Source organism: Glossina fuscipes, unplaced genomic scaffold (genome assembly GCF_014805625.2).
Source record: "Glossina fuscipes isolate IAEA_lab_2018 unplaced genomic scaffold, Yale_Gfus_2 26, whole genome shotgun sequence".
Lineage (NCBI taxonomy): Eukaryota > Metazoa > Arthropoda > Insecta > Diptera > Glossinidae > Glossina > Glossina fuscipes.
The window spans coordinates 8,090,162-8,162,250 of record NW_023998421.1 but is presented as its reverse complement, the minus strand read 5'-3'; the positions used below and the strand labels follow the sequence as shown (position 1 = coordinate 8,162,250).

Sequence of the window (72,089 nt, the reverse complement as noted above, 5' to 3'; positions counted from 1 at the left end):
ACAAATATTTTTATTTTGAAAACAGAAGAAATCAGCCGCGCTCCCTCTTTTCTATAGAGCTTGAAAATATAGTTCTTTTACCTTTTTTGTCTTTATTAGGACAACGGTGATGGGCGTAAAAGATTCGGTCACTACCGAAAATAATTCTCTGAATTGTTTTTTATTAAAAAGGCTTATGATTTTTTCATGGTTTTTTATTTCTGAAGTAGTAGTGACACGTAAAAAGAATTCTGATTATAGTGTTCTGATATATGTGTCTTACCTTTAGCCTTCTTTTCTTATATAATTGTACGCATTATTCAAGCTTAGGCTCACAAAAACGATTTGTGTTAGATATTAAAGAAAGATATTATAAGACATAGACAAAAATATAAATACTTTCTATAACTCATTTACTTTGACAACAATTTTTTGGATTTAAAAATATTTTATGAAATCGCGTTGCTTCCCATACCTCAGTGATAGCCCCGATGACCGTGTAGAGTTGTTGAATTTGGCGTTGGTGTACAATGTGGTGGATGATAGTGAGTATTGTTCGGCAGGCGATCATCAAAGCGTGTACAAGCATGCTCACCTAAGGGAGAGGCTGTCTCGTAGCGTTTAGAAAGCATAGTGAATTCCTGATGAGCGGCACATAAAGCTTGCAAACGATGCAATAAATCAGTTTCAGGTAAATCGCGGAGATGTAAAGTCCGGGCTACGGAAGTGCGGAACGATTGCAATTGAGACAGGCGATGATTGGTATCGGATATTTGCGCTTGCACGTGGGTCAAGTCGTCGCGCAACGACTGAAGGGAAAAATTTTCAATCTTATAAAACAAGCAAACTCTGAAGCAAACTCACATTTATCAAAGCTTCGTCACGGCATCTTCTGTGCTGTGCCGAGTCACTGGATGCCTTCAATCGATCCTTCAAAGTGTTTACTTGGGCTGAGAGACGGGTTTTCTCTTCTTCCAAGTCACATAACTGCGTAGTCAGTTCATCTATTTTACGAGCTCTCTCCAGAGCGGTTATCTTATATTCTACCGCTTCGGCTAATTGTGCTTTGACTTCTGCGACTTGAGACCGAACATCTGCCAGTTGACATGTGAGTTTATCAATGATTTTATTGGCCTTTTTGGTACGACAAACCGCTTCATCACGTTCACCCTACATTGAGCAATATTTACGGCTAAGTAGGTACTAGCGATGTATTTTTACCCACCTGCAAAATACATTTACCTCTGGCTCCGTCTTCAATAATGGCCAACTTGCGTTTTAACAATTCTAAATGTAAATCCCGTCGTTGTATTTGTTCCTTCAAAACACGCACCTTTCTTTGAAGATTATATAAAGTGCTTGGTGTATCCTTAATTGGCAAATCATGGCAAGATTTCTCTCTTCTGAGTTTAGTATGTGGGTGAGTATGACCGTGATGATTGTGATCGCAACATGACTAAAAAATTAAAAAAAAAAAAAAATATATGAAGCTATCCCCGGTAGCAGCGTGCAAAATCTCACTCGATCGGCTAAACGATGTAGATGATGCTGATGACTGTGTAAATGATCATAGTCGTGATGCAAAGACGCTAAACGTTCTGCTCTCTCTAACAAACTCTCAGCCATTATATTGGTATCTATGCCCAATTCAGGGGGTGATGAGCATTCAGTCCAATGCAAAGCTTTAGCCAAACGCAAAAGATATTCCGATAGACCCAAATGATCTTTACGCAAAATGTGAATCTCTTCGTGACACTTTTCGAGACGTTCTTCCAGTTCAGATTTTCGCGCCTCTTCACTACGCAAGCGACATTGTGTACTTTGTTGCGTTTCTTTGAGCTTGTCATGTTGGCAAGAGAGCTGCTCCCGTAATCCATGAAGTTCCTGTGCAGTTAGGGGAAAAATTAAGTTGTGCTAATTATATGCTACAGCATTAATGGTGAAGGCCTATTAAGTTATTCCTCTCCCCAACCGTTGTCTCTCTATGAATTCTTATGTTCGTATAATTTTCAACAAATTTCTTTTTGGCATACTGACAAGTTTTAAATGAAGAACGAACGCAACTGAAAACATGTTGGATCAGACGACCTTTAGGACTAGTCCCCATTTTGAGAACTTCGTTCTATGAAAAAAGCTTCGTTTTTCGTTTTCAATTTTAACATTCATGAATGGATGGACCCTTGTTCGATCTTCCATGTAAATTTTTTTAAAATAATAATAAAAGTTCGAATTTTTGGAATTTTAGAGAGATTATCGGCATAATGTAACGCCTTGGCGTACATACTCGCTGTGGGAAGGATTATTTTTAATGCATCTTCGCAAATGAAGGGCAGCTAATATGACAATGGTAGATGACGCATTGTATTAGGCGGGGTAATGTATGGCGCTTAATAGTCGGCCCTGACCGACTTTACAGCGTGGAGCGGCATTTTATGTAAGTATGTTTTACCATTTGCAAGCTTTTGTTTTCTGACATAATTTCTCTAAGTTTATCCTTGATGAGAGTTTCACAGGGTTCGGGAACGTTAATCTGAAGGGCCAATGTGCGTAAAAACTGTAAGCGATCATTTTGTACACGTTCACAATTGCCCTGCAGGCGATGACAGCGCGATTCAAAACCTTTCAACTCTTCCTTCAATTTCTCGGCTGAAATTTCAACTTCAGTAAGCCGATCTCTTTGAATTTGTAAATCCCGCTCGTATTGACGGCAACGTGACTCTAATTCATGCTCATGATTGTTAGCACCTTCCAATTGAACCATTAGGCGTTGTTTCTCCATATTCGAAAAACTTTTCAAATTCAAAAGCTCGTTCTCGCAACTATTCAGCGTTTCACAAGTGGCAGTAATTTTAGCTTTAGTGCGTTGCAGTTCTGCTACTAATTCTTCCAACCGCGTTAACACACATTCCGTACTAAAGTGAACGCTTTCACAAACTTCCATATCCATGCAGAGGCCAAGACGTTTTAGGAAATCATTAAATCGATTCTGCATCAATTCTTTCTGTGACTCTTCGTTAGCCAAACTAGTTTCAAGATGTTGAACTTTTATTTGCAAGTCTTTAGTTTTCTCATCGGCTAAGCGTTTTTCCCGCTGTATTGTTTGCACGGTGGTATCGCAACGCAGCTGAACTGATTCCTCACGATTTTCGGCACTTTGTAAACGGGATTGTAGGGACGTTATAAGAGTAGATTGTCGAGCTGCTTGCGCTCGTAAATTCTCACATTCGTTGTCTTTGCTACATAAGGTGGCCTTCGTTTCGGTTAACTGTTAATAATTTTCTGCGTTAAGTAAAATATGTGTTAAGAATTAATATTGAATTAACCTCAGTTTTTAGGCGATCCTTTTGGTAAGATAAGGCGGCCAACTCGCTACGTAATGCGGTAACCAGGTCAATATTGTGATGATGAGCCTGATGACCTTCATCGTAGGTTAAGGGACTACCGTTGTCACAGTTACCGTCCAACTGTTGATAATGGATTTAAAAAGAAAACTTGTAAGTATAAGAAAGGTGTAGAAATTAATCTTGGAAAGAGAGGAGACATTTTTAATCTTCCTCCCTCTCTCTCTCTCTCTCTCTCTCTCTCTCTCTCTCTCTCTCTCTCTTGCTCTTTGTAAACGCATTAGAGCAGAGGCAACAAAATTCATAATTTTCTTTATATGCTTTGTGCTTATTTCACGTTTTATGTACCAAATGATGATGATGGTGATGATGGTGGTGGTGCGGTGACAAACCCTCAATATGTTCATTGCAGTGATGGTAATGAGTACGATGTGCGTTATGCTCACTGTCTTTCGGCATTCGCGTTACTGTAAAATGGAATTTAGTCTTTCAGGCGCTATTTATCAAATCGCACTAATTTCCTAGCGCAGCAATAGTTTCCGACAAACATTCACTGTCGCCTCAGTATATGGAAACTATGGTGTTACCAATGTGTTCGCTATCGCAACATAACAATGTCCTTAATAAACAAAACAACAACACAACTAAGTTTAGGAATTTTATATCCTTTCTTTCAACAAATCAACAAATAAATCATCAAACTTTTTTGAAAGCAAAATTGAGCTCAATGGCAACAAACTTTGCTATCGATGCTTGCGTTTGTGTATGGACATGTGTGCGTGCCCACATGCATAACTGCGGCTACACATATTTGGGTCATTCACTTGCCAAAGCATTAAAAAGCAAAATTCTCGTCGCTATTGTCGATGGGGTTATCGGTACATTTATAGTGTGTCCAAAGACTTTTCATTATAATACTGATAGAAAGCATGTTTAAGGCACAACAATAAAGAGACGGAAATTGTGGATTAATTGAGATTTGAAGCATGTAAACAGAAAAACTTGTTCGAAGTGCATAAACCTTCCACATTAAGTCACTTGGAATTATATATAATAACAGATTCGAGAACGAATTGCGATAACTTCACCTTTTGCTGTAGAATGTCTGTCTGTTTAACTGCCTGACGGCTGTCAGTCTACGTACATTACGCTACACCGTTTAAATTAATTTTTTGAAAGTGAGAGGAGAGTATTAGAGGAACCTTTTGGATCAATGATGAATACACAAATTTAAAAAGGGGAAAAGGAAATGATTTCCCCTCGACAGGCAAATCGATTTGGTCACGTCTTTCCATTTGTCCGCCATTAGAGTTTGTAAAATTTGATTTGGATACCTAGAAGTTGTCTCATATATATGTTTGTGTGAATTTCCGAATTGAAGCTGTCAAACGGGCGAACGCAAGTAGAAAAATCTTAAATAAAACATTTGAAAATATTTTTCAAAATATTGGACTGTCATAAAATCAATCTTGGTTTAGTTCGGTAGTTAAGCAAGTGAATAAGCGTGCGCCGAACTTTTTAGTAAAATCGGAGGGCCATTGTCGAAAGGGCATGTCGTGTCGAAAACTTTCGACATCATGGCCTATAATGGTGCACAGCCTACCATTACACATTCTGCACTGCATCGCTTAGTACAGTACTTTGTGTAACGAATATCCAAAATAAAGTCTTATATGAGAAGCGGTCCGATGTGAGCTTTTTCCGTGTCGTTCGTCCTTGGGCCATATATACACCGGTGTACCCTATTAACCTGTAGATTGAAAACAAAAAAAAAAACGAATAGCCGGACAAACAAAGCGATTTGGAAAATGATTCTGAAGTGACTCTAAATCGGTGAAGTTTAAGGCGCGTCCATGCCAAGCCCTTTTGGGTGCTACATACATCCGCACGAAGATACTATATCTTTGTATCGGAAATGGTGTAGAGTATAAAAATAAAAAATACCCAAATATTACTGCCAATATAGAAAATGGAGTTCAACATGCTCCGTATAAAACTCCTTCTGATCTATTTTTTGCAAACGCTAAGTGTTTCAATTAAAAAATTAAAAACGAACAAAAGCCAATTTTTATTAGCAATGGTATTAAAAAGACAGGGGGCTATTCCCAGAATTAAGAATGCGATACATGTCTTCTACATGAAGCCGTGCAAACCCATTATCTGCACATAAATATTCCAAAGTATTTCATTCCTTCTAAGTATGTTAGCTTGTCAAGCGCGATCATTTTGTGAATTTATCACTTTGGTTGTTGTAGAAGCTTTTATGGACCGATCGTGACCATCTTAGTTATAAACTAATTTTCTACAATCAAAATTAACGACAAAAGCTTTTAATTTTAGAATTTGACGGTGATTTGATAAAGTGCCAGAGACCACAGGCCACAGAGACCTACTACTGACCGTAAAATGGACATAACAAATAGGTTGTTTAAATCCACTTGGAAGTTAATGTCTATGATGTGTTCCGGGTTCCGGACTGCTACAAACTCAGAAAAATATAAATGTAACTACAAATGCAAGTAGAAATGTATGGATAAATTTTAACAAAGATTTCACATTCTTAAGCTGTGAGCAAAAAATGGAAGTCAAGACAAAGGGCGACGGAAAAGGAAAACGTATTAGGAATCCCTGCAACTATTAAATTAAATATTTCAGTATTGAACTTGGAAAAGCATAAATTTTCTATGGAAACACGATTTGTTGATGTATTAGAGTATATCTGGAGAAACGTATTTTATAAAATTAAAAAGTGAGAGAATGTTTTATCTACTTTGCTTTACATACTCATGTATTTAATACTCTTTGTGTGCATTTAAGCAAAAACTATATGTTGCTATAAAAACAAAGATTTTCTTTTTACGATTTGATCAGTGGTGTCTTTAATGCGTTAAAAGTAATTTCGAAGGCGTTGGTTTCTTTTATCCTTTTTTTCTTTTTTCTCAACTTTTTTAACATCTCTCCTGATATAACAGATAAGAGCATTAGATTTATTTTAAAACTCGTTCGCTGATAACAGGAAATAGAAAGGCGGGCGCGAAAGATTTTCGGTCTTTTCGAAATATTACAAACCGAGAGCTGTAATGAGTCAATCTGAGTTGTTCTAGCTCTTACTCAAGCAAACTATTTCCTTTCAATACTTTTCTGATAACGGCAATAAAAAAAGATTTTAATAAATTTTGTGTAGTTTTTTGCAAAAAAACCTTTGCTGTAACATTGGAAAATATTTTAAAGAATACCGTAATTACGATTAAATTTTATTTTATTTGTAATGGATAACATTATAAGGCTTACTTGTATCGATGGTGTTCTCTCAGCAACGGCCTCACATAAAGTTTCGAATATTAGCCAATCTTCTGGAGAATTTCCAGTGGAATTCATGGCAGTTTAATATAAATAAATACTTTCACAGACACAGACAAATTATTTATTATTTCTTTTTTTGTTTTTTTTTTTTTTTTGTTTTGCGTATTCCTAAGTTTATTTATAGACGCTCTTATAGGCCGGCTGTGTAGGCGGGCTGAGTGAATGAAAATATGAATAAAAACGTGTTTTGTATTTCATATGTTTACGTTTATGTTTAAATGCGTTACCATGTGACGGTAAGCAGGGGAGAAAAACAGAAGGTTCCCTTTAGGATACTTATATTTTTATACCCTACACGACTTATGGTATTATCCTTTTATGGTTGTATGCACCAATGGATTTTTTATTATACCGATGGATGATCCAGAGCCATTTTCTGAATCCATCTAAACTTGTCCGTTCGTCCGCTCGCCTTTGTGTCTTGTGTTTAACCTACAGCCGGCAGTTTTTGAAATAATTTGATATAATGCGGCACACTGTCGTGTTTCGACTAAAGGGCGAACGGGTCACTTCCCATTTACTTTGAAAACTCGTTATAAGTATATTTACTTATTTAATTTTTTTATTGAACAGTTTTCTAACACTATCATTATGCTAACAACAACAAATTATTATTTGCTCTATAAAAGTCCTTAAGTGCTGGTCTCCTTCTTCATATTATTCAAGGCATTCGAGACAGATTCTGAAACGGATTTAGTAACCTCCTGTATGTTAGCTTGGGCGTTTTTGAAAAAGTTCTGAAAACGAAAAAATTATTTTGTATTTTTAGTCATTTATAATAAAAACTCTTTATGCTATAAATACCTGTAAATCTTCGTTATTTAAAGTCTTCTTAAATTCATCCATTATTTTGTTTGCAAATTCGGAGAAATCGACTTTACCCGACTCGCCCTCAGCAGGATTCTCATCACGACGTATACGAGCCATTTCAACAAGCTTTATCATTTCAATTTGAAAAATATAATTAAAGAACATATATGTACAGATATACGTATCAGATATTCATATATATATATATGTTTGTAAGGTTTTCAAAACTACCTGTAAACAACAGATAATAGCACACAAGGCAAAAATGAATTTCATAAACGCGATCATTTTTTATTCGATCAAATCAAAACGTTCGACTCTACTGTACGGCAATCAATAACTTACTAAGCAGCTCTATAGTCCTGCAAATCAAAAATCAATTGTTTATCTCGAATTTTTTAGAAAATTGTTTATTTTTGAAAGGAAAAAAAGAAAACACTTTCGATAACTTTATGAACCTCGCATGCATTATATTCTATATTAGTCTTATCACTTTAAAGTTCTTTTAAATACCAATGAATGTAAAATAAGTTAAATCCATCAACACAAATGTGACATTCGGTTAAAGATTTCTTAAATTACGTAAATACATAAACCCTTTTGATTGTTATATTTCTTGTGATAATATAATGAGTTGAAGGGAAGTCCGACTTCAAAGTTTTCTTCTGACTGCGTTCATCGTTCGCTATTCCTTAGTAGACAAATTTGAGAATTCAACTTCTCTCCATTAGGTTACTAGCGTTTTTGTTATCTTAAGTTGCTCATGACGTACTTGTCTTTTCTAATATATTCGAGAGTATTATTTTCATTTGTGTGTGGTATTATCCGTAGAGGGGTTTTATGTTCTAATAAGATTATTATTTCGGGCAACAATGTCCATATATGTTGTTTAATACACTCATAGATGAAGATGCTAGAAGATAAGAAAGGCGCGGTATGCTTTTAGTCCACCGTTTTCATATGATTTTAATGCATCACAATTTCTGGGATCGAGAGAAACTACAACAACAATAGATAAGTGGAGGGTTTCAAAATATTCGGCCTTATGGCTGATACGATTTTACGACACATACACCCGAAAATTTCCTCTACAAAATATCAATTACTTTTGGGTTCATTTCCACTTTTGTAAAAGAATTTATATGTGGCTTACCACGAATCCTGTGAGGCCTATTAAGAATTTCTTAAATTTATGAAATAGTCATAAGGAGAATGCAACTTTCATTCAAACTAAAAATCATACCCACAAGTTTCGCCTGATTTATGTACGGTTGTATGATAATCGTGGTGATAGGTCCTTAACACTATTTAGTTGCATATATAGCCTCACGCTGTACATTTAAGCAAATGGTATATACACTTAAATTTTAATAATTTGCCTCTAGTAAATAAGAAATGGCTGCAAACATTTCATAAACATTTATTTGTATTTAACATATATCAACGTTCACATAACATACACTATAGTAGCAAACAAAGTGAAAATCAGTAAAAGATAGGAAACAAACTCAGTTCGGCATACGTTCGAGATTTCCAGCAGGTATGACGCATCTGTCTGGTCATGTGTGGATCACTGCCACTCAGTTCGTCTGTTCCAAAGTGGATCGATTCGAACAATTTTCAATAGAGATCATCCTTGGACCGAAGCACGCCAATATACCGAATTTCGTCAAATCGTCTGTAGGTTAAACACAAGAAAACAAGGCGGGCAGACATAGCCTAAATTCAGAATCACCTTCTGAATCGATCGGCATAATAAAAGCCAGGTCTATTTCAAGTCCCGGTCGCACAAACTTAACGCCTTCTTATGTCATAAGCGGTGTGGGATCTATGCAAAATTGCGTTCCCTTTCAATATTCTTACTTTCAGGCAAAAGACCACTTAAGCCAGCTAGCCTATAGATCTATTCCAATTTTATACTGCTATCAGTTTGACTTTTAATCTCACTGATTTTTTATCTTGAGCTGCTCGATGCAGCACTAGTATTCAACGACTTTCCTCGAGATTCAGAGACTTTTTAATTAATGAGACGTTATATCGTGAAGTGTTAAGTAATTGTAAAAATGGTTTAATCTAATCCATTTCTTCTTTAGTCCAGAAACACGATTGCAACAAATTCCATCACAACATTTCAAAAATTACTGTGTCCAGGCTGAAATCTACAAGGGCGTAAGAGGACTGGGTAGACAGATAAGCTGACATTTCATTCTGAATCGATCTAAGAAAAGGGCGAGTACATCTTAAAGCCTTTTCAGTGTTCCACTTGCATGTGCACAAGCTTAAGATACCTTACACCACTACTAGAATGGATTATCGTCAGACTTTACACGAATTTGTAGAAATTTATGATGAAAGTCGAGATATATATAAATTATGTTGTGATATGCTTGGACAATGTTTTTTTTTTTTTTTGCCAGTTTTAACAAATTTGAACGATGTCGCTTCAAACTCCAGATTCCCATGAACGGTGAGCACTTACATTGTCCAATGTAGGTTCTTTGATCATTGTCAATTTAATTGGCATTTTGCACTCTGAAGCCGCAAAATGCAAAGCTACATCTAAAACTACTTTAAAATTTTTAGAAACCGCATGCAAATTTATTTCTGTTGTCGAATCGTATTTAAACCTAAAGCTGTTTTTTTTTTTTGAAATTAAATCTTGTAGCTTGCTTTTTATCGAAGAAAACTCAGCCTTTACTCTTCTTTCTATTGCCTTTGCGGCGCTTTTTAGAGCTTTTCGAGTAAATGGCGGCCCAGTCAATCTATAGAAAAAAAGCGTTAATTGTGATTATAGTTTAATCGTTTGAGAAAACGAACAAACTCACTTGATAGACCTCTGAGGGTGGTTGACGTCGTCTTATTTCGAACGCCTTCCTGGCAGCAATTTCTTCCTGAAATCGAACTAATTCCTCGCTTAAATATTTATGATGATCTACTAGTTTTGCAATTTGTTTTGTACTTGCACCTATACTAGCTTCGATCTTTTCCAACTCCTCGTCGTATAGCTCTTGAAAGTTTGTAATAAGCTCTCGAAAACTCTGCAAGCAAAGGACACGCCTATTAGTGTGATATACCATTGGCAATATTCGTTTGGCACCTCGGTTTCATTGTAGATCACGTCTACAATATTGTAGCCAACCTCCTCTTCCATTTTGCTCGCTTGCAATGCTTGCGAAATGCTGTTTAAATAGTTTTCTTGAAGTATATCATATTTTAGTTGCATTTTGTTAACTTCGCTTCGATACCAATTCAGTTGGTAACGCATTTCTATTGCCTCAAATACTGCAAGTAAAAAATAGTGTACATTACATTACATTTTCATACGTTTTATAAATGGAATTTTTATGCACATCTTTGGTCGGTTTCGTTTATGATTGGTAACACCACGGGACCCCAAGCGACCATTAAATAATTACAATACTCAAATTCCTTTGATTTATTTCTTTGCGCTTCCGAGCATAAGTCCTCGCCTATTGTCAGATATGTTTGAACATCACTGCTCATATCGTAAATAGAAAAAAGGAATTAACGCAATATTTGCACAGACGACCGTTATTAATAGCTTACATGAATGGATCCCAAAGATATTTACCAAAGTCTATGGATTTACCATCTACTAAGGCATACATGGCCTTAAAAAGAACATCCACTAATCTGTTTAGTTCACTTAAATCAAAGTGTAACTTGACTCGCTCCAATAAGGCCTCGTCGAACTCCCACATCAGGACATCGATCCAAACATGTTTGAAACGTCGACGAGCCAAAAACTTTTCATACGACCAACTGTACACGCCCCTTGACATCTCAATAGCTATTTCAGTATCACGCATCGGGGGATTCACATTCCGTATCACTTTTAAGCGATTGGTCATCGTGTATTCCAAATATTGCAATGCCATCCTCTTTATATAATCATGTTCAAAACTGGACCCAGTTGTCTCAATTATACCTGTTCAAGTGAGTTTATAAACGAGTAATAGAGCTTTCATTATTTATTCCCCTTACCTGTACTTCTAAGGCGCTGCAGATCAATGCCATCCATAATAATGATTGTTGCGAATTTTTTACGATTTTAATCATTAAATAATATAATTTTTCAATATGCATGTGCCTGACACTCGTCGCCCATAAAAAAGAATCATCTGCGGCTTAATCCAAAGCTTTAAAAAAATTCTTTTCTTTTAAGTATAAAAAAAAAAAAACAAAAATGTTTTATTATTAATAGAAAAATTCTAAAATGATTTTCTAAAAACTTTTAGAAAAACTAAAAACTTCTAAAAACTTTTAGAAAAGGCAACGTGTCAAAAAAACGTATAAAATCAAAAGTGAAACGAGAGATTAAACGCCACATCGATGCAAAGTTGCTCCTCTAACGGATCGTAAAGCTTACCCCGAATGTAATCAAAGCAATAACCCTGCGCTGAAAGTTTTTAATAATCTTCATATTTCTGAAGTGTATTATTATGATTCAATTATTTGCACAACGTAAGAGAGAATGACTATTCGTTAGCTCTATAATTTTTATACCCAGTACCCGTACCCAGTTTCTTATAATAAAAATAAGCGATTTAAATATTATTATTATTATTATTATTATTAATTTCGCCAGAGAAATAAATTTTAAGACTAAACTCTTAAGAGCACTAGCATCTAAGGCTATCGGCTTTTATTAAAAACTCTATCGCGCTTGAGATTCGAACCCACGATCATTGACTTGCTAGTCGAGATTCCTCGGCTTCGGCTGCTCGTCGGATACGCGAGTTAAATAAATGCAACAAGTATTGTTAGAAAATTATATTTGAGTGCGAGCGAGGCGTTCGCACTCATCACACGAGGCTCATTTTCTCGGTCCATTTTTAATACGAAATTGCGTGCAAGAGCTTCTACAATTTCTACCAGATTTGAAGTCGACAAATCCGTTTTTGCAAACGAGAGAATGTTTCTGAAGCTCACTTCCGGTTGTTGCGAACGTTTCCACAAAATGAATGTACTCCTTTCTCTTTGATGCGTGATGGGTACAAAAAAGAAGATCTATGGATTACTATTGTCCCTTAGGCAAAATAGCAACTAACTGAAGCAACTCTTTAGTAGAAAAATGTGTTCTTACGAAACCTTCTAAATGACAGAAGACTGTATAGAACGAACGTCATTCATGATTATCTCAACTGTGCGGTTGCGGATGAAGAACTTGCTTAGCACTCTCCTCGATAAGATGGAAAAGTATGCGGTCCACGTTGACAATGTGATTTAACTGAGTAACATCGAAATCCTGGGCGATATCAATAAGCCCATCTAAACTATTAAATGGATAAATGGGGAGAGTTAGGTCACCAATATGCCATCGTAGTCCTATTAATAGCCCGATGATAAATTGAACTATCCAAACGTTAAGAAACTTATTGGGTTAGGTAGACATGTTTCGTGTACCTAAATCAACCAGAATTTGGTGGAGTTTTTCTTTATATAACTTTCCTGAATTCTATTCGGAATTAACAAATAAAGAAAGAGAGGGAAGAGTGTTACCCAAACTATGCCGCGACAATAAGAGTACAGGCTCTGTAGAATACGGTTTCAATGCGACAGAGCAACAAAGAATCAAGTTTCTTGAAAGGCAATTGAATGACGAACATCTCGAAACCGATTTTGAACAAGTAATAGAATTGATTTTCCCCAATGCTTGTAGTATTTGTATTTGCTGTCTGTCATTTAACTTTCGAAAGCTTTTCAATATTCATTATTTCATTTCAGTCCTTTTTTTTCCTATAGTTTTCATATAGTTTTCAGAATATTTTCAATACAAGAAATATCAGTATTGGGAGTTTAGAAATTTTATTGAGCCCCTTTTCAGTAGTGTAGTTTTATAATATCTAACATATTTAGCGGTAAATGGGGCACGTAATAGCGGGTCCTTGTAGTACACGGAAGCGACCAAAGTCCGATTATGATTTCGATGTATTTCGGCAGGAGCTGAGAGAAGGGTCCCACCTCGATCGCCTAAAAATAGAATGGTTTTTTAAATTACTTAATCAACGCTTACGTTTCGGTTATTTGAAATTTTTCGCTGTTGAACGTGTTGAGATAATATTTCGCCAACAATTGAGCATTTTGAACAAAACGAATAAGTGCAATGCCAATGAGAAAGAGCCGGACGAAGAATTAGCTCATGGAATTTTTAGTTGGTCGCTGGATAAGTTCGTGGAACGTCGTACATTACGTAATTTTGTTTTTATTGAAGTTTTGAAAAAATTTTCGGAAAATTGCTTGGATAACTATAAATTTCGATGCGATTTAAAAGAATTACTTAAATTAGTAAAGCTCGTATTCGATGGCCTATATTCCGAAATGTCTGATCAAAGTTTGGATATAGAAGCAAGCACTGAAAAACCAATTCTGTAAGTATTCAATCATATTACGCTTACGTTTCATTCAAATCTATTTTGTGGCGAATCGGCCTAACAATGCAGAGATGCTCGGGAATTGTTAAAGAAACAGCAGAATATAGAAAATGAATACAAAAAAAATAAAAGTGTATTTACTCAATTGTTTAACGCGCAATTACTAATGAGTCAGAGGCAACATCGGCAAAGTCACGTGGCTTTGAAGACGAATTTGGAGACCAAGATACTGTACAGTCACTGTAAGTAATAAAAAAAACATGATAGACAAATAGAAGCCTCGAAGCCCGATATTTTTTATAAAAATTTCGCTACTTTTAAGTATGGGATCCGATCGAAAGACGCTATCAATTGAATTGGTATAGAACCAAGTTACATCAGACCCAACTAAAAATGGATAGCATGCAAAATTATTTCAATTCGAGCATTAACAAGTTCATGAGTCAAACTCTAGACGAGGAACGTTGCAGTAGCAGCTGCATGGATTTCTTCTACACGATGAACGAGAAATTGAAAAGAAATATTCAGACTATGCAAGCAAACTATGACGCGGACTACGAGAAAGCCGAAAACAAATTAAACCTCAAGCGCATACAAATCGAAAAGCTAAAGGATCAGCAGCGTTATCAGCAAGAGCAAATTGCTCGATTTCACGAGGAAATTGAGGCAATGCGTATACGTGAATTGAAAGCACAGGAAAGAAAGGAACGAGAGGAAGCCGAAAAATTGAAAGTAAGTTTGAACTCGATTGAGGTCAATACTCTTTAGTTATATAATAAAAAATATAATTTTTTTTTTTTTTTACTAATATTCAAAGGCTGCGGCAGGAAAGAAGTCAAAAGCGCAGAGGTCAGGGAAAAAGAAGAAGAAATAAGTCTTAACTTAGGAGACATTTTTTATATAAAAGAATTATTTTACATAAGTTTATTTTCTATGAGAATAAAAAACTTTTGTTCAAGCAAAAAACATAAAATGGTCCAATGATTTTATAGTATCTTTACTTGATGTACTAACTCTCGTACAAAAGCTTGGGAAATTCATCAAAATTTCAATAACTTACTTACGACTAAATATTTCAATTGGATGCGAGGTCAGAGATCGTAGCTTCCCTTTAGTCGAAAAAGATGATTCAAGAAGAAGCGCACTCTGAACTTGCTCGAAAACTAAAATGAATCATAACAGGTAAGCGAATTCCAACAGCCATCTGGACTATTAAATATTTCCCTAGTAATATAAAAGGTGTCATAAAGCCTTTGTCTTCGAATAGCGCTCGACGGAGAAGGTTCGCAATTTTGCTTTAGCTTTAGCTTCGCTTTGCACGAATAGTTGAACTTTAAAAAAATGTTTGGTGGCTTGCATCACTTTTCGAAAATAACAATTTATTATAATCAGTTGATTTGAAAGCTGCGCAACAGGAATGAGGTATAGTACAAGACATTCTTTAAAGCACTCGATACCGAGTATCTCAGAGCTTCTTAAGACGAGAGTGCCCAGGAACAGCTCCGATGTTGCAATTTTTTTAATATTCAATTAATGTAATTTTTTCTCTCTATTGCTTAAAGGAATGCTTAGAAACGTTCTCAAATAGCGTTATCTTTGCCAAAAAACCTATCCTATTTTAGCCTGTTACAGTGCATTCTCCTAATTAGTACGGAACAGTGTACAAAAACCTAATAACGACTAATGACACAAGACATGATATTATTATTCCATTACCTTTCTCTTCATCAAAAAAAAAAAAAAAAAATGTCAGAAAACCACCTCTTTTGGGCTTGTGGTGCAGCCTAAATGTTTCATTGTTTCTTGCCATTGCGCTATATAAAAACGGAACTTCCGGAGCATGCGTTGCCAAAGGTATAACCAATATTTTTGTCCAATTTGTCTAAATGTGTTCTACATACTTAGTTAGGGTCGAACTTGAATTTATAAGTTGCAAACGGCATTTATATATAAATTTATAAATTTCAATGCCTGCAGAATTTTTTAACAAGTGCAATAATGGAATGGAACATAAGCACGAATATTTATGTACATATAGTATATTTGAACACTATGAATGAACTTATACATGTGATGCAGCAGAACGGTAAGAAGTTGTACAGAAAGTTTATTAACATTCAGTCCATTCAGCATAATAATTTATAGCTGCCCTATGGTAATCAACATTGCCACAACATTTAATTTGATATTCATTTCTGGTTTACACTCTGTTCACTAACAGAAGTTTTCATTATTAATTTAAGGTTACCCTGTAGACTGTAAGAAACTTTCTCCTTTTTACATTAAATCATTTTACTTCCTATTGAATAACATATAAATTTATGTTCTCGTCCAGAAAGAGAAATAATAACCATTACAGGTAAATAAATTAATAACAATAAATACAGCAAGAACAACAATTTCGCTTTGTGCGGATGTATGCATTTTAAAACTTATTTTTTTCTTTTTTAAGCTAAAAAATCGTGGAACGATAAATTAACTCAAGGATTTCAGGTTCCACGAAATGCAAGAAGATCTTATCCCTTTAAAACTTTACAATAATAATAAACTAAAAAACTTCTTTGATTTGAGACTTTTGAACAGAGCAAGAAAAAAAAGCATTTATTTTAAACTGTCGCCAATAAACAGATTTTATCGGCCAATGTGCAGCGAGGACTTAGTAAGGGTCTCCTCTGTGAATTGTCGCGAATAGTAAAGGTCTAAGGGTCTATGTGTTTGTTTTTCCACGTGTTAAAAACTATGTTTACAAGAAGCAAGCACCTACAGATTATATATATATATTTATATATAATATGTTTATTATACCATTAATTTCTTTTTTATCCTAGTTTCAAGGTTTGATGGTTTTCTTGTCGAATGCGTTACAGAGTATTATTACACTGCGTGCAACAAACATATAGAGAGTGCCTGTGCAGAGGAGACTAAGAAAAACGCTTCGTTATTGCACTGGGTATTCACTTAAAAGCACAATTATTCAATTTTTCATGTTGCTCATTGATTTTTATTCAATTTTTCACGTTGCTCAGCACAGACTTCGGTGTTGCCCTCGTTTTGTAATTTACGCATACAAACAAACAATGAGGTTGAAAGAGCAAGCTATTAATACAAAAGATTCCTGATATTTTACTATCTCTTATTTTGGCCTAATGTTTCGAAACTTCTTCGATATAAGGATTCGCGTGAAATTTTTAGCATTTTATAAGGGAAATGTATGAAGAACAATAAGATTTTTAACAAGAAAACTAATTTCGAGAAATGTGGATGACGTCACTACGCGATGTAGTTTCCCTCCTATATAAGAGGTCTCATGAAGGGAGTTCATGCTCACCAGACATAATTCCTTTATTTTATCACCAAATTAATAACCGCGAATTTTATTAGAGGAAGCTATGTTCAGCATTCAATGGTCGGCCTCGTACGTTTTTCGTTATTCTCCTATTCATTTGATCAGTAATAAAATCATGCTTCTCTTTTCTAAGTTGTAAAAATTAGGCTTTTATTATATTTTTAAATAGTATTCGGTTATAAAATCTCTTATCTTAAAATCATATGAAAAGCATATCCATGTTTCGCTATCACTAGAAAATTATATGTTCAAGAAGTTCGGAAAGTTTTGGGCAGATTAGAAGAGCTTTTAAAACCTTGATTTCAAGCTTATAGATGTATGTTTTGAAAATCCATGTTGACCGCCCAACACACACACTTTCGAAAGGCAATTACAATGCTTAAAAGTGATAGGAATACATATATAACACCTTGAAGGGACAGTGCAATTTAACCACAGGTTCATTAGTAATTGTGTAGAAGTTTAATAAAGAACGGGATGCGCCTCATAACTGCAATGAGAAAAATTTAGGTCAATGCAGGAGATAGGCAGAGTTTAATATAAATGGCAAAGAAGGAAGTCAGAAGGATTTAAAAATTATGTGAGCGAGGGAACGAAAAACATTTTTTAAGCAATCCATTAAAAGTATCTTGATATATTTTTAATTTTCACATCTCAGAAAAAGCAATCAAAGGTAGTCCTGCAATTCAAGTCCTCCTCCTTTAAGTTATTATTTAAAAATAAACAATTTATTGTAACGTAACAAATATAATCCTGAGTAACTGCATGAAAAAGCATTGCCTAAAAGTATGCACAAACTAAATGAAAAAAAACGAAAAGCAAACTAACAGAACGTAAATAATCATTAGTACAACTCAAGGCTGCTAAATTGAAAATGACAAAAAACAAGGGAAACACAAAACACAAAAAGAGTGAAACAATATATTGAAGAGAGATGACATAAGGATAAAAGGTTTTAAAAGAGCTGTTAAGCTTTTTCTTCTTTAAAGAAGTCCAGGAATAATCGTGTTAACGACAACTAAAAAAAGGGATAACGTCACTTACATAGATTTCTGCTACAATTTCGATGGGTCACAATTAACTGATCCTCAAATCACTTTTTCACTGAATTTTTATCTTTTTGTTTGGTTCATAGATCTGGCGAACAATACTTACCGATTTTTGTCGAAAAAAGATGAAATGGTGGGAATACCTCAGAAATTGCTACTTTTAGGTTGAACATAAAAATGCGTGGGCACAGAAGACCTAAAATATGTCTAGACAAAAAACGCCAATATTTGGTATTCACCATTTATTGTGTTCATATACACTAAAGAGTGCGGAATTTCTTTCTCTTGTTAATCTAAATAAATAAATAAAAATCTGATTTATAAATTTTGTTGCCAAGAAAGCCATGAAAAGTATTTTGAAAAGCATATACATTTACTTCGCAATAATGTACACTTAATATACACTTGTACCACAAGCGGTGCAGGGTACAACAAGTAAGAGCATTAGAGTCGAGTAAGGCCGATTTTGAGATACCTTTAACGACTTTACTACTCTTCGTTAGTTTTCTGATAAAAAACTATATGTTGCTTCCAAGTAATCACATACTTTTTATGATAGCAATTACTACTACGGACGAATTCTCACTTGAAATAATTAAAAAATAAGATTTTTAGAGTTCTTTTTCACAAGAAAATCATATGGGAGTGAATTCAAAACTATTTTGGAACTTATCATTGAGGAATTTTGAAAAGAGCAATTTTTTTGTATATGTTTTATATATATCCGATCCAGTCCATTTTCAACAAGCGTTTTAATTTTATCAAAATATGGACAAATATTAGACGGATAGACGGATAGACGGATATACTTACGTCGATTCAAAGAATGCATTTAAAGCAATCGGTATAATAAAAAGTGAGTCCAAGTGAAACCCTTCCAGGTGTTATAAATCCAATAGGGCAAGTGGAGGCTTATGATAATAGTACGCTTTGCATTGAAAATCCCTCAATACGATGGACACATTTGATTAACGCGATCGTAAAATCAAATGATATATCTCACTGAAACCAACATCCACTCAGTTTTTTTTTTAAATAATTGCAACAGGATTTTTGTTCCGATTAATAAATAGAAAATTATTTTATTCACCATCAAGTGAAGTCAAAAAAGGTGCCTGCAAGTCCTAAACAAATATCCCTAAGTCCAAAAAAGTACCGTTATATCCGAAAAAGTACCCCTAAATTCAAAAGAATTCCTGTGACTTCTAAAAAAGTAGTAGTGATAAGTACAAAAAAGTATTCCTTTTAAGTCAAAGAAATATTCTTCTAATTTTTCCCAAAAATAGTTGTAACCAGACTTTTTATTATACATTATGACAAGATTTATTTATTCATAATCAAGTGAAAAAATTCATAGCACACAACTTATAATTGAAACCAATAAATTTTCAGTCGCATTCTAACGTTATGACTGCTACTCACATATGAAAACGATATATTTTCTTTTCATAGTTTTTGAAAATTTGTATGAAGTACGTCCTGATATTCCAGAGCAACAAAACTCTCTAATATTAATGGTGATGTAAAAAAAGGATTATTATGTAAAGAGAAACACGCCTCTGAGAAGATACTTAAAAGAAGCCTGTTAAGTTAGGTTAATCAAAGGAAAATGTAGATCGCTCTGGTATTTAACACACATCGTACTATCTTAATTATGGCGCTCAATATTTCTATATAATGAAAGCGTTTTCCTTACTATGTAAACTTTGCATAAAAAGAATAAATTGTCGTCAATTAACTTTAGCGCATCTTACGCATACCGTTATACGATTTAATGCTTACTACACCAAAATGAACCAACATTGCGTTAATATTCGTCTCCTTTCTTATAAGCATACATTTACTTGCGCTCAGTGTTTTATGTGCGATTAAAAATGGAAATAAAGTAACGTGTCGTATCGCAAACGAGTCAGCAAAGGGCTTGCAACACGGAGTCACGCATTCAGAGGGCCTGTTCATCATGCTAAGCTTTTCTGTACTCCTAATGAAATTTCTAATCGCTGAAACCTTCAACCCTAACATTGGCCTTAAGGCCAGACAACCAACAAACAACATTACAACAAAACAATCCAAACCGGCAGTCTGACCAGACACGCAATCAATCAGCTTAAATAATGAATTAAACAAGCACAAGAAGGTATCTTCACTACTTGGTTGTCATCGTTCGGACACAGTGACTTTGTTAGCTGAAACATGTTTTATAAAAAGGTCTCTACGAAAAGTTTCATCAATAAAAATTCATTAAACTGAAAGCGCGAAAGCGCAAAACGTAAAGATATCACGCACACAAATAACACAACACATTACTAGCTAACAATGTGTGGTACATGCAGAACATGCAGACTAAACAAAGTATTGTGCAAAAGGGTTTCAACTAAGCATTTTTTTTTTTGTTTTTCGTTTGCTCCGTTCTTTTACTCTTCTTAGCAAGTCACTTGTTCTTCTTGTACTTTATTTTCATTGAGGCAGTTGTGTGTTGAGTGTTGTGTGCCTTTTTTGCAACTATATACAATATAAATATATATATATATATATATATATGTATCTTTATAGATATAAGCGAACGTAAGGGCCGCCATGAATACAGATGCATAACGCTTATGCTGAATTGTTGACGAGTATACGGTCGCCCATGCAAACATAAATATATAAATATGTTGGTTGCTCATGTTCCTCATACACGCTAAATATTCTGCTTGCCTATTCACTTATGTTTGCTTACAAATCTGTGCGACATGATGATGTCATCAGTTGATGCAACATAATAATAATAAAGAACATATTTATTTATGTAAGTGTAAACACAAAAATATAACTAAAACAATACGCGAGACGTTGTGTGGCAAGTTTTGATCAGGGGAAAAAAAGGATTCTTAAGTTATTCTCGGTGCTTACTCCGACTCCATCGATGAGAAAAAGGAATGAATTGTCGTTGGCTGGTTATTTGGATTTATACTCGTTCGCACATATTTCTCAATGCATAAGGTCATGCAACCCTTTTGTTTGTGTAAGTATATGTATGCGCACAATTTATTTTTTATTTTTGTTTCTGTTCTTTTTATCAAATCATCCACTGCTGCTGCGAATCATAACATACCAACATTTGTGGTATCTGTGCTGTTCTACACATCGTAAAAGTTGTTTGTTGTGCATTCCCTTCAGATATATACCTATACATATATATATATATATATATGTGTTTGTTTATATATATTTATATATAAATTGTTGTTTGTGTTGTTATCATGTTAAAAGCGGAAAAAATCAATTTGTTCTCATGACTGGTGTTCGTATGCTGTTCGCCTATTCCCTAACACCTATGGAAATGTTGAAATTTCACATAGAATTCCCACGGCTAAAATTTTCCCACAGTGTGTATTAAATAAAAAAAAAAAAAAAAGAAGAAAAAACGAGACAAAGAGAACCAAAAAACGAAAAAAAAAAGCGAAAACTGAAATCAACAACAAAAGTACTATGAGTTGCATTCTATGCATAACGCAAACTATCAGTAACTACAAGATAACAACAACAAAGGTGCTGCAAAGGGATACAAAAACGTGCATGTATGTTATAGGCGAACTTTCGGGATTTTATACTAACCACTAAGTAGCGTCTTTTTTATTATTGTGAATTCCAAAAATGAAATCTTCTCTTCTTATTTTTTTTTTTTTGGTTACACGCGTGAATGCTGCATATGTCGCAAAGGAGGCCTACATATACATATATATATATTATATATATATATTATATTATATTATATATATATATATATATATATATAAATATACTTACAACAACCCCAGAATAGCTCAGAATGTGTTGTTTGTAAATGTGTGTGTGCGTTTATTCATGAATACTTTATACATATATATAAAGGATGTATGTATGTACGCTATGCGTATATGTGTGCGTAAAAAAAACGAAAAAAATGAATACAAAATAATATATGGCAACCGAACGTTTTTATTGTCAATGCCTCTGCCTATGAATGAATGAATGATAGTTAGCTCTCCTCCAATCTAGTAATGCAGCGCGCAGTAGTTTAATTTAATTTCGCTGCTTGAAACGCGAACGATTATTATTAAGACTGAGCGTCATTCTCGCACTTCAAATTTATTTATTTGCAAACGATCGATACGTCTCTGTTCTTTGGCACAGACAGATTCAGATTCGGTCCTTATGATATCATATAGTCGTGTATTTTACGCGGCCATACTATCGATAATGCGTTGCACATACATCCGCACTTACATCCCATTCAGACGATCGCTTAAACGTTGCAATAGTTTGCTTTTGTGTGCTGTGTCTTCCTTTATGATAACAATGTTGAACAACAATCAAGGAACTTGATATAAGACGACCTAGTACCAGCAGCTTTTAAGTTTGGTAAATTTTATACAGAGAAGTTTTTCTATGCATGCGCTTATGAGAAAAACTCATAATAATTACAAACAATAGCCGGCAAGAGATAATAACATCTGTCTCGTATATTATTTGATCAAAAGCAGCGTTGATACACAATACTCAGCTTTGTGTGGAAAAATGCGTACGAATTAATCTTGCAAAGCGTTATGAACGTTATATTCATTTCCATTTAAGCGCACAAAAGAGCTCTTGTTTTTTCTATACAACATGAAACTTTGTCTACTACAATGGTTAAATAAAGTTTTTTTTTCTCTTTTTTTCTTCTTCTTCTTATTTTTATTATTATGATTATTATTATTATTATTCATGAATCATGAAGTTTGAATGCTTTCGATTTAATTAAAAGATTATGATGTAATTTAGTTACAATTGTGTCAATTCGTACCAACGCATCAAAAAAATTATTCTTTAATTCTTTGCTTAATTGAATCGAAGCATTTAAATTATTAACAATCATCGGCATGAATGACAGTTTGTCTTAATAATGAAAACTTAGTATAAGCTAAAGCCGGACGTACGCGTTTTTCTTATATTTTCATTAGATTGGATTCACTCTCTATTTCCTTTTCTTTCCTTTTTCCTATGATTGGTCACATTAAAAAAGTCTAGCAATTTTCATCTTTACCTTATTAGGAGCTGAATTTTTCCACGTTTTCATGTTAGGTCGTAATATACTTATCGTAGAACATAACACTGCTGCTGTAGTGTAAAAATGTTTGAATATAAGAAACTCGATCAATTTACTCAATGAAAATTAGTAGTAAATGCAGAAAGCACTACCAAAGTCATTAGGAGTTCAAGACTGGTAAAGAAAAAAAGTTGAAAGGAAACTTTTCACTCATTAAACTGTAGCTACAATGGAAAAAAGATCTCCTATACACGACATTATGTACAGGGTTCAGAAGGAAGTTGTGGAGGGCGAAATAGAGGAGGGCAGTAACCACAGCCTAATGGCTGCGGGTGCAATTGGTAATCTTTGCCGAGTCGTAAGTCGCTCAGTGCAGCCACGACCAAGCCAAACTGCAACGATATTTAAATCCGCGAACACAGACTTGGCACAACTCTTGTCTACTCAGCTATGCGACAGTGCAATGCGACATGTATGCGTTGCTTTAATCCGAAGAGCAAAACCAATTGTGGCGCAGTCCGAGGGAATCAAAAGCATTTACAGAAGAGCGAAGTATGCTTAGCGTCAATCATATTCATCTGCTTCCAATTAATGCTTACACCAAGCAATAAATTATAGCTTCCCTGAACAACTCTTTCCTTAATATGACGATAATCTAGAAATGAGTTCTTTCGTGATCAAACGTGTTTTTCTTCCGCAATCCTAGAAGGATGAGTAGAGAGCGACTTAAGGTAGACAATTACAGTGTGAGTTTTTTCAATTTGCGTTCAGCTTTACTAAAAAATCTGCAAAAACACTTTTCTGATTCAATTCTTCAAATTTTATTTTCGAACCACATGAAAGATGAATCGTTTATAAAATATATTATACAAAAATTTTAAATAGGTCGCCTTTACTTATAACATATTTAATACGTCGGTCAATAATTGCCGAAATGATCTAAGAAATACTGTTTGTGCAAAATGGGATCCTATTTAAGAATGACGCAGTCAATCTAATGCTTATATTTAAGTCTTCGCAGTGTTCTCATCCTTTGACTCTATTCTTGCATATTTTTTGAGACTTATCGTCCGATAATAGTTGACGGGAGTAGATTAGGAGAATACGATAGTTTGGGTCAGTAATTCTCTAAAACGTTGACCTATTCTGTTCTATTGCGAGTACATGGAGCATCCAATTAGACAACACCTTTCTCATTTGTTAGTCGAGCAAAGTTTCAGAATATTAATCTTTTGATATTTCAATCAATCAAGAGCGTGTTTTATTATATTTAAGATGCGTAAATATATAATTCACATATATCTATATGAGGACAGTTGTGCCTATACTGCGCTCAGATAGACAACTAAGAGTCAACCATAATCCCTCTTAATGCACGAATCGTATCTACTGTAGAATCACCAAGTTTGTATTAATTTTTTAGTATTTTAACACGTTCAGTGGTTGTTAAACGATCCATATTGGAAAATGGCAAGCATTACACTAGAAATATAGTTGCCTTGGGTGATAGTTCTGTTTTACGCATCTTACTGAAACAGGGTTGCCAAATCCGTACCCATGAAAAGAAATAAATAAAACTATATATGAGGCTTTAATATTCGCAACTGAGTTGTAATTTTTCGTATTCAATATCTTGTAAGTTCATTTTTCGTTTATCGAGAATAATTATCAGGCAACCGTTACGTTGGTGTTATTGGTGACCGTACGAGTTTCGTTGTCTAAATCGTCAACAAATGGTCGATTTCGAAAGAGAAGTGCTTCCACAGTACTCTTCAAGCCAGTGCCAAGTTCGAAGGGTATTTTTCCCTATCAAAATGAAGGCAAGAAATTTGGATTTTTCCATTGGTTTTGAAAGTAACAAACGTACAGCATTAAAACCTTTGTAAGTTGTGAACAGACGGTTGAAATCACAAGAAATTTCAACAGGACTTGTTTGCAGATTCTACTCTTTCTAACTACAGTATGACCTTTCTTTCTAAAAATGACATCTATCTGTCAGTTCAGCGAATTATTCACATTTGCATTACATACCCTAAAGCGAGATTACGCTCGACAAGCAAATATATCATCATAATCTAAATAAACTACATTATCGCAAGTGGCAGCCTGTTAGGATGGCGGCTCTGGGCGATTGATGCAAAAGACTTTCGGCTTTCCATTTCAATTTTTTTGACCCATAAGCATATGAAAGGCAGACAACGTGCTGGTAGAGAAACGCAAACAATTAAATCAAGTCACAATTGCAAGATACTTAATATGCCCAATTTCGCGATCCCGAACATCCATTCTTGGCTATTATAAAAGGAAGGACTAAATAGTAGCATGTACTTCACTACTTCGGCTCGGTGCGTATAATAGTAGCGGGCCTGGTAAGGTCTTTGAATTAAACTGGAGGGAGGATACGACGAGAGTTGAGTGCGTTGAAGAATGAAACTTCGACATAAGGTGCATATTAGATAAAATTCAGCGGAGACATGCCGACCTTACTTGTCACGTTCTGTATTTCTATTAACTATAACTAGATGTTAATTGTTGTTGATGTGAGCGGCGCTTTTGCAACACTTTATATAAAATTCGTAGAAAAAAGCATTTTTATACAGAATGCTGTATAACTATGCAAATGAAGCCAAGTTTTCACTTTAAAGATAAAAACAATCACGGCAATCGTAAATAAGTAACTTGTGTTTGTTTGTATGCCTTAGGAAGGTGAAGCCAAATTAATAATGCCATTTCTGCATGAATTCTTTGTATCCGAATTCTACATGCTGTGTCTCTAAATGCATGGAGAGCATGCGATAAGATGGCCGACCTCCTTTAGGTCATAGTTAGCGGTACAATGACTCGGGTGTAGTTTTTAATAATTAAAAAAGATACGATTACTCTTCGAGTACAGTTTTAAAAAAGGATCATATACGAGTACTTTGAAAAATTCTCCTTTTCCTAAATCGAAATAAATCGATTTGTGAAACGTACGCGTAACACTAGAACGCAAAATTGCAAACCGATGACCGTCTAACCTAATTTTATGTCACATTTTCCGATATGAATCAACAGGCTAACAGAATTGGTCAATATGCATGCAAATACACACATTCACACGCATATATAAAAGCGTATTGAAAGCAAAGTCCTGTCGATACAAAATTTAATAACACCAGGGACTGTACAAAGTGTTTACACGTACATATATGTATACATATATGATTGTTGAAATAAGCCAATTATGAGCAGACATTTTTATCCTTACATGCGAGCATTACACGAACAGTACAAAAGCAAGCCATGGCAACTGGATATTAAGAAATATATATGTATACATATATATATGTTTGTTTGATTATTATATGTTTGTATTGACATTCCTTCTAAAACGACCATGAACTCTACAAAAAAAAAAAATGAAAAAAACTTAAGTTCAGTGTCATTCACCCCCAATCTCAATTAGATATAGAAAAATGGAAAAAGAAAAATAAAAGTCTCATTTTTTGTATAAACACTTATATATATATATATATATATATATGTGTATGTATGTAGAGTAGGTTTACATTATCCGTTTAAGGTAAATATTAGGCATTTACAACAAGATGAGTAAAAAGCATTTCATTTTACTTTGCTCTCGGTTGTCACAAGCATTGCATATGAAAAAAACTTTGAATATATATATGCATATATGCGTGTGTGTGTGTGTGTAAAAGGCGAAATCAAGAAAAAAATCCTTGAAAAATTATTTCATCAGGAGTTCAGAATATCCAACTGAATTCATTGACTTGCTATAAAAGAGTTCATGAATGGCGTTCAATTATTTTGCACAAAACCGATTGATTGATTATATTCGCTTCAAGGGTAAAGAGGGTAACAGCATTCATCGTGCGTTAGGAGGAAACTCGAGCAATTCGAAATTCATTTTTGTTAGTCAATATTTTTTAAGTTTCACATCAATATATCTCCATACCTGTTGCTCCAGTGCTGCCGGAAGTATGCCTATGCCTACCATGACTGTGTGTTCGCAAAGGGTTCTCTGTAGCATGCATTGTTTGAAAGGCGATTGTCATTGGTGAAACAATTGCTTCAAAAGCCCTCATACGAAGAACACTGACACAAAGCGACTTAACTCGGCTTTTGTTCTTTCCTGTGGCTTTTGTTTTTTTTCGTAAAATATTTATTCATTCCTTCATATCTATTTAGTCGCACTTCTGATATGCGCTTTTCGGTACGCCCTTGAAATCTGTGAGTAGCAAAACTCCGTTCGTTCATGGATCATTTCAGTTTTGAAAGGGTATAGGGAAAGGCGCAGAAGTCAATTTCGGGGAATACAATGGCTGAGGCATGATTGCCAAGTTGTTTTTGGCCAAAATATTCCGAACAAGCCATGACGTGTGAACTGGCGCTTTTTCGAAACAAACTTCGCTACCGCACATTTTACGCCCGTGTGCTCCTATAGTGGAGTTTATGACTGAAACGGAGGGCTATGGAATTTTCGTAGCATCAGCAAACATAAACACGTAATGTTCTCTTTCCTGGTTTTTAATTTGGTTCCCGAGCATATTTTGAAAGAGTGTGGGAAGATTGCTGCAAGGATGGGGAAACGAGCTAAAAAATCGCTGCTTCAAGTGCCTCTGGAATAATAAAACTATTTTTATAATTATAATCAACATTTACTTTTCCCTAAACAGATGATGTAAGACATGTAATAAACTTACTAAGAAACTATTGGGACGACTTTTCGCCGGACTTCCCTCTTTTGGGTTTCAATTGCTTCTTACTGCGATAAGCATTTATTCAAAATTATTCTTTTGCCACATCTATGAATTCTAGCCAGTGTTTACTATTGAGTAAAAACACAATCTATTCTAAGTGTTAATGTGATGGAAAGGAAGATGCGAGACAGGCTTTTTTCGAAAGCGTCCGGCTCTAACTAGAACGGAATATCTCCTTTGGCTCGAGCAAACTATGCAACAAAACATTTACTAGACTTTACGCATTCAAAAGAAGAATCGCTGCAGTACCAGCGTCGATAGTCATGGGTCGCTGGTAACTCTGTTCAAAGCTATGGAATAATAGTAGTGCTGCAAAATATATCCTACACCACCGATGGTAAAAGGATACAACGCAAGTACTCTACATAGACCTACCTTTTATTACACTGTTCGTTTCAAAATCGCTGAATTGATTTAAGCTTGTCTGTCCGTTTGTCTGTCTTGTTTTATTGTGTTCGACATTTTTGAAATATTTTGACGAAACATGGTACGTTGTTGAGTGTTGGCTCAAGAACAAACGCCATTGAAAATGCTTCGGATCGGAGTACTATTTCGCCCACTTTCCAAGTTGAAAATGAATAATTTTAGGCAAGTGTAGGGCATTTAATGGTAGGCCAAGGCCGACTACATTGCTTCCACCTGTTTTCAAAGTGTTTTTTACAAAGTGCTGCTGACTTGCTTTTCTGTTTGGTATTCTACACAACAACAATAGTAGCAGCGATATTAATTGGCATCGTCAACATTAATAACATCAGTTAAATCAACAATAACTACATAAACAAGGAAAACGACAAAGTCGTGGTTCAAAACTGTATAAAAAATTGAAATATCATATTAACAAGATTCAAGAAGGTAGCAATAACAAGATCACAAATAAGTTGCAACAACAAAACAGGAATAAAAAACATCAAGAGCAAAATAACATTCCACCAAATAGCAATAACGGAATCATTGAATAGTTGATGAATTGGTTTGCGAGTTTTAACACCTGCAACGATATCAACACCAATGGCAATTAGACGATATGACGGAACGCCTGTCTAAAGCGTCGTTTGGCGAACACCGTTCACTCAGACGTAAACGTAGAAATCGAGAAGCAACTAACGTGGCCTGTGGGCCGCCCTCTAGCCGATTGATGTTTAAGGTGCGGCTTCTATTTCCGATATATTTCGTTCGTAGGATGCATTGCTATCTCATCCTATAGTTAGTTGATGTTTCCCCGCTGAAGGCATGCTCGGCTGATAAGGTTCATGACAAACGATGTCCAACGTACGGGTAGGGCTGCGGAAAAAAACGTCCAATTCCCCTAAGCGCAGCCATGCTGCTACTGTAAAGAATGAAAAGAAAGTAACCTGAATAATTGCGGAACGCTTTACTTCCTCTACGATTCTTGCCTACTTTAACCCATCGCATTTCGATTGTATTAATGATCGACACCCATAAATAATCATCTTTCTTTGGCTTCAAATAAAATACTTTGTCCTTAGTATTTATTATCAGGCATGGGCTCTGCCTCTGCATCTGCGAGAAAATTGGTTGTTATGTCCAAGCCTGGGTTCCTTGCGGAGTATGGAAATTGCTACTTTTAACGCCAATCGACTACCAGTCTTTAAGTTGAATGGTATCATATAACATATATTATCGCTCAAAAAAGATCTTCATATCGTCCTTGATAACTCTATTTAGTCAAGTAACGCCTTGGTAAAGACAACGAACTCACCGGAATATTTCGCTGGCCTAAGAGTTGTGGCTGCAATTCAGGCGGTCAAGTAAACCGAATCAAATCAAATATTGGGAATAAATTACTTAACTGCTTCTTCTTCTTGGAGAAAGTACGAGTAGTCAGGTGTCGACATGTAAGAGTCAATTCAATTTAATGGCTTTTCTTTCTCATTTGACCTACACGCATACATCTAAATAATGACTTTTGAATATCTATACGCAACTAAACATAGATCTCGGTAGGTGAAGAATATTATTAACATAACTTTTTAAATTTTCGGTCACTAACCAATTTTTCTTAAAACCAGAATTAGCTTAGAAATTAACAAGATATGCGAAATAGTTTTCCTAACCTCTACCGATTTTTAATATATGACAATCATTTTCCTTGTATATACATATATATATATATGACAATCATTTTCCTTGTATATATATATATATATATATATATATATGTGTACTTTATTCTATATTATATATACGTGCAACATATTATGTATATATGGTTATATTTATGTGGAAGTTTTTCTCGTTTCATCGTAAGCTTGTAATGAAAAAAAAAAAAAATTGATTACAATTCCTCTTTCTTAGTCTATTCCTTTTTCTTTTATTGTATTGTTCTTGATTCATAAGTTTCATTTATAGCTAGTTACTATATTTCTTACTATGCCCGATACTTTTAATTTTACCTGTTTAAGATTCTCAGTTTTTTCGAAAGGGAAAAATTATTTCCGCTTTTTGCGGAGCAAAGTCTTAGAACGAAATTTGATGAAACCTTCTGAGCAAATGTTTTAATTTATGCTAAATAATATGATCGCGTCTTCTCCTCGGGACTCTCTTCACGTGTTTTTTGTATTTTCGATGATTGATATATGATTGATGAAGGAATCAAAATAAACGGATCCGCCTGCTAGAACTCATAACATGAGCGAGAGAAAGAGAGAGAGGAGAGATAGTCGCTTTCCATATCAACCAGAATATAAATCTAACAAAACTGTATCAAAGTCTGAAAATGGCAGTGCAGTTGAATACCGTAGCGTTGAGCAAAATGCTTGACAAGCTATACGTATAGCCCACACAGAAATTATCGTAAAGATCATGGTTTTCGGAGAGTTTAGGAGTTTTCGGCTTCTTGCGATGAATGTGCTAAGTAATTACATCGTACATCTTTAAGTGCAAGTTGCTCGTTTTGGACATTAATTGCTTTTCTAATATTTCTCTACTCTACTCGACTCTACTAAAGACTATCTGATTATAACATGTTGTCCGCCGCTTCTAATCTATATATATAATATATAATCTAACGGCTATTTTTTAATTATAAACATAAAAAGACAATCAAGACGCAAAAGGTAACAAATGCCTCCTCCTCCGCTGGATCAATGCTTAGAATTTTGTCAACGTTAGCGAATAGGCTTCTTATGTACCAAACATTCTCTCTATGTCGCTTTCCAATTAAGACTTGTACCTTTTTCGGTGACGCGATAAAACCTGAAAAGATTATTCAACGCAACCAATTGGCTTTAAAAAGAGTCAAGTAAATTGCAATGTGAAATTGCGCGAATAACTAACAAAATGTAATTGTTTTTCATTGCATGAGGATCACGTGCCAACATAGCGATATAATTGAGAGCACTTAGTACGGACACTGTATGTATATAAAAGCTAACGCTAACATCCACGATTAGGTGCGATTTTTTCATTGATATATATAATCATTTTTAGTGTATTACCCGATAGTATTTTCATCCTTTTAGCATTCTTCTTGTTCTATAAAAAATCTCTATAGGCAATCAAATTGGATTGCACCTGAGATCAAAAAATCTGCTTTACATTAACATAACTTCGTCTCACTTACCCCTTTCGTGTTTTGGCTAATTATTATTAATAGAGGGTTAAACTAACTGGCACCAGAAATTTGACGGGAAGTGCAAAAACCGTTATATAAATATATTAATATAAATATTGATTTTAATTTATACAAACATTTGCTACCAGGCTCTGTCAACTCGCACTTGCTTAAACCAAAGACAATGTGAGACCGACATTATGTGATAAATATCTAGAACGTGGATGTTTCCTTCGTATGCAATCATTTTTTATAGCTGAAGGGAACATTGAAAAATTGGAACTTTTTATTCTCTTGCTACTTTATTGTGATGAACCATGATCAACTACTGATTACGATCTTGATGTATATAGGAAAAGGTTTCGCAATTAACACAAGCTGACCATAAGGCACTCCATATTCGATCTCTGTACAGCTCTGCGTTCTCATTAATAGAAAAACACAATACACAAATAATGTTCGCAATTGAAAGGGATACGTGAAAATTACTTGCATGCAAAACAATTGTTAACGCCTTGACTAAGCGTAACTAAAGCAAGCGAAGACATTATGTTCGAACAAGGCCGGTTATCGAATAGCATAGATCACATCGGATATTACAATTCTTCATTTATTCTCGCTCTTAGAGGCGAGCGGGACGCGACACTAAAATTTACTAAATTTAATTTTGTTGTCAAAAAACCTTATTATAATTTACTTATTTTCATTACAAAGTACTATATATTAAGTTTTATTGGTATGCAAAGAATTACTTTTCATAAGAACCCTTCTATTCGATGTGCAAGTGCATGCAACAACACCCAGAAGGACTGGAATCACTTTCTCCTTTGAAGTAAGCGTGTCTGCTCGTCTGTCCATCTTGTTTTCTTATGTTCAATCTACGCACCACTACTTTCGAGATATTTGATATTAAAATTGATTCGGATTGGACCACTTTCCCATAGCACGCCTTATTTTAATAAGTCGTTATGTGTGAGTTATTGTGTGTGTCAATTGTTTTGCCTTATAAAAGCTTACTTTTCGTGAAAAAGATTGACCTTTGGATCTTTCAAGTCAAGCGATTTTGATCGAGATACTTTAAGTATTGTAGTAATGATAATTATAAGAACTTGCTTAAATCGATTGAGAACGTGAATCATAATCGATTGACATAATAAAAAGTGGATCTTACATAAGCCCTTTTGGAATTTACATACATCCGCACAAACTTAATGCACAAACGATGTCATAAAAAAGTAGGGGGTATAATAATTGAATTTTCATTCCCTAATGTTTATGATCATTATCGAAAATTATCGAAATTTTTTAAGATTTTCTTTCCTATTTCATTTCTAATTTATTTGCTTATATTTTTATTTACATTTTCTAGTTGATTTCCGCCCGCAAGGTTTCTCTCTATATAAATTTTTTTTTTTTTTTTTTTTCTGTTTCGTTTAGATTATTTGCAAAAATGTTGCTGATTTGATTCAATTACACAAAATTTCATTATAGCAGCAGCACGACGTTAAATTGAATAAAATACTAAACGATGCTTAACTCATTGGCACATAGTGCAAAAATCTAATGAAATGCTCGCTCTATGTAGTTATCAATGTTCGCGTTAGTATGTTATGGCACCTGAAATCGTTAGGGAGAAGCATCCTCTGCATCCTCTGCATCCTCTGCAAATATACAAGCATTTGTCACGTATGTAGACTTTGTAAACTGTATGTATACTTTCGTAACTTATGGCAGCAATATATAAAGACGGAGGTAAAAAGCAATCGAGGTCTAACAGTGAGTATTAATCGCAGGCAATCACACCTCTACACTTTCTTGCTCATATAAATGAACGTGAACGTACAACGAACGACCAATCAAAAAGCAAAAGCTCAATTGAAAATAAACGATAATGAATAAACGAGCGAAAATCACGTAAAGAGAAATTCAATGTCTTTGTATAAATACGCTTGGTATTCCAGGCTGATGTTCGCTACCATTCATTCATGTTGCCCTAGTAAGCTTAGTAAGACAGAGTCCAAGAGTTTTGCGCAAATTTGTTTTTAGCACTTGCGCGTAATAAGAAGAAGAAGAAAAAAAAATCCGATGCTGCTTTTTGCTCCTTCAGCTTGCATCATTAACTTGGTTAACATGGCTATGTGTTTATGTTTATGTCTGAGAGGAAGTTATATACTTGAGAAGTTCGAGACAATGTTGTCAAAGGAGAAATGTGTAAACGTTAGAAACCAAGGAGCAGAGCAAGCGGAAAAAAAGTACACTTTTATGAGTCGACTGCTCGCTAAAAGAACATACAAACATAAGCTTGCTCGCAGAGGTCTTGCAGACCATGAAATTTCATAATTACACATGATACAACTAAGAAGGTTGTTTACGAAGGTTGTCTCTTATTTTTGCTCTTCATAATTGAAATAAAACTCACTAAACTCAGTATATAAATATAAAAGATGAACTACCAAATATCGGACATTGAAATTGACTTGTTCTTCCTTAATGATCCACGCAGTATTAAGCGGAAAAGGTTGACGGCATTTATCGCCCTAGATATATTAAGGACGTAGATATCTTTAAGTTTACTGAAACCGCGAATTTAATTAATTAGTTGGCAAAATAATGAAGTTTCGGGAAACGACGGATGAAAATCAATTCTTTGCCTGCTTACAATTGCCTCAATTTGCCAATTTACTGCTTTACATATATCTCCAAAAAAAAAAAAAAAAAGATTGGTTCCATTGCTAGCTTAGCGCCGTTGCCTAATCTCACTTGTGAGCATGCATGAGATAACTATCAAAAGCTCAGTAATTTAATCATTAACTTCCTTTAACTGCTTCCCGGAAAAATAAGCATCTTTACTTCCAATCACGTGTAGTACAGTAAACAGTTACCTTACCCCATTATAAGAAGTTTTAAATCACGTATACAAGTCATTTCTCATCGAAAATTTCCGAAAGTGTTTTTTGTTTTATTTTATAATAAGTTTTTTTTTTGTAAGAGGGTAAGTGGTGGCCGCAGCCTAGTGAAGGTGTGTCTAAGCGACAAGTGTTATATGCCTTTACCGTCTGAGCACTCATTATTATAGCTGCGAGTAAACAGTACCGCATTAAATGCGCAAACACTGGTTTGATAGTCGCGATTCTTACCTATTCACATCGATTTGACATCTATTGGATCGCGAAAGTTAACTTAAATAAACGTAGCATTGTGTGTAAACATTTTGATATGGCGAATATAGCTCAAAAGCCCGACATTAAATGCACACATATATATATATATATATATATATATATTGTTTTTGTGCTGGGCTCATGACGATTTCTAGTAATTATGTTACAAATCGCACAGAATCACTATTGTACACACAACGGTCTTAGTACGCCCTCCCTACCCGTAGAGGGAGTGTATGTTAAATTATTTATTATCAAACAATTACTTCTCTTGACTGCAAAGTAATTGGATATTTTCTTAAACTAGTCTTTATAATTCACTTATGTCACTTTATCGGTCATTATTGAATTTTCACACGACACTCGTATACTTACTTAGGTGTTTATAAATGGAAAAGTGCGGTTTTTCATTATTTCATTTTTTTTTTTTTTTCGTACACATTTCCCCGCGCACTACGTGTAATAGGTTAACTAAATGTCTGCTAATATATATAACAGTCACAGTAGAGGTTAATGAACGTTTGGTGCCTTGAAAACATGCTAAAGGTAAGAAAAAAAAAAAAAAAAGAAAGAAACTTAGGGGTGATCAAGTGAAAAATTAAGCACTTAGAGGCTGACTGCAAATATGACCGAAAATGTCATTATAGTAAAGATTATTTGCAAAATTACAATGATAATAATATACCGGTAAAATTAACAATCATCAAGCACACGACACCTTTATGCAGTTTTCAGTAAAGAAAACACCTGCAGTGCATTGGACGAGAGTGCAATGCAAGCTTTCCATGCTATATATATATATATATATATGCTTCCTCTCTTGTCAAGTTTGTACCTAACAATCATTGTCAAAGTGTGCATAGGTAAGTCTGACAAACAGACAAACAGCATCCATATAGCTCGTTAATATGTGATGATTATTTTATTATTTATGTCTTCTTGTCGAGGCGAAACTGTTTGTTTGCTACTCGTCTCCTTTATTGTAAGCAATATGTTAAACAGAGAAGCAACGGAATTCATCTTGTCGCCGTACTCAACCTTACAAATAACATTTAGCGCTTAAACTAGAGCAGGAAGAGCCATCATCTAGACCGGCATAGCACCAGGAACGCAGTTTTTTGCAACAAGCGTAAATAATAATAAAAAATATTTATTTTCCCACAAGACTTGACAAAAAAATTTTGTTGTTGTTTACATACATGCATACATAAATTGTGTGAAGAAGAAAACATTTAAAATGTCTCTTTCTCCTTCGCCCTCTCTGTCTTTTTCTCGTTATCTTTCTCTCGCCACATTTGGAGGAGAGCGCTCTTTACTTATTATGCGCTCATATATGCTTTTCTTGTTGCGATTTTTTCTTCTTCTTTCAATACAATTTAATCTTTCTTTTGATTTGCTGCTCTATGTTATAATTGTTTCCATTTTCGTTTTGTTTTGACTTGTTTTCCTTTTACTTTCCTCTCTCTCTCTCTCTCTCTCTCACACACTCTTCCTCTCTCACACACTGTCGCTCTCTCACCATCTCACTTTCTACCCGTTATTTGTTCTCTTTTAAATTCTCCTGCAGAGGAAAGTTTTTCTCTACATGACTCTACAACATTAAGCAGACGCGCAGTCTTTTATACAAACTTAGTATTATCGCATAAAGTAGAAAAGGGGAAGTCAGTAGGACTTTTAAATATAAATAAAAAAATATCTTCTGCTATATTGCATTTGATCTTCTTTCGTAATTTTAACAACGATTCTCATCAAATTTATTCATTTCTAACGTTATTTTTGAAATTTGAAAAACGTTTTTATTAAATTTTTTAAAACACTAATGGACCTTTGGAGAATGATCGCCGTGATCTCTTCCATTATTTTACAATTTTATTCAGCCAATTTTGTTCGTTAAACTGCTTTTTAAATATTTAGTCTCGCAAGAGCCACACGTGACAAGCCATTTTTCCGTGACTAAGCAACCTTGATATTGGAGAGTTTTCTGAGAGTCATGTAAAAGTTTTGTATAATTTTTTTTGTGTAGGAAACCTAACGCTTCTTGTAATTTACTTTTCAGATCTTGGGAGGGAGAGGTTGAGAGTTTTCGCACACGGCGGTCTAAATCATCCCATACACTTTTGATGGGGTTTTGATGGCCTGGTGATTGGGGAACACTTAATAGTAGTTACATAAGAGCCATTCATGAATTTGGCGAAACTTATGCTTGAGATTGTTATCTTGGCAGAATTTGAGTGTTACTAAAGTGCCAAGTTTGTCCACACTTTCTTTCAAATTTTCCTTCAATATCCTTAAATAACCCACTCTTGGTTAGAATGCCATCCATGAACACCAATTTTCCGACTCCATTGGTTCCTAGGGGAGCTTTTATTTATTTATTTATTTATTTTTTATTTATTTTTTTTTTTGAGCGAAAATCATTGTAAATATGTGCACTTGCTTAACACAAACGAATTTAGAAGCATTTGGATGCTCATCTTTTCTCATTTTCTTTCAAAAATCTCTCCAATTAAAGACAATAAGTTGCAACGCCACTGTCTTTATTTTCAGAAACAATCATTAATTCAAAGTATAAAGTGACGTCAAGTCTTTATTGTATATTCTCTCACTCTCTCTACATATATTTTTTCTCCTTTTGCTCTCAATATGCAAAGTATATAAACTTCATATAAAATTGTTTCCATTTTTCACTTGGTTTTGCTGAATAAGGCAAATAAAATGTGAGAGAGAAAGAGAGAGGCAAAGAAGTTAAAAAATGAAATTTCATAATTTTCTTAAAGCGCGCTGAGAAAGAGCAAAAAAGAGAACAACAAAAGCAAAAAGTATTGTATATGAACCTTTTTTAACACACACACGCACGCACATTCATGCACAACAGAGTAAACACGTTTTGTAAGCAACAACAATACCAAAAACAAGAAAACAATTTAAGCAATGGATGTACGACAAGCGATAACAGAAATTTGTTTTTTGGCGTACGGACGGATTTAGTCTCAATCAGCAACGAGCAAAAAACATAGCAAAACGAGGAGAAACGCACAAAACGCGGCATTCAAATTTATAAGAAAATATTGCGCCGTTCGGAGGAAGTTTACAGGAAATTGTAAAATTTCTTTACTATTATTAAAAAAAAAAAAGGAAAAAAAAAAATGAAATAAAAATGAAATAAAAATATATAAAAAAATATTTATCAAACCAAGCCCTCAAAATTCTATTCGTTTTTCTTAACTTAAATTACAATAAATAATGATTTTATTTAAACAAAAGCTGGCTGTTGGCTTAAGAAAAAAAAAAGAGTGATTTAAAATATTTCTAAAAAAAAAAAATAAAAAAAAATCTAGTGAAAGAAAAAATTAATTTGAAAAGACTGTAAAAAAGCAATTGGACGCCATTACACACACATATATATGTATATGTATATATGTATATATATAAATATATATATACACATACATTTGCTTCTTATGCGTTATAAATTGTTATTCCTTTTCTTCCTTTATTGTGGACGAGTAAGTATCCTACGGTGAATGTTGAAAATCAATTTGTTTTTTATTTATGTGGTGTTTACAATAAATAAATAAATATGCGAAAGGCAAAATCAAATGTAATGTCTAGACAGTTTGCTCTTTGAAATAAGAAGAAGAAGAAGAAGAGTAATAATAACAATAAACTCCCTATAGGGTATGAAATAAAAACAGTAGGAGAAAACGTTTGAAAAAATGCTGTTTTTTTAATGAATCTAACGGAGCCTGTTTGTTTTCCGCGTCTTCTTAAATCTATACACACACATACACATATGAACAACATTTAAACCTTGTGTGTTTATATTTCGTATTCGTCGTACACATCTGCAAATTGTACAAAGCTAAACATCTAAACATTTTCGTGTATGCGTGCTTCTTATGTGTATCTGTGTTTGTGCGTGCCTTTCCGAAACTGGTTTTGTGGCACACATATGCACATATTTTAATAATCCTTCGGTTCAGGATACGCTTTCTTAATTTTTTTTCCTTTTTTTTTCACTTCTTCTTTGTTGTAATATTCTACTCTTATTTTTTCTCCTTCTTTTTCAGTTCTTTTCATTCATTCATATTGAGAAAAATTTTGTTTAAATTAATTGCAGTGATTTTGTTTGTCAAAATTTGAAATTTATTTTACTCGGCTTCCAGGAATTTCAGCAGTGTTTTGATATTTATTAAAAATTCAAACAATTTCAAATTCGTATACATACATACACATAAATACCTATATACCCATCAACTAAGAAAATACAGGGCTTCCAGTAACAGAATTGTACCTACAAATGTTTTGTGGTAAATAATCAGCTTTTATTCGGTTTTATTGTTTTCATTGTCACAAAAAGGGTTCGTATCCCATTACTTAAAAGCATCACATGGCACTGTACAGGAATGTCCCTTATGATATTAGTGACGTGTGCGCTTTGAATGCTTTCCATAGTGTTGGCAAAAAAAAAAAACAAAAGCATAGGGAAAGGTAACAAGGATGCGATTAAAAAATTAAAAATGATTCTTATAACCGCTATCAGTATGTGGAGGCAAAAACAGTTGCATTTATGCATGAAGACATACGCGTTTAGCTTAGGTTATTTTCGAGTGTAAGTTATGTCTATACATCTCTCTGCCATTTCCCTTTGTCGATTTTGTTACAATAGAAGAAATCCATCATCTTAGTTCAGTACAAATGTATTTTTATATATATATTTTTTTTTAATTTGATTGGTCTCGCGAACAGCTAGTGAGTACGTGTCTTTAGGGAGTGAGCAATCTCGGGTGCCGATATCGCCTTTCGTGTAGCGTTATATTGAAGCATATCTTGCAAAAAACATTTTCCAATCTTTCCGTGTCTCTTGACGTAACCTCCAGCAAGCTAGCTGGCGTAATTTCTATTTTCAGGCAAGCATGTTTCTCAAACATATCTAAGCCGGACAGGTGAAGGCAGTGCTGCGTAGTTTATGCCCAGACACAGATAACTAGAGAAATTTCTATGATCAATGAAAAATTGGATTATGAAAAGATTAACTTCCTCCACTTTCGTTTTGGTTTACTTTCCTTTCGGGTTGTTTTCCCATCGTTGCTGACATTCTCTCAACATACTGACGTCTTAGGTCTGCAGGCAATGTTGTTGTAGTTTCTTTCGCCGGTTGTTCTTTCCTTTTTGCCGCTATGGATACATAATTCCTCGTTCAGTAGTACGTTGGTGTGCAACATTGCTGCCATAAGCCGCTACCGCTGACAATGAAACTGTGTGGTAAGCCGATATCATTCTCAACAACCTTGGACAACCTTTGAATCGCTTCAAGCTCTCGCAGATTTTTACTTTAAAGTATTTTCTCTGCGACGTACATTAGCGGCGCTTAGGCTGCGCTGCATGTTTAGCATAATTTAGTACAAAGTGGTTACTGTTGACAATATTTCATCCGAAACCTTCTTAACGAGGCAAAGACAAGTTATTTCGTTAGGGCGACCGAGAAGTAATGGAAGTTAAATCATGACATGGAATTGAGGAATCATCACTGAAGATTGGCTACCCGTAGTCTACAGTTCATGATTATGTTTGTCCCATAGGAAAATTGTACAGGAAAGTAATTTAGGTCCCTCATGAACTGACAAAGACGGCGTTCTTTTGTTTTGATATGAGGTCGAGCCTTTTTTGCGACGAATAGTAGCTAAAGATGAGAACATTCGAGCTACTTAATGGTAGGAATAATACAAATCATTGAATTCTGTGCAGGCCTTACATAGCAATTTTAATAACAACAACACTTTATTATTGGATTTCTTAAGCAGAGGGCAAAGCTCTCGATTTAGGTGTATGTTCTCAGCTTTAACGTACATAACTTTGTCAAATTTGGATGGCAACTTGCATCGGTTAAAATCGTATATCTTGTATATTCTTTCCAACTTTCTCATCTATTTTTTTCATTATGCTCTACACTATTTGCGGCACATGGGTATGTTAAATATGAGCGGAGTTTCGCAAAACTATGAAGGCCTTGAGATGGATCCACCGTTTATTATACTACCTTTATCTAAGGTTGTTCGTCCGTCTGTCCGAAATATGATAGACGGATATGTTTCGTCTTAAGAACGCAAGCTTCCAATAGCTTTGGTTCGTATCAGACCAATCTTTCGAACACTTCCCATATAAGGCTTAATTTTAAAAAGTCATTGTATGTATAATCGTAGGGTGATATAAGCTATTTAATGGTAGCCATAGCCCTCTATAGTGTGGCTGTTTTTTATTATTATTTTTTTTCTTCTACTAATTTTACTCTTTTACGTTTGAGAATCTGAAAGTAGCTGATATTTTCAATTTATAGCTGAACTCTTTTATGCAAAAACATCAATAAATATCTGGCTTAATTATATTTTGGGGAACACATTAAAAAGATCAAAACAATTTGACGTTTAATGTTTTCAAGGAGCCGAACTTTTTAATTGCTTTTTTTTTATATATGTAACAATAAAATATCCATTAATTAATCTGATAGTTTTCACATTTCGTTGTATTTAGGTTTATAATAGACAACCTATTTCAACTGATGTGTCATTTCTATTTGAAATCCTTATAAGCATAATCCGGTTAATTCACTTTTGTCACTATATTGAGAGCAGCCTGTAACATCGAATTTGGAAACATGCGACACATACAAACAACGTCAATAAATCTTTATATTGTTCTTAAGCTAATAAGTTGTTTGTTCATATTGCAGACGCAGATTGCTCAGAAGGTGTACTGAAACTTTTAATTCGTTCAATGCTTTAAAGACTCAAGAGTGAGTGCCAAACCCTTTTGTGGGGTTTATATACCTTATCTGGCCCAAAAGTTCAATTTTTTCCACTGAGGTCAACATTGTAAGCTACTTAAAACGCTGGCGCTGTAAACCGGCCTTTCGCGGATTTATGTTCTTTTCGAGAAACATGTAGGATTTAAATAACAATTTTTTCTTTAATTCGATTCGAGTCGACTTGTTTTTTCTAACACTATCTTTAAAAAGCCTGCTTTTGCTGAAGCGTGTTATTAAGAAGCTACATATAAAATTTGAAGAGAATCGAGGCGCGTTAACAGTCTGACCGAAAAAGTCTTTTAAAAATATGAGATTTTTTCGCGAGATTTGTTGTAGTTGTGTAAATTTGTTGCAATTTTGCTTTTTAATTAATTTTTAAACCTTTCGTTTCGTTTATATATGGCAGTCACTTGCGGCATCAAAGTAGCTGACACCATCTATACGCGACAACTCTATGCGACGTATACATCGTATGGTACCGGTTCGCCATCGCAAAGATTTCAAATTTGATCAGATCCGTTGATTGGTTCGTCGTAGATAAATTTAAGAAAATTTTCTTATGTATTGCTCACGTGAGTTAATTTATAGAATTTATAGCAAAGACTTTTCAAATAAACCGTAATAGTGGATATCCCGAAGTGTTTTTTTAAATTTGTCCCCAATTTTATTTTAATAATTTTGTAAGTGATTCCCGTGCGCATAATAAGGTAGTATTTTTTCCCGATTTCTGAAAAAATCAGGTTAGAATTTTCTGCACAAAAGACTATTTAGATAATTTTAATACGTCATAGCGCCCCTTGGCTTATCACAGAACGTAATTATTTAAGGGAGACGATAATTGTTCGCCACTCCCTTGACAGCTGGGATCAACTAATCATTTTGTTCTTAGCAAAAGGGAAAGAAAACTTAAACAGATCTTAGGTAATGCAATGCCGCTAGAGGTGACTTCCACTTATAGCGGAGACTGACAAGAATACTTACAAGATCCTACAAAAAGCCGGATGTCGATCAAGCAAAACTTTTCGACGTTGTAAGGCATCGTGATAACAAATTTGCCTTAAATCTTTACAAACCAAGCGTCCACGAAGGATTCAATTTGATTTAAACGGTTCGTACCGGTTCAGTTGCTGTATATCTTCTTGATAACACCTAAGGTTTTAAGGCCGTTTTCAATAAGAAATTAACAAAGAATTACGTAAATTTAACTTTCAATTAAAGGCGCCGACAATCGAGACGAAACACGCAACACAACTGAATGTCTAGAGAAGCATACAAACCTTCGTGTGCACTGGGTGCGAATTAAACGAAAAACAATTTTGCGGAAATTGCGTGTTCATGTTGTCGCGAATTTTTATTAGCTTTCATATTTTTTCACAACTTCTCTTAAGCTAACCGCACACGAATTTTACATTACGACAGTTCACTCTTGTATACTACTTCTGTTCAGAAAGGAAGATATAGATATAGCTTTCAGTTAATAGCAAAACTATTTCAGGATAAGATATTGAGATATCTTCCAGTTAGCTACTTACTGCAAATGCACATCAGATAAAAACCATCATAGGGTTAAAAAATTAACTGGAGCATCGTTCAGAATAACTAAAAGTTTAATCACGACAATCTTAACAACAATTATCAAATCGCGCATTGATGAAAAGCAAATAATGTAATTTCCAGTTAAGTCAGTTATAAGTAAACTTTCACTTGAATTTAAAACTTAGTGAAAAGGACTCTTAGTAAATGTGATTAACAGGCGGAGTAATGGAGAAGTCAAGAAAGTCATTTTTCGAAAATTTTTTATTAAACATTAATTGATTTCGAAAATATGCGAAAGCAATACTTAGTTGTTAAGTAAAGTACTTAGCGAAAGATTAAAGATCTGATTTTATGCACTTTGTACGCATAGAGTGATGGTATTGTGTCAGTATTATATAAAAGAAAACAAACAAAGAAAAAAGAAAAGAAAAGAAAAGAAGAGAAAAGAAAATCTGCTTTACCCACAATATATATAGTAGCAGCAGCTGCAAAGAAGATATTTTGCTATAGCAGCTTAAGATGGAATTCAACTAAAATACCGCAATAAAAACGTTGGCTATGTCATTAGCTTAAAAGTGAGGATTGCTTAGCTTTAAATTTATTATACTTGACTGTGTGCGTCTGAGGATAAATGTTAAAAACAAGAAAGAAAACAAAAAAAAAAAAAACCTTTAAAAGACCTTAGTAACGGTTAACTTTTGCCTGAAAGAAAAAACGCATGCACATATAAACTCTGGTGATCAAAAATACTCCAGGCGAGTAAATAAAACTGCCACACAGTTCGCACATGTTCACATATTGAAATGCATACATGCATGAATTGCATACACTTACATACTTGCATACCATGACACTGCACAACAGGGAAATCATAAAAAATAAAAATATTATCCATGTTTGTAATGCAGTAATTTTTGTATTTACCTTTAAGTAAAGTAAAACAGACCTCTACAGTAACAATTTTTTTTTTTTTTTTTTTTTTTTTACTTGCATGAATGTGTTTATGCGATGGCAACGGAATAAGTTCACACTTAAGATGCAATAAAGACGAACTTCATATGAAGTATGCAAGCAACGTAGATATATTGTAAAATACAAGGTAATAAGGTAGATAGGTATATTATGTGGAATGTATGTACATACGTACGTATATATATATATATATATATATATATATATATATCAAAGATAAATAAGTGGGTTAATATCCGCAAAAACAACAACAATAACAACAACAGCAACAAAAAGTACTGCAAAGTTATTTATATGCAAACGCACGCGTCTATGCGTTGCAATTTTCTTTTTTTATTTTATATTTTTGAAGAGAGATAATCACTAAAAGGAAAATAACTACAAACAGAAACGGTTTTTCGACGACAATGTTTAAGGTTTTTTTTTTTTTTTTTTTTTTTTTTTTTTTTTCTTTTACTCTAAGATAGTAAGTAAACCTGTGCTGCATTTAATTTATTTTTCAACCAAAACCAAGTACAAAACCGTGTGCACATGGCTACGTTCATTACGTATAACATTAGATTTGCAATCAATTCAATTGTGCACACAAGCTCATCATAATGATTATTTGCGTTTATTTATTGCTGTATGTGTAGCACACACATCCGAGGTAATAAAGTAGTTTTTGTATAAATATGGATGAGTTGTTGCAATTACTACTACTACTACTACTACTAATACTACTACTGTTTCTTTGTTTTGTTTATATCGCCATATATGACAAACTTGTATAGTAATAATAATAATAATAGACGGCAGTGAATGCAACCTAAATGGTGAAAAAACGTTCATAACAGTAATATTTCGATTTTGGTGTTTGTGTTCATGTGTGTGTGTGTGTGTGTGTGTGTGTGTGTGTATCTATCTATATATATTCCATTCATTCATTCATAGTTCACAAACAACAAACAAAAATTGTCCGCATAACCATAAACTTGGCCATAGTTATATAGGCTTATAAATTATGATAAAGAAAGAAGAGAGAGAAAATTGGGAAGCCGCACCGCTTTATTGCGGCAGTTGCAGAAATCATAGCCTATCAAATATGTTGAATGTGTACGTTCGATATCGATAGATCATCTGGACCGTCCTGGTGCTCTGTATGTTGTCTTCTTTGTCTTCATAATTTGGAATGAAAAAAAGTTGGAGATAGGAAGCGACTGCAGCCAGTTAGTTAGTGAGTGCGTGCCCAAAAAAATAAGCGTTATGCCCTGACCGAATATGCACTCAATAGAGCTATGCCCAAGAATAGCGAAAAAATCGCACTGAAATTTGTAAACGCAAACACACCGACCTGCTAGTCGTGACGGGCTGTATAGATATGCGGCTGTTCGCCAGCGCAAACAACTGAAATAAACGCTTCTCTGAAAGGAACAGATTTTACTTGCTAACCTTGTTCTTTTTGCATCTTCTCTTATAATGTCTTTCTTTAGATTTGCGCATATGATGATTGTAATCAATCAGCTAATGTCGCATGAGAAAGACAAAACCATTTCTCTTACCTTTACACAGTGGTTGCTGCAATTGCTCTTTTTTTTATTTTTTTCTAACATACTTCTAAGCGGCCGAGTAAGCAAGGGATATCGACGGTTGTGGCTTCAAAATTTCAATAAAGTCGTTAGCCTTAGATGCAGTGAGTGCATTAAATGCTTTGGATTTAGGGCTTTTTCTCTGTAAAATTCACATTAGGAACCCTTGGAATCTCGATTGAACAAATTAGCGATTCGTGCGCGACTAAAAGTTTCCGCTGATAATCTATCATAAGTCACTCAGTAAGTTTGTAGAATGTCATACAAGTGCGTAATGACTACTGACTTATCCAATCTTCCAATGTATTGCCTTAAAAATAATGTAACATCATGCGTGATAGGCATCTTATTTTTATTTCCTAACACTAATATATATGTAATCAAATAATTTATATGTTGAGACAAAGTATTTGCCTCTAGATACCATTTCCTATATTTTCTTTTCTTTTCTTTTGTCTTCCGTTTCTTCTTCTTACTTTAGACTATAATTAGCAATGTGTGTGGTTTTGTTTACTTCTATCTAATATTTCACTTTAGGACCAAACGTTATCATCATTCAACTCTGATGATGAAAGTAATTCTTCTTAGGCGAGTTTATTACGTTTAGGCAAACTTGAAATATGAAAATCTGTTTAAAGACATACAAAACGCATACATTTGGAATTATGCGGACAATTAATTGAATGTCAGCAACAATCAACAAATTACGGAAAAGAACATTAAAAATAAGCAAGAAAGCCTTTGAGAAGACTTAGGTTGCGTTACTAATAGACCAACGCGTTTTGGTGGAACTACGATGGAAAGTATTCTTTATGTGTCTTGCTTGGTTAAGTCCGCGTCATTAGACTTAGTTTACCATTTGGAGTATGAAAAGTCAAACGATTACTGCTAAATGCAAGCAATGCATCGTTGATTACTCTTTCTGGATAAACGAATGCTTTTGAAAGACTTAAGAAAAACAAACAATAAAAAAAAAACATTAAAATTTTTCTTTAACCTAATATTCCTAAGTTTAAAGTAAATTCAATAAAAATTTTTAAAGGTGAAAGAAATAAAATCAATTCATGTGAAATGTTAACAGTCACTATCTTAAGTTAATTAAAACTGCATTCAAGACAAGCTAGGGATGTGTAGTGAAAGTGAAGAAAAAAAAAAAGCTGACAAGTATATATATATGGCCTGGCGTCTGGGAATCTTTGATACCCATTACTCTCCAAATGTTTTTGTGAATTGTAAGCGAGTGTTTTGCTGGATCGGGACGATTTTTGGACGGGATAAACCCAAGTGTTGGATTTTAAACGAACTTTAAAATGTTGTACATTGATAATAATATTTGTTTTTAAGTAAACATAAATAAAGGTATGGACGATTATGCTCAGAAAGCAATAAGAACAGAGAAGGAGACAGAAAATTGCCGCAGCCAATGAAGTGGGTGTATGCCCAAACACTAAGCAACTGAATGATTACGGATAACAAGCGGGCCGTTAATTAATAGATTTACACACAAAATTTTATAGTCGTCAGTATCAGTTTATTAGTATAATTGATCGAATCCCCCGTGGATGGCGGCGAAAGCATTTAGTACCCACCTGTCTGTCTGATGGCCATTATATTACGTAATAGTTGCAATAGCCGTTAACTGCTCTTCTGAATTAATTCATCGTGAATATCCGAAATCGTTGAAATAGAAAAAATTGTATTTTGTGACAATGCCGGGTATACTAACAAAATCAATACATGCGAAATATAGATATAATATCTTCCAATCTATCCAAAATTTGAATTAATTTCACATTTGCCTCATATTTTACTAGACTGGAAATGCCTTGGAAATTATCATTGTAAAATTTCAACAAAGCCAAAGGAGAATATAAGCCAAAGTAGAATAGATGCCACAGTAGAGTACGGGGAATAGAAATCATGGGCAGAATAGAAGTCACTATAGCACAGAAATCAGGGTAGAGCAGTCAGGGTATAAGCATTAAAAATTGATTGAGTGTAGCCTTGCAAAGAAAGCTGCTGTTCGAACTCAACAAAAACCGAAGGAACAAATATCCCTTTCATGCCAAAGGGTATGGAAAAGTTGGTTTTTAAAAACCTAATAAAGAGTAAATTGCAGAAGGAAATTTACGATAACATCATCAACACTACTCTTGCATTAACCCTCAATTAACTCCACCTTTATATCCAACAAATGTTGAGAAAACCAAGATCCAAACATTTTCGAGAATTCGCCTTGGTCAAACAATTGCAACTCACCAATGGATCTTGAAGAAGTCTTCCTCCCCAATCTGCAATTGTGGACAAATTTTCACTATAAAGCACATTCTCTACGACTGCCTTAACTTTTCCTTGGCTAGAAGTATTGCATTTGGAACGACTAACCCTTTGGACATTCTAAAATCAGCTTCAGAATGGAATATCATTTCTATATATTACTTTATTAATACTACTAAGCTCATTATCTAATGTACATTTATTTAAATCACAGCCGATAGCCTGTGTTGCTAGTGCTCAATGTCTTTTTTTTTTTTTTTTAGTCTAAGAATTTATTTCATTAGTCTAAAATTATAATAATTATAAGAAAAACCTAATAACTTTTATTCATAACCTTTCATAATGAAGCAGTTTTCCCCCATTAACTTGGTTAATTGTCATCGTAACCTCAGCCGTAACAATGCTTAAATAAATAAATGAATGAATAAATTCGAAAATAACGATCCATTTCTAATCGTAAGTGTTTCCTGTACTATAGAAATTAATTCTGATTTCTGTTAACTAAAGCAATAAAAGAAGAATTATGCATAAATATAAAAACTCTCGCTTTCATTGTAAAACTCGAGACTCCCTCGCGAGGAGGGAGTTTGTAAGAAAATACTCAGATGCAAAACCTTAAAGTCTCGGTATACGTTGGCTCTTTTAGGATTTGTTTACATGTCGATGCACACAATCTTCTTGACGCCTCGCATTTGATATTGATATTCTTATGAAGTCTCTTAAAATTATAAATAAAATTTGCTTTACATCAGCAATTTTCGTTTTCAACTTTATTCGAATTCTATAAACGCAAAGCATTGCTTATTGGTGGTAAAAATGAAAAAAACAAAAAAAAAAAAAAAACAAAAACAAAAAATTTATGAAATGTAAACAATTGAGAAAATGTTTATTGTTTTCGAGAACTACACGGATTTGCACATGTGCATGCTTGCTGTAGGATGTACGTGTGTGTGTGTGTGTGTTTGTGTGTATGTGCGTGTGCGCGCGCTTAAAATATGTATATTCATTCCTATAAACAATAGCGCTTAACTACACATTGAAGACTAAAAAACGTTTATTTAAGAGCTATTGTATCGTATTTTGTTGAGTGTGGAGCTAGATTATGAAACGCGTCTCTTTTCTAGAAACAAAAAAAATAAATATTTAAAAATCAAGTTTAGATAACAGTATGAAAAAACGTATTTAGACTTTGTTACTAAAAGTTAAAAAAAAAAAAAAAACAAAAAATTGATTAAAAATCATTTTAGTAAACTTTGAAGCGTTTTTACCCGATAAGATATATTTTTTGTACCCTGCACCACGTGTGGCAACAGGATATGTTAACGTGTATGCAACACGCCAAAGGACTTGAGATAGATCCATCTCTTCATATAGCGATCGATACGGAGTCAGTTATTGCTCTAATCTAAGCTTGTCTGTCCGTCTGTCCGTCTGTCCGTTTTGTTGTGATCCAAAGACGAACGCTATATCAAGCGGAGTTGTGTAGGGTGTTTAATGGTTAGCCGTGATCTACTTTATTGTTTCTGCTTGTTAAAATTTGATCTGTTACCGCTTTAATTTATAATGGTAAACGATAATGTAAACAATTTACATAAAATTTTATGCTGATTTGTTAATTCGATAAAGTGTATCTTAATAAATGGTAGCAAGTATGCGTCAAATCCTCTATTGCGCTCGCTGCCTTTCTTTCCTTCCTTCCTTCTTTCTTTCTTTCTTTCTTTCTTTCTTACCGTATTCCTGTTTTCTAATTAATTGTCCATTACATATAAATATGCATGTTCAGCTTGAACTAAATATCTTTAGACGCCGTTTAGCTGGCATGGTGCTCTTTGAAGCCACATTTCTATGGCGTTGGGTAACAGTATTGATTGCGCCTATGAATTAGGCGCTGCACACACATGTTGTGCTCCAAGTATATGCTAATGTCTTATCAGGTTATTCAAGGTAGGTTTGTATTTTTCGTATTTATAGCAAAAAAAGAAAAAAACAAAAACAAAAAGAAATTTTTGAAAAAAAAATTGCTTGGCTGCACCCGTTTACTTACTTACTTAGCCATACGCCACATGCCGTGTAAATAAATATTTCTTATACATTATGCGTTTCGCATTTAAGTGGTTAATATTCAGTTAATGCATTTGAGAGACTGTTAACGTGGTCTAGCAACTGTGAACGCATTTCCTGAACCATAAAACACATAATATTGATATAATAATATTAATATAAATAAACAGGAAAATTTGGTACGACTTTAGCGTTTGCCCGCCAAATAGGATAAACATAAACAAAAGTTCACTATGAGTTCATTGTAGGTATACGTTAACGTCCTGCATATTGTGTATTGTCAATAAAGATTACGTTTCGCTTCATTCGAAGATGTTGATGGGCCCTAATCTTAATGTTGAGTGGACAAGAAACTAATAATAAGCCATAGATTTTTATTTTTCTGCTTTGTCTTTCGCCGCTACAAAGTAGGTTAAGAGAGAACCTGATTTTCTTAAAGATTACTTTCTAGTTAAGGCAAAGATTCAATTAGTTTATGCATTATTTAGTTACCCCGGCATAAAAGAAGTAAAAAATGTACTTTCTACATTAGGTAAGAGGTATGTAAATATGAAACCGGAATTTGCCCACAGATGACACTAATGACAGTTGTACAGTACATAAAGAGCTGGAGTTACGGCTTTTTTTTTTTTTAAGCTGGGCATGTCACAACGCAGAGATAACACTGAAAAACTCGAGTTTTTTCTATTCACTACACTCGATTATCACTTGCTTGCATCGATGAGAAATGAATTTGCCGAGCAGCACCTCGTTTCTTGCGAAAATGTACGAAACTTACTCGGCGAGTGGTTTGTTTCAAAAGAGCACAAATTCTCCGACAATTGGTACAACTACGATAGGCAATAGCTCGCATAAAACTATTTTATATCATTTTCACACAATACACGTATGCGCGCATACGGTATGCAGTGACAAGATATTTGGCAATAATAAAAACTCGTGTCAAGTATTTGGATAGATAACTGTACGAGATAGGGTTTGACAAGCTGAATTCCCACAGTTTAAGTTAATAGTTTTGTAAAGGATAGGTATGAAGTCACATCGCGACAATGTAAACATTGTAAACAATTTCATATTTGATGTTGTATTTTCTCTACGATATTGTCTTTCACAAGTTCCGAAAGCACAAAAACTTTCTACTTTCTGTCGTTTACCCAGTCAAATGTTAAACGTGACTGTTGGCTATAATTTGTTTAGGTTAATATTTTATAGTAAAAAATAAAATGAAAGAAAATTAGACGATAATCACAAAGTGATACGTCATTTGCTTGGAATCAAAGTTGCTTTCGGGACAATTTAAAACAAATTCCATTTACTTGCTTAAAGAGAATCGAAAATGACAGAACTTTTTGTCGCCTAACAGAAGAAGGCTATTATTTAATTTTTTTGTCACTCCTTAGTGCGGCTTAATTTACTTGCTTACATGTAGGCAGCATCAAAACGGGTGCACGTTGTGGCTACAATGCGGGTTTCCGCGCCATGGGTGGTTGCCGCGCAACTGAGTAGAAAAGAAGCGCGGCTGCCAAGTGGGTGCTAGAATGTGTGGTTAGCCGGTAGACTCGCAACATTTATCACTTGGTGACCATGCCTGCATCTTCCTCCGCTTTCTGAGTATCTTGATCTTATTACACGCATAGGCGATAACGTTTGAGTGACTGGTCATATAAAAAACAAAGTTCAGGGCATATATTTTAAAATAAAAAACTGTTGCCTGTTTCTGGGCGAAAGTCTTAAATATCCATGATGATTGTCTTTAGGAGCCTAATATACATAAATAAGTATGTAATTGGCCAATCAATCTTCAAGTGGAAAGCAAAACTCTGCATCGAGGCAGGCTGAAAGTAAATGGCTACTCTAATTACTCCGCTTGAGTAGCTGAGTGGGTAAGAATCGCGTCTACCAAGTCAGTGTCCGCAGGTTCAAATCTTAAGTGCAGTAGATATTTCTTTCTTTCTCAGTCAGTAAAGGCATAACACTTATCGATTGAGCATACAACCGCTGATCTGCGGCCATCATTTCCCTATTTCGTTCCCTCTCCCATCCCCTAAGTAAAAGTCATAGTCAAAAAATAAAAAAAATTGTTACTCCTTCTAAATAAAACTGACAAACAACAGCTTATCTACGGCCATCCCTTTTTCGTTTCTTTTCCATCCCCTAAGCGATTGGTCATAGTGAAAAAATAAAAAATTGTGACTCCTTTCAAATAAAACTGATTGAAACTTTTTATCAGCACAAATTTATTCTTACGCTTAACGTAACGTAACAAGGGCAGCCATTGGATTCCTTAAGCTTATTTTCCTACTTACTTTTCTAAAACAGCGATTTTTTCAGATTGAAGCGATATCTCGCAATAATTTCCTCATATCAAAAATTCAGTTGCAAACAACAAACAACGCGCACGCAATAACAAGCACTTAAGTAACAAAATTTTAATTTATTAAATAATGATGATGTTTTCATAAAACTTACGTAATAATATTTGCAATGAAAATATTATTTTAAAAAATTCACTGAGATTTTAATAAGCCTTCAGCCTATTTTCTCTTTAATATCCGAAACTCTCAATATGTTACAAACTTTAACCTCATTGCAATGGCCTGCTATCGAGTGAGCGCGGCATTGCTTTGTTATTGAGCTGCAACAATGACCTAGAAAATGATATTCGAGTGCAAAGATGGAGAAAGACATAGAGAAAGAAAGAGACCCATAAAACCTTGACCTAATTTTAAGCATCTGCGATGCGAATAACGTATTTTATTCTCCATCTCTCTCTCTCTCTCTCTCTCTCTCTCCCTTTCTCTCTACACTCATATATATATATATATATACATACATATATGTGCTATCATAGCAACCGATAAATTAGGTCCTGACAAACTATGCATATAACAAAAAAAAAAAAAAAAAGAAGGAAAATGCATGACTCATATACGCAAATAGAGAGAGTGAGTAAGTAAGTAAGTAAGTAAGTAATCGTTTGTTAAAAACAATAAACTCGTGTGAAATAATTCTGATATCCTAGTTGTAGTTGGCTTCATGGAGCAAAATGGCTGCCAAAATGTTACTTGAGAGTCACTGCTACGTACTCATTCATGCACTTGTCAATCTGGAACACTATATAAGAAATAGGATAACAATAACAAAAATGTACGCATGAAACGTTCGGTCATTGTGTAAGAGTAGCTTTTTAGTTTCCCATCCTATTATTACACTTAATATAAAATACTTACTTACATATGTAACAATAATTGTTATTAAATACTTGAAGCAGCCCGAGTGCACTCTCAACATAAAAATTCCATGCTCTTAGATAATAATAACGTTGGAAACTTTAACTAAAATTTTTCGTTATGCTCTCTGTGAAAATAACAGGAAAGCACAAAAGAAAGTACGTTTTCTTTATATATATATTTATATATATATATATATTTCATAACAGATTTTCCTGACAAACTCTTGTATTACATTGAATTAAAAACAAAACAAAATAAAAAAAAAAAAAAGGAAGACGTTATGCTCCGTTACACATTGTGAGTAGGTAATAGAGAATATCCTTAAAATGTTTTCTTTTAATTAGATTGAAAGGAAGGAAGAAAGAAAGAAAGACTTAACATTATCTCCTTGTGCCATATTCAAAGAATATCTGCCCATATATTTAAGCAAAGCTATTACATCTATCTAAACGTTTAAGACAACATATTGTGTTTAAGTGCATTCACACACATACTTATGCCGTCAGCCAGTTGGAAATATTAATATTGACTTTTCTTTATTACTGCGGTTTATTTAACTAACATATTAAATAAAAACAGTTGCTTAAATGTTGACATTATCATAGACTGCATTAAGATGGTTACGTAGTTCGACAAACAGTCCAACACTCTGCATGATTTTTGCGTATTAAAAGATTAGCCAACTGTGAACATATGTTAGTTAGTTAGCTGGGTTGCTGCTGGACTTGATTTGTACGCAATTCCGTGTTTAGAAGTTTTTTTTTTTAAATTTTTTTTTTATTATTTATTTTTTATTGTCAACCAAGCCTATTAATTTTTGTGCAATTTCTTTAAGTGAAATAAAGTGATGACATGCCACACAAGACCGGTATGTGGTCGTACCGGTTGATTGTAAATACGTACATATAGAGGCATAATTATATATTTGCCATTGGTGTGTGTAAAGTAATAAGAAAAAAAAAAAAAATAATAAATAAATAAATATTGTACACAATGACGAGAGATTTTTCTTCTTTTTTTTTCTATTTTTTGTTTACATTATATAGGAAGACACCTGCACGTGTAGGAAGAAATAAATTTCACGCCACATATATGGCCACAATTGTCTTGTTATGCATATATTTGCATTTAGTAAGATTTTTTTAACAAATAACGTAACACAGTCGCATGCCTACTTAAAAAAAAAAAATAATAAAACAAATAAGGAACAAATTTTATTTGGCTCAAGTCAATTACTATCGCTGTTCGTTATCTATGTTATTACATTTGAAATAAGCAAAAAAATTTTTTATTGGGCGTTATTTAAATAAGCGACACGTTGAGGAAATACGGACGAATTTTGTAAAATGAAGTCTTTCCTCATCTTTTTCAAAGTATTTTCTATTCGAACAATAATTTTGTTGGCATTTTTTCGCACTCTTTTTCAGTTTTATCTTCTTTTAATTCGCTTTTAATCGACCGGTGCGATCTTAACGGAAAAGGAAAATATTATATGAACTCAAAGGAGTCACTTAGTAATACTTTGTTAGCGGCCTGGGCTTATCCGAGAGAATACGTCACATTGTTGCCAATGATGATTTTGCCAAGTTATAGCAATTAAATGGCTGCAGCGTTCGCATTGGTATCTGAACTCTTTGTAGGCATTTTGCGAGAGGTAGTTCCTGTAGCGTTTCGAATCGACTTTGTGCATTTTGTATGCTCTTCCCGCAGTAAAGCAATGTAGGCTACACGTTCTAGTTATTTAAGAGTTAATTTCTTCACGACAACAATGCAAAATGCCTACGCACTTATTGTGCTTAACCCTTTATAAGCTTAAAATGCAACATTGATGTGAATCCTGTGAAGATTTCCTGATCTTATTTTGCAGTCATATGCAAAGCAGAGATTACTTTCAAGTAAAGTCTGTTTCTTACAGTGTACAACTTGGTTCAAAAATTTTTCAGATTGTTGTCACCTACTAAGGGAATCAGTAAATTTCTTTGCAAACCGAAAGCAGTAAATTTCAGTCTATTTTTCATTGATTTGGGCTCTGCATATAAATATATTTCGTTGTCTACTTCTTGATGAAAGATAATGTGAATTTTGTATGGTGTCGTTTTAGGCGCATTTTATTCATTGTTTGTGTTAAGAGACACGCTAAACTGGATCAAGGTACATTTAAGAGAGATAATTGTTGACTTATTATTTTTGGTTGAAAAATTTTTGTGCGTACACTCGATGTGACGGAAATTTTGTTACACTTCATAGGTGGAAATAATTATTAAGCCAATGGTTTTTCACACCGCCTTCATCCGCTATGTGAAAGGTAATTATTTTGAGTGTTTTCCTATGGGCGTTTTAGATTTGAGAGAGATGGCTGTTGCCCTGTACACACACACACACACACACACACAAAATTAAAACCTCTGTCGTCATATTATTTATAGTCCATCAGTGAAGTTTTAAATCAATTCTTTTCAAATTTAAGCCAAATGGTCCTTTTTCATGTAATCCTTGTTAGGCCATAACCATGTTATACATACGGCTATATGTTTGAGTTGATAAAGCATATATATTTGTCCTGATGAATCAAGGATGTATATATTTTAGTGTAGATGAAAGGCATTTATGAATATCAAATTTCTCCATATATGGGCGTAAGGTGGAAAGGTTGTTTTTCGCTGCTTGATAACGAAAGTGAAATGCAACTCATTCATAGACAAGCGGAATACATGTATATATGTATATATATATATAAATATATATAATATATAATAAAAACAAGAAAGCCAGGTTGTTAACTAACATTTTATATGGGTTTTCTTTTTCGTGTATATAGGGAAGCAAAAAAGAAAAACAAACAAAAGAGAGACAGAGAGAGAGACAGAGAGAGAGAGAGAGAGAGAGAGAGAGAGAGAGAGAGAGAGCGAAAGAGAGAAAATGCAAAGCAACACAAAACAAAACAAAAATGTAGGCCATCGCCAATGATTATTGGATTTTTGTTTTTTTTTTTTTTGTTATGTTATAGACCGGCTATGTGCATAATGCCACCCACTCTGGTCGTTTTAGTCGTGTGCATGCATGTAAATAATTTTCACTATATTTAACAAAGTTTATCGATTTCTCTATTATATACGTTTGTGCTCATGAAACTATTAGGAAGCTGTTAAATATGAATGTGTAAGTGTATAGCGTCGATTATGCTATTAATGTAGTTGTTACTGCTTTTTTGTTCTTCTACCTTTGGTATTATCATGACGTGTATATATATATGTTTATAGGCATGTTCGTGCATGTATTGCATTTTATTGCTATGTATTGCTACATTCTATACTATATTCGGTAATATATAGCACGAGAGTAGTGGCGCATGCTGCCTGCATGCATTTGGAAATGTGTGTCTCCTCTTTTTTAAACACTTTCGTTTTTCATATTTTCGTGTTTTCGGTTGTGCTACTGCTACTGTTAAAGTTGATAGCTGTTGCAACAGTGACTACTGGCCAACATATGTGTCTAGAACGTCAGACAAACGTTCTTGGCACCTTTGCAAGCCAGGCTGAACGAAACGGGCGACAATAGAAAAGCATTCATTACCTTAAAAGGAAACAAGAAAAAATAAATAAAAATAAAATAAAAATTTTGTGAAAAATGTGAAACGAAATTCAAATCCAAATTTGTACTTGAAAGCCTGGGACAAAAATAGTTGTTTGTTGTGCGCTGTATTCGTGCTTTGTGTTATTTTCTCTATTTGGTTTTATTACAATTTGTTTGCTAAATTCAATTAGATTCGCTCGTTGATTTGGTTGAATTCAGTGTTTTATGAATTCGGTTACATACGACATCAAATAATTTAAATTCAAAAAGAAAATTACACACACACACACACACACACACATTATTTATGCAGACATATTTGCAGTTCCATTATGAATAAATCGCATATATCTACAGATATATTAAATCGCATGAAGGCCTTTGAAAGTAAGTTTTTTAAATGTGTGCGAAAAAATAAGAAAAATATAAAAACAAAAACAAGAAAAAAAAAACAAGAAAAATAACAAGAAATTATTGATCTTGCGTTGCGCTATAAGTATATATTTGTATGTAGATATATGTGCTTGCTTTAGAAGCGATCCAAGTAACAAAAATTTTAATTGCCTTTAACGGAACTGGTTTTGGATTTAAGCACCAATTGTCGAACGATTGACTAAAAACCCATATTGTCTTGTAGCAACAGTTAGATTGTATGCACGTTCGACCAAACAGGGTCATTATAAACGACGATAAGTATTATTGTGGACAAAATTTGCATCACACAACAACAAAACCGCATTCGATATTTAAAGTTTTTGCAGACAAAAAAAAAAGTGAAAACTAGATTAATTTTGTCAGTTGTCCTCCGCGACAATCAGAAATATGCCTTGAAACTTTGAAGGCACATATATTTACATATATCTAGTGCATAGATATTCTTCATCTGAATGGCCTGAGCTTATCAGCTACATGCACATGGACAGATCTCCAACAACCATCAATAATGTCATAAAATATCGAGACTTGAAACGTTCCGGAAATAGTATTAGTAGTGCTAGTGTTACTAGTTCAAGTCAAGAAAGAGGAGTAATTTCCTGCAAACGCATCTACAGTATTTACGGATAAAGTGAAAAATTGAAAAGAAAACCTTATCAACATCCCAAGACTTATACCAGAAATGAAGATGGGGTTTGTAGAAAGTCGCCATTAACGTTTAGTTAAAAATTCTTAAAAAAGCTAAGCTTCTCCTAGCGAAAACTTTAAGTGCTGATGGGACCTTGAGCACCAAATGTACTTGTTTCTCTAAAAGTAGACTTTGGAATATAAGGTATAATCTTAATATTAATTACATTTCCAATATAACTTGACGATCTCACTTCCGCTCTCAGAATAGTTGAAAGCACGACCATGAATTATTACCCAAGTAAGGAAGCTATTTCGCGGCTATTCATCCATCACATATTTTTTGAGCAAAGGCTATCTGCAGCGATGTCTTCTTTGCGAAATATGCTACAAATTAAATCGTTTCGTAAGGCATTTCTCATTTCCTGATCAATTTGCAATCATCATCCGCATGACTAGCATTTTCCTTTCAAGACTAGACCTACCGTAGTCGTACTTACACTTTTTCCTACGAAAATGGGTCCATTTGATCCATAATCTATGCGCAATTGCTGCTCTCATAAAAATGAAAATGGGAGAATGAAATTTTCTAGAAATACTTGTTGATCAACTAAAGGTCCAAAGTGAAAACAATTGATGTGATCTGTTTGTATGCCAAGACAAGCCTAAAAAACCCTATACCAACCCACAAAACAAACGTTTAGGTAGCAGGAAACGCAAAAAAGAATTCCAGTAAATTCCAGATCACACTTGCTCTTATACTCACTCCACATAAATTTTGCTACAAAAGCATGTTATTATAAGTGAGTGAGTGAGGATGTATGCAATACTCAGAAGGGTTTGAGATGGACTTTTATTGGACCGTCTTGCCCTTTACGCATGTCCATCCGTCCGTTTTGCTTTGTGATGTTTAACTCGCAGATCGGTTTTTGGTGAGATTTGATACACCGACTTGCTTTTGGCCCAGGACGAATGCTATTGAAAATGATTCGGATCGGACAACGTTTTCGATCACTTCTCCTATAGTGTTTCTCTTGTTCTTTTTTGGATAATTCTAGAGTTAAAGTTGATCATCAAGAACATATGAAATTGATATAAAAATCATTTGGGCATAGCAGAAACTTTGAAAACTCTGTTGCATAATGTTTAGAAATTATTGTTTATTATTCTTGATTTGTAATCGGGATTGTTTAACCTCTTTGTAATCGGGAAATTGTTTATATACACTTTCGTCACACTATTCAATCAATGATTTGCTTGTATTAATCAACATTATCTCTGTAGTGGGTTTATTTCATTAAAATTATATTTCATTTTATTAAAAGATATGTTTAATCTCGAACCAGAACAAATATTTTTGTTTGAAATCTTATACTGGTAACAATACTCATACATATGTATTTCTATGTATTGCAACATTAATTAATATACCTACGGTTTTCGTACTTAGGTAGGAGGTAAAATTCTTCTTCGTGTTACTTGTTATCGTTAATATCTCATAAATCAAGTTTGTACACCATTGGATTGCGAGTAGCACAGGATTTTTTTTTACAATAATAGAAAAATTATTTATAGCAAATTGTTTCAAAAATCAAGGGAACTTATTTTTAACAATAAAGGAGCAATTGAAAAGGAATTTATTTTAAGAACCAGCTGAAGCATTAACAATTAATGCACATTGCACAACATTCCATTTGACTGACCACAACAATGTCCTTGATCAATTTCTTCTTCGAAGCTCACGATTAGACTCTTCTCGTTCACAAGCGAATCCTCTGCTTATAACATCTACAAAACAGATGGCAATTACCACATATTCTTCCGACGTTTTCGTTAATTTAACTTGTCATAAAAAAATTTGTTAATCGTCCTGAGTTCAATACGACTGGAAAGGCATCGGCAACCATGATTTATTTTTATTGCTCTTCGAACATTTTCAGAAATTTCATTTTCAATCAGGGACGTTACCTCTCCATGTATCACGTTGAGGATAAGAAAGAAGTGGAGAAGGAGAAGGAGTATGTGAGGGAGTGACCGCACTACAGCCAGCATCAGGTGTACTCTAAGGCACTGCGTGAAAATATTGACTTAGGACTCGCGACTCTTATGTGCGCGGCTGCTCGGTGCGGTAAACTTAGAAAAATTCGATACTCGTCGCCAACAAATAACGTTGAAGAAGGGTTGCGTAAGGTCGACCATTAAATACCTTGCACTACTTCACTTAATATCGTTCTTTATTTCCTTTCGTGATGATATTCAAAAGATTATACTTCGTTTTCATGTAAAGGCATCCTATTCATAAGAACTGTCCTAATCTAAATATGATATAATTAATTTTCTTTTTAAAAATATTATTATTTTCCATACATTTTCGTTAAAAGGTACTTTAAAGTAGGTTTCGTTATCACCTAAAGGTTTATTTCACGTACAGCCTTATGTTGCCCAAATTTGGCAAGGTTAGGTTAAATATTAAATTCTCTTTACCTATCAATTTCTACTCTAAGATAATTAGGCTTTCTTCCCATATGGAGGTTTATCTTGCGTGAGAACGATCATATACGAGAGAGTTCTGCGAATTTTGTGGAGAAATTTTTGAAATTGTAAGCTTTTTTCATCTAACGACTTTAAAAAAAAAGACTTTTAAAAAAAAGGTTCTAAAAATGATCCTATCCAACGCCTTTTCAATAGGGCTCATCCCTGGGCCAAAACTCATCAGTGTTCAATGTCAAAGTAACTAAAAAATTCCTGTTCGAACACGAAAATAAATGAGCAGATCTAAGACGGACAGACAAGCTTAAATCTAATCAAAAATTAAAACAGGTTCCATTTTTAGTCCTTCTGGGTCCAACGACAACTGCTAACCAAGCCACTAAATTAATGAACCCTGCACCACGCGTGGTATAGGATATAAAAATGACATTTGTAAATAGTAAACCGAGGTAAGTCATTCTTGTATCAAACCATGAAATGTGATGTAAATACCTCTCGCAAACTAAAGATTGAGATCTGTTATAACACAAATTAGATATTGTTCGTATTCCTTTAAAAGTTGATGACTTTTCCAATTTATGACGAGCATGCACTTACTTATTTCAGAAATTTAATTCTCTTAAGAGTTTTTTTAATAGAAAAAAAAAATGACGACGGACGGACTTAATTATTCCTCATGTCGCATGTCTGAGTAATTAGAACTGACTGGGACTGAGTAACGTAGGACGGTACGATCTTGTGCTGAAATAAAAATCTAAAATGTTTGCCGCATGTATGAATAAATTTATTATAATGCATTGCGTTCGATTCGCTTTCTCATGTGATACAAATTGAGACGAAATTCATCATAAATAAATTATTGCAGCCATTACCCGCATCAGAAGCAATTAAAATATTTTTTATGTAACTTTTAATTGACTTTTAGTTGAAACAACAACAAATTTCAATATTTTTAACATTTTTCAATAAAAACACTTTTTTTTTATTCTTTGTTCTTTTAAAAGAAATTAAGGTTAACTATCGCTACACTAAATTAGAATGAAAAAAGTACAAAGAGCGGTAGGCAACAAGAACGCAACCAAAACTTGCCAGACAACATTTCATTATAAAGACAACTATGAATGTAGATGTGCCTCGAAATTGCGCTAAAAATCCAACAAGCATTGGATAATCACGGGAATGTTGTAAATGAATTTAATGACTTGGGCTCTTGATTTTTCTATGTATGGATGAATGGTTGTGAATCCATATATATGCCATCTACTGTGTAAGCTGTCCGTGCATATGTCTAACGTGCTAAAACATACGAGTTTTTCTTTTCCTTTTCAAGAAAAAAAAAAAAAAAAAACTACTTTCTACGATCTTTTCTATCCGCTACCAGAGGATAACGGTATGCTCATATTATCGTTATGTTTGTCGTACCAAAACTGATATTTGAAATTCTGTGCACGCATTGTTGGGCGTTTTTCAACGATCCGAGAAACGTTCACGCACGCGCAACTAACACACGATTGAACGCAAAGAATACTACAAATATTTATTTATTTATTATCTCTTACTTATTATCTCTATAAGTAAATTTGCAGAGTATGCATTTAAAGGCCTCCCGAATAACTTAGGTGATATGCTCGCCTGTATTGAAAACTTTACCGCACTTGGGATTTGAATCCGTGATCATTGAGTTGTTTGCCTACTCGGCAAAAAGAAATTTTGGGTATACGAATAATAATACTATCGGGTTGGCAAGGGAGAACTTTCCTTAGAAATTTATATTTAATTTTAGTTCAAATTCTGACAGTTTGACAAAAATGAAATTCATAACTGCTAACCTTGAACTTGATGCGAAAATGTACAAGTGCCATATGAATAGTATGGGTGTAGTAGTTGGCTCGTTGTCAAAGGGGCAACAAAGAGAATATTGATTTATTTTTGAAAAAATTGCTTTAGTTTGGCTGGTATGCCGTTTTCACTGTAAGGCGCATATAGCTCACTTACTTGTTTTTTTCTTCTTACCAGCAATAATTGTTAGGTTATAAAAACAGAATTTCATGTCTAGTTTGAAAAGCGAAACAATGTTTTAATAAGTGAGAGTTGTAGACGCGGACGTGGTTGCTAACGAATCGCGAAAACACATATATCTCTCCTGTAACACTTTATTAACAATTATCGTTCATATCAAAATTTCTTTTCAATGACAAGTAGACGCACTACAAGTTTTCCCTAAACTTAGGTTTGATGAACTACGAATATATTATGTAGTTAAGCGGTTAACTGAAATTTCCTCCACTTTTTCGAATCTCACGTAGATATCAAAACGTTCCCTAACACATGCACATATACTATAACGCTACAAAGCCGGCTTATTCACTGGGGAAAGGTACAAAAAAAAAAAAAAAAAAAAAAAATCAAGAGCTCTTTAAACATTTGGCAAATTGTCATATTAACCCAAATTTTTTCTTGCAATGCTTTCAAAATATGCTTTTGCAAGTATTTGCCTTTGTCTTCGGGTATGAATGCTTGTGAAAAAATTGTAAATAATATAAAGATTTTTATACAATACAATGTGCAGAGGCACATGTATGTTAATTGCTATTAAAGTACTTCATGTCAACATTTTTTACATGTATTTGCAAACATATGCTAAGCGGTAAAGATAAAAATGTGGTTTAAGAGAAGATTTGCAGTCAATGAATTAAATTCGAAAGAGAAATTGTTTATATCAAATTCTATATCCATGATCGGCTAATCACATTGTATTCGTGAGAAATAAAAATGCTATTTAAATGCTTCATAAAATGTGTTTATTATCGATAAACATGACGTTCATGAGCTAATGTTAAGTGTGACTAGTTTTTGTAAAATTATATATTGAAATAAATCTATAAAATTAATAAATAAAATTATTGAAAAATAATGAGATGCAAATAAATGTTGAACTGTCGGGACCTATTGGCACCAATAATGCTTTAACGTCTTCAAGTAATGAAAAAAATTCTTGAAAATAGGTTAGAAACAGAAAATAATTTAATTGTGATCACGCTCGACAGCACTTGTGGTATCGAGTACACATATATATTATGTTTGTGCAGCTATACGCAACACCAAAAGGGACTTAAGATAGATTAGCCTTTTATTATGCCGGTTGTCTGTTCGTTCAATGTCTGGCAATAGGTGAAAACACTATACCTATATATTTTCAAGAAACTCCGTCCTTGGACCATGACATGTCGGTGTATCAAATTTCTTCAAACTGTGACATTTAGGTTGAACACAAGAAGTATAGACGGACAGACAAGCTTAGATCGATTCAGAAAGTGCTTCCGAATCAATCGGTAGAATAACAAATAGACCTATCCTAAGTCCTTCTAGGTGTTACGTACATACGTACTAACACTTAACAAAGCCTTAGTATAAAATATTACAATCTTCAGGAATTCGCGAAAAAAAAAATGCTAAGTAGCAGTATTTCGGCATAACAAATTCATGTGAAAAATTTTGATCCGATGGAGCAATTTTTTGAACTGCCTATCATGCTATCTTTGCATTCCTATGAAAGCTAACTTTTTATGTGGAAAAATATTTCATGATGAAAATTGCTTTATTACAATGATGAGAACATATGTCATGTACACATATTATGTCAGTTGACGTTTCGGGGAAGCTCCAAGATCAGGACGTTGATGAAAAGTATGCCTTGATTTGTAGGTATTGTAAAGTCTAAAGACTAATAATTTTATAATATTACAGGTAATAAAATTCAATTGAAAATGCAATAAGTATTTTTCGTCATTATCTAATTGCTGGTATTTAAGAAATTAAAACAAATTAGTGAATAATTTTAGTATAACAAAACAATTATTTAGTTAATTCTTCCATAACAGCATTTAGTGTAAAATGATGTTATGGAGCAACATTTGCTTTCAGTCATCTAATTATCTAATGAAGAATTCAAGAAGAAGATGGCAGACTGAAGCTTCGCATATATTGTATGCTCTCGCTTTGACTTCGCATTAGCGTTGGCTTGAATCATTTTCCAGCCCGATAACAGTCAGTAAAGTTTACGAAAATGAAACACTGTATCATTTCCCAATTGTTTGAGTGAGTGTAATGAAAAGTTGCTTGTACGATAGTCATTGATATCTAAAAGCGTTCAGAAGCAATGTTTTGAGGATATAAGAAGAAATTCTTAAGTGCAGGCTCCGAGTATGATAGGACTCTCCAAATATCACACTAAACTTTATGTCGTACAGAACTAATGTATAAAAATGTCTTCGTTGCTTTAAAGGTCTCCTTGAGATTAGCATAATATAAAGTCTATTTTTTTTTTTCTTCTGTTTTCAGGTACCGACTCTGAAGCCTTGAATAGACTACCGATAGTCCCGCTCTCTTTAGAGAACGAACAAGAGAAAACAGCCACCATAGGACCGCCAACAGGAATAATGATGTCGTCGCCACCGTCAGGTGTACAAACAGATGCCGAAGGTCTGATATTGCCAAAGAAATTGATCAATCCCTGTCTCGAATCAACGGATCGCAAACAATTGCATCGCGAATTGAAATTCACCACAAAAATGTAATAAAATTTCATATATATAGAATTATGAAATAGAAATGTTTTTTTTTTTTGATTTTTCTATTCTTATTACACATTATACAGGGGTATAAATGTTTTAAATCAGAAATCTGAACTGCAAAGAGCTTATGAGAAACAAAGAGAAAAACAACTGCAACAGCAACAGCATGACCAGCATTCACCCACTATAGGCCTTAAAGGTGAATTGAGTCGTGTGATAATGGAACGAGCGCAAAAACATGAACAAGCCCGCCAACAGGAAACAGAAAACGATGAAGACAAACAATACGTAAATCCTGAATATTTGAACATTAAAGCGAAACTGAAACAGACCACAGACTTTAAATAGATTAGAAAATAAATAAGAAAAAGTGTCAGAAATAATTGCTTTTTCCTTTTTTTTTTTTTTCTTTTTGTAATTTTCAATATCCAAAGTTCACGTTCTCCCTCTCTCTGTCGGTCTCGTTCTCGTTTAAATGTTAATTTGTTTTATAGAGTAATGCGTAAGGTTCGGTTTAATGGTGAATAATTAAATATAAAAGTTTTATGTTGTTTTTAAATGTGTATGTGTAACGTCATTAATTTACTTGATATTATCTTCAATTTTTCCATTTTTTCTGTAAAAATACTACAAACCATGAGCTATTATTAATTTTAAGTGAAATTGAAAAAAAAAAAAAAATTAAAAAAATTCTATATATAATTTTTATAACCGTAACTCTCAAATAAGAAAAAAAAAAAAAGGAAAGAAAGAAGGAAACATTCTCTAACACTTTAAGTATACATGTAATTAGAAAAAGAAATTAAAATAATAAAAATAAATAAATAAATAAAAAAGAAATTAAAACAAATACACTTAGTAAAATCTTTTTTCTACTAGTTATTTATTAGCTAAAAAAGAAATCCAAGAGTTTTTAGTATATAGGAAAATATTTTTCATGTGTAACACTTACTGAATGAACCCTTAACACACGACAATGCAAAGATTTACTTGTAATTTAATTAAGTATGAAAAATGTAAAAGTAAAAAAAAAAAAAATAAAAAAAATAAAAAAAAAACAAACAATAATGAAAATGGAAAGTATATTTAGATGTTATTAATATTTTTGAATAGTTTATGTGAAAAAAGAAAAATTGAAGAAAAATTTGAAAATAAATTTAAAATCTGTATTTAGCTCTTATAGTATGACAACTTTTGTGTATGTGTATATTTAAAAGAAAATTTTATTTTATTGTAGTAACAAATTAAAAAAAAAAATTAAAAAACAAAAAAAACAAAAACATTTTAAAAAAATATTTAAAAATTGTCTTCATTTTTTGCATGCTTTTCCTTGGGTTTGTAAATAAAATGTTAACTCGTTTTCATAGCTCCCTCGAGCGTAACTTGCCAGACGACCTTTACCAACATGCGAATAAAAACCGCAATATTTTACGCATTATACGCATTTCCCTGCCTGACTGATGCGAACACGTTTTCAAGTGTACATAACGCTTACCGTTTTCTTCTTTTTTTTTTTTTTTGTTCACGGCGATTACAACGACTCCAAGTTGTGGATAGTTCGAAAAATGTTGCCCAAATGTGCATTGTCCCAACCATTGAATTGAATTGTTTGATAGTTTGGAAAGTTGAAATGCTAAAAGTAACAAAAGTGATTCTTCCTTAAAAAGAAAATATTATTGAAAAAAAAAAAAATGAAATTTTTTCCTTCATTTTTAAATCACTTCTTTCGTTTACAAGTTTGTAAAATTACCTTTCACAGCGACAAACCTATATGGCTATAAGGACAACATATCAAATAAGACATTGATCTGTGGGATGCGGTGCAAGTAAAGTCACGATAGTGCAATCGTTTGAGCATGCTGTGCATGTTGCCCGTGTACTAAAACTATGAACTCTTTTTTTTTCCAGTGGAACTGGAAAATACTGTAACTTAAGTATGTTAAAAAACTATCTTTAGGCTTTATGCTGCATGACTACAAGCCAAGTCCACATGACTTCATTTTGTTTTCATTATGAATACCTTAAGCTATGCATCAACAGATGGGCGAAGCGTTACGTTAAGTTTTTTGTTTATTCTAAAAAATAATGTTGTGAAGTTCCAAAAACTTACCAGTGAAGCTTTTCGATTAATTAAGTAACACAGCAAAGAGGTTATACACCGTTTGGAGCAACTCCTTTTAATGCCCGCTCTTCACTTGTATAATAATTGATTGCAGGACGGATCGAAGATACATTCAATCGATATATCGACTGCATGAAAAAGTTGGGCACTTATTCCTCCTTACATTTATGCGTTTCCTTGACCACGAGATTTTGTTAAAGCTTAAAACTTACAGCCGTATTCTGAACAACATTACACAAAGGCCACAAGTCACAAAGCAGCCACAAGGATTTACTTTTCTTCTGTGGTTTTCGTAACTTAATAACTTGTGTGTAATAACAAAAAGGTAAAGAGAGGAACATTTTACTGTGACTTTTACTCTGGAATATCAAATTTGATGGCAATTATGACAAGAAAACACAGAGGCACACAGGCAAGCTCGATTAATGCGACTTAAAAGCTTTCTACAATTTTGAGGTTAGAATTTAGAAGACAGGAAACACATTAACAGTTTTTACAATAGTGAGGCGACCGCATGTGTTAGGGGTTACGTTTGCCTTTTTAGATAAAATCTAGAAAGTATAAAAATGATAAGAAAAATTCGACAAACAAGAGCTATTCCGCAATTCATCTCGATAAAGAGTAAATATATCCTTTGACGTGTCCCTGATCCATAACTGCATTCTTTGCAAATCTTTTATGCACTATGCTGGTACATAGTAAACTATTGCATATGGTCTATCGACAAGCAAAATGCATCAAATGCTTATAAATTCCTTTATGCTTAATAAGTTTTGCCTCTCCACGGACGATACTAAAATTGAAGTTAGCAATGCATTTATATAGCATTAGTTAAACAGAGGCATTCCCATAAAAAAATGCAATAAAACTAATAATAGCAATAATATTAGGTAGTCCGGAAACGTCTTGCGGCTTTTCGCCATGAAATGAAATGTTTTTTTTTTTTTTTTATATAAGAAATACTGTTGTTGTTTTGAATGAATTAACTTTTCCTGCGATCTCACGAATCGAAATCTTTAGTTGGTCGTCAGCAATAGTATTTGGCCTACAAGAACTCTGGAGCTTTCAGTGAACGGTAAAGCTTTCACTGGAAATTTCCAGAAAGAAGCTTCGCAAAACGAATTTGGCAACTGCATCCTGCACAGCACATATATTTCTATGTGCTGCTACGACTCTTTTTCCCTCCTTTGAAATAAAAAATAAAATATGCTTTATATGCTCCCCTCGATCTTCCACGTCTTCCTACTATATGTCTCTCACTACTATAACGCAAGCGATCACTGAAAGTTTTTTACAAAATAGACGTAAGGCTGCATACATGCATACATACATAAGTATGTGGTGCACCTTTAACATTATCGGTCTAGTCGCCTAAAAAAACTTATTTTAACCTGATGTCGGGAAAAACTGTATTAAATTTCCGGACTACCTAATAGATATCAATTAATGAAAAGTGTGCAAGAGTTCAAAAAAGTTATGTTCCGAGATATCTCATGTACTCACCACATCTAATGCGAACATATAAATATCCTGCACTTTTCTACTAATTCATCGCATGCGAAAGGATGTACTGGAGTCATTTTTTTCGTATTCGTATGGAATTTGTAATTGATATCTACAATAGTATGTAACTGTCAGCGAAAACAAGTTGCAATTTGCAGTAACTTTATTTTTTACGACCACCGAAAAATGTTGATATATTCATTTTGTCAAAACGTTTGCACGATCCAAAACGACACAGATCAATATCAAATTTTGAACCAATATAAGGATGTTTGCCCGTCCGTCCATCCATTTGTTGATTTACCTATAGTGAGTTTACCGCTCGTCAAAAATATTAAGATATTGTCTTAAACTTTTCCCCTTTAGCAGTTGGAAATCAAAGTTGGCCAAATCGGTTAAAGTATTTAAACTGAGAACACTTCTGTTATAGAGGTAGAAAGAAAGAGAAAAGAAAAAATTTATTTCTTGCGGAAAACTGATAAAATTCGGCCTCGCCCAGAGATCCAAGGAATTGAAATTTTACTTCTTTACAGTTTGTTTTGCTTGCTTTTTAAGATAAAGGGGATGGATACAAGAATTTCAGCCGAAACCGACTAATTGTTCAAGTTTGGCTTAGTGGCGTATCAAATTTGCAATTTCAACCTTCATTTCTTAAATCAGATAACTCGTGTAAATGGAACGATTTTCAACTGCCCAAGCGATTTTAAAAATTTGAATAATAAGTAGAGCAACACTTAGGCTCCTGTATATATATATATATATATATATATATAGCTGACTTAATGTTACAGAAAGGGTGATAAGCTTAATATGTTTCGATGGTTTGGTAGTAGGGGTAACAAAGAGAAAGAGCTAAAGATGTAGTGAAGATAAGCAATAAAATCTTGTGAACGCGATAATAATTGAACAACATACTGATTGTGCACACATTAGTACACCCATCTCTATATTTGCATGAAAGATTGGTTATATGAAAATACGAATTGAGATCTTGAGTCCAAATTGTCTTAATATCAGTTAAAGTTCGTGAATCGGGTCAAGTTCTTTCTAAGCGAAACATAAATAAAAAAGTAAAACTTTATACGCTTTATAGCAAATTTCGAATACTATCGCATGACTAAAGTCGATGGGGAGTAGATTATCATATTACAATACAATAGTTTCGAATTTTTAACTGATCAAGGATAAATATATTGTATGTGTATATGTGTGTGTGTATGTGTATGTTATAAATTGTAAATGCGCGGTGATTGTATGAAAAGTATACAAATCTGTAATCATCATTTTCATAGCTATATAGTATTTTGTGTGTGACGCTGGTCATAACGCCGCCATACGAAAACGAAAGTTAATTGAAATTTCGCAACAAATGAGGGATCGGTGTGTGCTTTTTCAAGTGCTCGCGTTTATGTATGTATGTAGTGTCAAGCTGTGTGAAATATTTGGTATCCGGCTGTATATGGAAATAAATTTATTTAACTAGAAGCACCTGGTCTTACTTTGGTTTACAATTTCACGCCATTATGTGTGAGTAAGCCAGCCTTAGCGTGCGTGTGTATGTATACATTTTTTATTCAATTATATTTACATTTTTCAACGATGTGTTGATTTATATTGCAAAAAATGCATTACATAAATAAACAAAAGTGTATAATAGAAAATATTTAAAAAATTTTGTAACTTTAATGAATTCAAAGAGTCTCAAGTTACTTTCTTCTTGTGATGGAAAAATGTTTATGGCCAGTGTGTGATTAGAGAAAAAAAGAGGAAAAAAATTTGAGCCAATATAAGCATATATTGGTTACATTATGTACAAGTCGTTTAGTTAAATAAATAGCGCAGTTTACATTTGAAAGACTTTTACCATGATATCAGCAACTAATTAAATTCGATGCCCGCTACCGTCGAAAAAAGTTAAACTAATTTTGTTATCGCGTTCGTAACTTAACCAAAAATCGATTAAATCGTAAAGTAGACCTGCTTTTGGTTAGAGTGAGAATGTATGTTGAAATTAGGTCATATTTCTTGTGTACGTACATAACATGGCATCGGCTTTCCTTACTTCTCCTGACCAAGCTCGAAAAAAACCCATTTGCCAGCAAATCTTTCGCTAAAACCTCGGGCTCGGTTTAAAGTTTTTGCACTATCGTGGCAGCGAGAACTCTACGAGAACGTAATTTTCAATTTTAAGGGAATAGCTCATAAATTATGCTCGATCTCGAATGTATTATTAACCTCGTTTTTGCGTTTCGTCATGTGAGCTTGCGCTATAATGTAAACCCAGACTTGGGAATTGACATAACTTATGGACACTAGAACTCTTTTTAATATGCCCTCGTCTTGAAACCTGAACCTGACTATTTTAAAAAAATTTGCGAAACCTATACAATACACAGCCTATAAAAGAGCCGCCTGTATTCGCCCCAAAAAAATCTCAATTTTTAGTTTGTAACGTAAACATTTTTACATAAAAATTGTTTTTCTGCTTGAAATAAGTAAAAATGGCAGGCGAAGATAGTCTACGATATGTTAAAGATGGAAAATGGAAAAGAAGTTCAATTTAGATTAGATTCGGTCAATTTAGAGTAGTCTCAGGTCTTGATAGCCATATGATCAAGCCAAAATGCTTAAGAGAACCAAGTCAACGAGGGAAGAGAGAATGTCTGCAACGTCACATATCCTTTAACTTTAACGAATCTGTTCAAGTTTTCTAAAGATCTAACTCATCTTATCTCTAAGTCAAAGAAGCTATCAGAACAATTTTGTTTCATGCGGGCTTCGCGCACCCACACACATATTAAGGGATAAGACCTAAAAAGGAACGTTTGTGACATATATTTTTGAGATTATTATACTTTGTTGTTGTTGTTGTTGTTGTTGTTGTCGTTATTATACGCTGTTGTTTGGATACTTAAGTATTAAAAAAAAGTTAATTCTGAAAAATATTAAAAAAATGGTAACATCGCAGTCGTCTTCGCCGGGACACTATCAATTTAAGGACTTCTGCGGCACAAAGCGTAACTGGTTCTTACTTGCAGTAAGAGAGAAAAGAATTTGCTAGCGGAACAAAAAAAAAATATTTTAAATATTTGAACAATGAACAATGTTTCAGTTAAAATGGCTGCCGTGTTCAAAAATCGTGTGCAGAGAGAAACCCTTTTAAAGTTGTTCGAAAAATCAAATTTTTTACTCTATTTAAAAGTTTTCCGCGCTCACAGCCGTCTTTTTATGTTATTCTTGAGTATTGATTTAAAGGACCACTTAAGTCCACAAAAAAGGTTACTTTTTCTCAAAAATTTGTCAGAGGTCTTTCCTCTTAAGTAAAAATATATATAACGCAGTGAGCGTTAAACAAATAGCTGCGGCCGGAATGACAATATTGTAAATATCGCCAGCTTTTGGTGTCAAATACCTACTTTAAACGTCATCAAAAGTATGAAAGGAATAAAAGTTTACTTTTTCAATCGAAAGCCATTTATCAA

General features: G+C 33.8%; 4 protein-coding genes across 7 annotated transcripts; 2 read left to right on the top strand and 2 right to left on the bottom strand.

Annotated features, from left to right (window-relative positions):
• Nucleotides 1–455: 455 nt before the first annotated feature.
• LOC119635461 (coiled-coil domain-containing protein 170) lies at nucleotides 456–3,779 on the bottom strand. Its single transcript, XM_038030272.1, has 7 exons — nucleotides 3,669–3,779; nucleotides 3,303–3,443; nucleotides 2,429–3,244; nucleotides 1,501–1,863; nucleotides 1,205–1,435; nucleotides 844–1,149; nucleotides 456–788 (listed from the first exon to the last, which is right to left on the bottom strand). The coding sequence occupies exons 1-7, from the start codon at nucleotides 3,777–3,779 to the stop codon at nucleotides 456–458; spliced, it is 2,301 nt and encodes a 766-aa protein (XP_037886200.1).
• Nucleotides 3,780–10,458: 6,679 nt separating this feature from the next.
• On the bottom strand, nucleotides 10,459–11,615 carry LOC119635460. The gene is made up of 4 exons (XM_038030271.1): nucleotides 11,499–11,615; nucleotides 11,061–11,442; nucleotides 10,844–10,989; nucleotides 10,459–10,775 (listed from the first exon to the last, which is right to left on the bottom strand). The coding sequence occupies exons 1-4, from the start codon at nucleotides 11,533–11,535 to the stop codon at nucleotides 10,459–10,461; spliced, it is 882 nt and encodes a 293-aa protein (XP_037886199.1). The 5' UTR covers nucleotides 11,536–11,615.
• Nucleotides 11,616–13,379: 1,764 nt separating this feature from the next.
• On the top strand, nucleotides 13,380–14,762 carry LOC119635458. The gene is made up of 4 exons (XM_038030270.1): nucleotides 13,380–13,885; nucleotides 13,958–14,130; nucleotides 14,211–14,620; nucleotides 14,706–14,762. Exons 1-4 carry the CDS (start codon nucleotides 13,380–13,382, stop codon nucleotides 14,760–14,762), a joined length of 1,146 nt encoding a protein of 381 aa, XP_037886198.1.
• Nucleotides 14,763–38,167: 23,405 nt separating this feature from the next.
• Nucleotides 38,168–65,403, top strand: LOC119635257 (protein FAM107B). Of its 4 annotated transcripts, XM_038029950.1 has the most exons (4): nucleotides 38,168–38,337; nucleotides 44,197–44,271; nucleotides 64,750–64,981; nucleotides 65,066–65,403. In XM_038029950.1, the coding sequence occupies exons 3-4, from the start codon at nucleotides 64,848–64,850 to the stop codon at nucleotides 65,328–65,330; spliced, it is 399 nt and encodes a 132-aa protein (XP_037885878.1). In that variant the 5' UTR covers nucleotides 38,168–38,337; nucleotides 44,197–44,271; nucleotides 64,750–64,847; the 3' UTR covers nucleotides 65,331–65,403. The 4 variants fall into 4 exon arrangements, with proteins under 4 accessions (XP_037885878.1, XP_037885877.1, XP_037885875.1 ...); XM_038029949.1 differs by lacking the exon at nucleotides 44,197–44,271; XM_038029947.1 differs by lacking the exons at nucleotides 38,168–38,337; nucleotides 44,197–44,271 and adding an exon at nucleotides 56,307–57,243.
• The last annotated feature ends 6,686 nt before the right edge of the window (nucleotides 65,404–72,089 follow it).

Coding starts and splice junctions, on each gene's coding strand:
- LOC119635257 (XM_038029947.1), top strand. CDS start 57,189: ATGAATAAATCGCATATATCTACAGATATATTAAATCGCATGAAGGCC. Junction 57,244..64,749: donor TCGCATGAAGGCCTTTGAAA/GTAAGTTTTTTA, acceptor TTCTGTTTTCAG/GTACCGACTCTGAAGCCTTG. Junction 64,982..65,065: donor TTGAAATTCACCACAAAAAT/GTAATAAAATTT, acceptor CACATTATACAG/GGGTATAAATGTTTTAAATC.
- LOC119635458 (XM_038030270.1), top strand. CDS start 13,380: ATGGGGCACGTAATAGCGGGTCCTTGTAGTACACGGAAGCGACCAAAG. Junction 14,131..14,210: donor CAAGATACTGTACAGTCACT/GTAAGTAATAAA, acceptor GCTACTTTTAAG/TATGGGATCCGATCGAAAGA. Junction 14,621..14,705: donor AGGAAGCCGAAAAATTGAAA/GTAAGTTTGAAC, acceptor TAATATTCAAAG/GCTGCGGCAGGAAAGAAGTC.
- LOC119635460 (XM_038030271.1), bottom strand. CDS start 11,535: ATGGATGGCATTGATCTGCAGCGCCTTAGAAGTACAG. Junction 10,990..11,060: donor TATCTTTGGGATCCATTCAT/GTAAGCTATTAA, acceptor CGATATGAGCAG/TGATGTTCAAACATATCTGA. Junction 10,776..10,843: donor AAACGAAACCGACCAAAGAT/GTGCATAAAAAT, acceptor TTTTACTTGCAG/TATTTGAGGCAATAGAAATG.
- LOC119635461 (XM_038030272.1), bottom strand. CDS start 3,779: ATGCCGAAAGACAGTGAGCATAACGCACATCGTACTCATTACCATCAC. Junction 1,436..1,500: donor TACATCGTTTAGCCGATCGA/GTGAGATTTTGC, acceptor TTAATTTTTTAG/TCATGTTGCGATCACAATCA. Junction 1,150..1,204: donor GAGGTAAATGTATTTTGCAG/GTGGGTAAAAAT, acceptor TGCTCAATGTAG/GGTGAACGTGATGAAGCGGT.